Source organism: Oreochromis niloticus, linkage group LG4 (assembly GCF_001858045.2).
Source record: "Oreochromis niloticus isolate F11D_XX linkage group LG4, O_niloticus_UMD_NMBU, whole genome shotgun sequence".
Taxonomy (NCBI): domain Eukaryota; kingdom Metazoa; phylum Chordata; class Actinopteri; order Cichliformes; family Cichlidae; genus Oreochromis; species Oreochromis niloticus.
The window spans coordinates 2,508,192-2,565,251 of record NC_031969.2 but is presented as its reverse complement, the minus strand read 5'-3'; the positions used below and the strand labels follow the sequence as shown (position 1 = coordinate 2,565,251).

Sequence of the window (57,060 nt, the reverse complement as noted above, 5' to 3'; positions counted from 1 at the left end):
CTGTAGTTGGAACACACCCTCCGGTCTCCCTTCTTAAAGATGGGGACCACCACCCCGGTCTGCCAGTCCAGGGGTACTGCCCCTGATCTCCACGCAACATTGTAGAGGCGTGTCAACCAGGACAGCCCTACAACATCCAGAGCCTTCAGAAACTCGGGGCGGACCTCATCAACACCAGGGGCTCTGCCACCAAGGAGTTGTTTAACTGCCTCAGTGACCTCGCCCCCGGAAATTGGCGGGTCATTCCCCTCATCCCCAGACTCTGCTTCCTCCTCGGAAGACGTGTCAGTGGGATTAAGGAGGTCCTCGAAGTATTCCTTCCACCGCCTGACAATTTTCTCAGTCGACGTCAGTAGCGCTCTGCCAGCACTATACACAGTGCAGGTAGAGCACCGCTTTCCCCTCCTGAGACGCCTGACGGTTTGCCAGAATCTCTTCGAGGCAGTCTGAAAGTCTTTTTCCATGGCCTCTCCGAACTCCTCCCACACCCGAGTTTTTGCTTCAGCCACTGCCCGAGCCGCATTCCGCTTGGCCTGTCGATACCTGTCGGCTGCCTCCGGAGTCCCACAGGCTAACCAAGCCCAATAGGACTCCTTCTTCAGCTTGGTGGCTCCCTTCACCTCTGGTGTCCACCATTTGGTTCGGGGATTACCACCACGGCAGGCACCAACCACCTTGAGACCGCAGCTCAATGCAGCAGCTTCGGCGATGGAGACGCTGAACATGGTCCATTCGGACTCAATGTCCCCAGTCTCCCTCGGAATGCTGTTGAAGCTCTGCCGGAGGTGTGAGTTGAAGATCTCGCAGACTGGGGCCTCTGCTAGACGTTCCCAGCACACCCTCACTACGCGTTTAGGTGCACCGGGTCTGTCCAGCGTCCTCCCCCGCCACCTGATCCAACTCACCACCAGGTGGTGATCAGTTGACAGCTCAGCCCCTCTCTTTACCCGAGTGTCCAGAACATATGGTCGCAGGTCTGGTGATATGATTACAAAATCGATCATCGACCTGCGACCTAGAGCGTCCTGGTGCCACGTGCACTTATGGACACTCTTATGTTCGAACAAGGTGTTCGTTATGGCCAAACTGTGATTTGCACAGAAGTCCAATAACAGAACACCGCTCGGATTCAGATCAGGGCTGTTGTTACCCACGTGAGCATTGAAGTCTCCCAGCAGGACAACAGAGTCTCCCGGTGGGGCACCTTCCAGCACCCCCCCCCCGAGGGACTCTAAGAAGGCTGGGTACTCTGAACTGCCACTCGGCGCATAAGCACAGATGACAGTCAGGACCCTTTCCCCGACCCTAAGGCGCAGGGAACAAACCCTCTCATCCACCGGGAAAAACCCCAACGTACCGGCAGCAAGCCGAGGGGATATTAGAATACCCACCCCAGCCCGCCGCCTCTCACCAGGGGCAACTCCAGACTGAGACAGAGTCCAGCCCCTCTCTAGGAGACTGGTTCCAGAGCCCAAGCCATGCGTAGAGGTGAGCCCGACTATATCTAGCCGGTACCTCTCAACCTCACGCACTAACTCAGGCTCCTTCCCCACCAGAGAGGTGACATTCCATGTCCCTATTGCCAGTCTTGGCAGCCGGCGATCAGTCCGCCAGGGCCTCTGCTCCTGGCCGCCGCCCAGCACACAATGCACCCAACCCCTTTGGCGCCTCCTGCGGGTGGTGGGCCTGCGGGAACAGTAAACATAAAAATATTGTGCAAAAAGAGCATTTACAGGTTGATGTGTAAGTCCAGTCTCAATGCTTTGAGGTAGTTGAGTTGAGCTGAGTGATAGTGTGTGTGTGTGTGTGTGTGTGTGTGTGTGTGTGTTTATCAGTCCAGTCCCTTTTTGTTGAGGAGATGGATGGCTTGTGGAAAGAAGCTGTTGCACAGTCTGGATGTGTGTGCCCGAATGCTTCGGTACCTTTTTCCAGATGGCAGGAGTGTGAAGAGTGTGTGAGAGGGGTGTGTCCAATCAGCCACAATGCTGGTGGCTTTGCGAATGCAGCGCGTGGTGTAGATGTCCTTAATAGAGGGGAGAGAGACCCCGATGATCTTCTCTGCTGTTCCCACTATCCGGTGTAGGGTCTTGCGGTCCGATATGGCACAGTTCCCAAACCAGGCAGTGATACAGCCGCTCAGGATGCTCTCGATAGTTCCTCTATAGAAGGTGGTCAGGATCGGTGGTGGAAGCTGGGCCTTTCTGAGTCTTCTCAGAAAGAAGAGACGCTGTTGGGCTTTCTTGTGCAGGAAGCTGGTGTTGAGGGACCAGCCGAGGTCCTTCTCCAGGTGGACGCCCAGGAATTTGGTGCTGTTGATGATCTCCACAGAGGAGCCGTTGATGCTCAGTGGTGAATGGTCGCCTCGTGTCCTCCTTTTTTTAAATTTTTTTTAAATATATTTTTATTAAATTTTCTGCATCCATTTTTGCAAAAGAGAAATTGGACAATATGCCGTTTTCCTTTTGAAGAACATAAAACAATATGAAACATACACTCCCACCTCATAATTATAGGAGTACCAGTGGGTATACAAAAAGAAAAAAGAAAGGGTCCAGTCTAGTAATACGAATAGTAAACCCCGGAGTACAAGATAACAGTTCCTGAGTGTACAGAGAGATGTGGAGAGTTTCAGAGCCCACACCCCCACACAGACACACACACACAAAAAAAGATGGAACATTTACATATGTCATTTGAATGGAGATGGGCACAAAAAACCAAAACAAAAAAACCCAAAAAAAAACCCCAAAAAAAAGAAACATAATGAGTGGTCAGCTTAGTTATAAAAATAGGTCAAATCTGTAAGAGAAAAGAAATATGTATAAAGTAGGTAAGTAGATACCATCATAAGGCGCAGGCACAATAGAGTCCATATACTTAAACATAAGATGAAATAAAATAGAATAAAGTCTGAGCTGGCTAATTGGGTGCGTTGCGAGACCGCAAAGTCTGAACATGGTCAAAACAGGGTTGCCAGATCTTAAAAAATGTGGCCATAGACCCACGCAGGGTGAATTTAATCTTTTCGAGTTTGCTAAAATGCAAAGCGTCTCTGATCCAGATTTCGCAGGATGGGGGAGAAGGGGATTTCCAACATAACAATAATCTGCGTCTTGCCAATAAGGTGAGAAATGCTACCAAATCCACTTGGGGCGTCGGCAAGACAACTGTATCAGGAAGAACCCCAAACAAAGCAGTTAAGGGCACAGGTTGGAGGGTTAGCTGGGTGATCTTTGATAAAGTCAGAAAAATATTAATCCAGTATTGTTTGAGGGATGGACATGACCAAAACATATGTATTAGAGAGGCAGGTGTTTGATGACAACGGTCGCAATCAGGGCTAAGGTTGGGGTATATTTGAGCTAATCTGGCTTTAGTCCAGTGTACACGGTGCAAAATCTTACATTGAATCAACCCGTGTTTGGCACATAGTGAGGAGCCATGGACCCGGTAAAGAATTTTATCCCAAAAGTCATCCTGAATCACACACCCCAAATCCTGCTCCCGTGCCTTTTTAATAGCTGAGGTTGAGGAGTTGCCAAAGGAACATATTCTCCCATACAGACAGGAAATCAGGCCCTGTGATGAAGGGGGAGGTGATAGGAGGTTATCAAAGTCATGACAAGGAGGTCTAGATGGGAACTGAGAGGATTTCTCTTTAACAAAACTCCGGATTTGTAAGTAGCGAAAAAAGTGACTTTTTGGAAGGCCAAATTTCAATGAAAGCTGTTCAAAGGAGGCAAAAGTATTCTGAATATACAGATCAGAAAAAGACCTAATACCCAGAGAGGCCCACAAATAAAAAGCACCATCAACTAACGAAGGCTGAAAAGAGGGATTTTTCAAAATGGGTGACTGAAGGGAAAAAAAAGTCAACTTAAAATAACGACGAAATTGATACCATATTTTCAAGGTAACTTTGACAATAGAGTTATTATAAAAACCTGCACTCGGAGGCTGCTTTTGGGCATAAATCAGAGCTGGTAAAGAGGATAAGGCACAAGAGGAAATCTCCAAGCTCAGCCACGCCGGGGTATTATTCATGCCTTCCCCCTGTAGCCAGTACCTGAGAATAAGAATATTACATGCCCAATAATAGAACATAAGATTTGGTACAGCCATCCCTCCCATCTTTTTCGGTCTTTGGAGATATGTCTTGCGTATTCTAGGGTTTTTTTTGTTCCAAATGAACCCAGAGAGAATCTTGTCTAATTTAACAAAAAAGGAAATTGGGATAAATACAGGGACACACTGAAAAAGAAAAGAAAATCTTGGGAGGATATTCATTTTAATTGTGTTTATGCGCCCTGCTACAGACAGATGGAGTAGAGACCATCTGTCTGTAGCAGGCCTCGTGTCCTCCTAAAGTCAACAACCATCTCTTTTGTCTTGTCAAAATTCAGAGACAGGTTGTTGTCTTTACACCAGTCCGTTAGCCTCTGCACTTCCTCTCTGTACACTGACTCGTCGTTCTTGCTAATGAGACCCACCAGTTCACTTTCATGTGACAATAATAACTAAAATATAACAAACATCAAGCTCTTACACAGCACCTCACATTTGCGCCGGGCTGTGAACTGTCCTACCTTTAGGCACTCCACCCCGTTTTTATCTAGACTCCCAGTTTAAACCCACTGCTGACTTCCCTCACTGCTCACGGTAAAATCCAAACAGATATAATTAACTTTTTCCTGGTAAAAGGTCCTACATTACATTTGTCACTGTTTGGAAACAGCCTCTATAAACTTAACCTGTTTCCTCTTTAAAACTTAGGCCTGGTTTCTTCGCCCCCTTTAACGGGTAGCGCACATCTGGCCTGAACACTGTGTGTGGGCAATTTACATAACATAGAAATCCTACAAACTATTACTAAGGTCCCTATCATTACTCTTTATTATTTTATGGTCACATTTAACCTGTATCTAACAAGCTTTTAGTCTCCTAAACAACACATTTTCTGGAACTGTGGTTCTCTGTGCTCTGTGCTTCTTTTTTCTGGTTGGATTTAGCTAATCTGTGCAGGTGAATGAATTTACTAAAGAAATCAAGAGAAACGCCCCGGGCTACTCAGTCAATAATTACTGTTACTGTACTTTTATTACAAGTATTATACTGTAAAAGCAACAGGCTGCACCCTGCTGCAGCTCCTGTGCAGAGCTGAATATTAAATATGTGCAAACAACAGCATGTTTTCAGTCTCTTGCCACATCTGTAAAGACAGTAACATCTTTTTTAAAAGCTTGTACTTCAGTAACTCCTCATTAATCAGGAACTATGGATTAAAGTACTGTAGTGTACTGTAATACTGAAAAAAAATGTAAGAGAACTTCAGATCCTGAGTGTGTGAGGACAGAAGAATCAGCTTTATTTCAATTTTGAGGGATAAAATTTATATTTGAGTTTGATGGTTCTGTTGTCTTTGTGATTACAGGAGCTGCCCTCAGATTCAGACCTCAGCACCACCCAGTGACAGCAGACAGATCATCCAACATGTTGACATGTTAACTGCAAAATGAACTGATGAAAACAGTGCAAAGGTTAAAGTACCACACATGCTGTAGTGAAAGCTGCAGCTTTATTGATAAAGTTAAAGACAAAAAAACAAAAGGATTAATCCCTGTAATTGTGTCAACTATATATCAGCATTAACAGGACCTCAGTTTGGTGTTTCACAAAGCTGCTGATCTCAGACCTGCACAGCTTCCGTTTTAAACACTTGATGTACTCAGCTGCATGAAGAGATTTTCTCACAATTAAATAAAACCTGATGAAGGTCAAAGGTCGTCACTTGTATGTTGAACTACAAACTTGTCATCTGGAATTCTTTCACAGTTTTTTGCACATAGTGTCTTATTTACCATAAAGTGATTCAGAGTTGTTCATACCAGAGTAACTAGAGAGGATCATATATGTTTAAATATATAACTTTCTACAGGACTGAATATAATATCTTTATGTAAAAGTCCGGAGCCTCTGGGGAGTATCCGAGTATTTATAACATTACACAAACCAAAGGTCTCCATCACAGTGTTCATGAAATGCTGGGTTTATCCATCTCCTGGGGCGGGCCTACAGAGGAGTGCTCAAGATTTCCCTGTGAGGGAGCTGCTGGTGAAGATCATGAATCCTGCTTGATCAATGCTATGAGCTTCAGTCTTCCTGGTGTTTCTTAAATGATGCCTCTTTCAGTGGGTCAACAGAACTTCTGGCACAGGACAGCTGTGATGAAACAAAGTAAAGAAGTTTCTCCAAACCTGGCGTCATTGCCCACCTCTCAATTTTAACTACACGTAGACATTGAGGGCTAGCAGGAGGGGCTATGCGCTTACCTGCTGCTCTCTGGCAGGTCGCTCCATGCCCTCCTGGGTTTTAAATGCACCTTAGAACAAACATACACCAACACTACATATGAGCGGGTGGAGGAAGGTTTGGAGTCTTCTCACACCCCCGTTCTCTGCGGCCTGTTGGAGCGGGGGGGGGGGCAGGAGGAGGAGGAGTTGGCCGTCCGACTGGGGTCTGGTATGTGGGGCCTCCCTGCCGCTGCGGAGTCGGGGCGGTCTGCTTCTCCCCACCTCAGGGAAAAAGGTAACACCACCTGGGTCTGGGTGCAATTTCCTCCTCCAGGGGTAAGGGTACCTAGACCCGGTTCTTAGAGTACGCTTGGGGAGTGTGATTGTGTGTACAGCGTCTCTTTATGTCTGTCTCCACGTTGGTTGAGTGTGGAGTAATTGTTTATGAGAGCATGAGGGTGGGAATGGATGTTTGTATCTGTGTGTGCCTGTATGTCTGTGTCTATATGTCAGGTTGGGTATCAGACGCCACCTCTCTGGGAACATCTCAGGCCCTCCAAGGTTTGGAGGCCTATCTCCCCCCACCACTTCCCCTGCCGGTGGCAGACACCCTCAGACATCGGTGCGTTGGTGGTTCTTTGTGTCTAGGGATGGGCGCCCATGTACACACCGGCTCACTCCTTGGCGGCTGCTTATCGGGGCCTGGAGCCTGGGGCTCGCTCGGGCCACTTCGGAGGCGGGGTGCCCTCGGCCTAGGGCTCGGTCACTCAGGCACAGCTGGCTGCCGGCGGAGCCCACGGGCGCGTCACTGCAACCCCCCTGGCTTCTGCTCCGCGGCTGCTGAGTGACGCCTCATCTGGGACTCTCCTCAGCTCTTTCGGGGATAGTGGCGCGGCTGCCCCTCTGTTGGTCTTCCTTGGTCTCTTGTGTTCTGGGGCCCCTGGATGTCTGGAGTTTCGATCTCCTCCATACCTGCTTCATGCCCTGGAGGATGGGGCAGTGGCCCCCCACACCCTCTAGCAGATCATTACATGAAGGAACCTTTTAAAAAAAACAAGCGCGTCCATGCTCACAGGTGTACACACGGGTGATCACACACACAAACTACACCCTTTTTGGCTCCTACCTCAAAGCACACTGTGCGCTGTCGATCTTACGTGCTGCACAATAATGTTTAACATTTAGTATTTACTGCCATATTCCCATATATTGTTGTGATGTTGTTTATCCTATTACTCTCGTTTTCTTCTGCTTGTTTTCTTTTTTCTTTTTCAACAGGTGATCCAGGTGATCGATATATGTATTTTTTTGTCTGCTTGCTCTGTTGGTTTTTGTTTTTTGCCCTTTTTTCCCCGTCCCTCTTCTCAGCTGTTTTTCTTTCCCTGTTTCTTTCTCCCCTTTTCTTTCTCCCAGTAAAGTCTGTCCCGTATTCAGCAAATGAAAATAAAATAAACAATAAAAGGTGAATCAAATGGACCATTATGGCAAGGCTGGGATGGTCAGTTTGGTAAAGTAAATCCGTTGGGCATCTTTCTTTGCCTTTAGACAATAATTCTGATGGCAAAAGAGCCAAATGGGACAGGCAAAAAAAAAAAAAGAAAAGAAAAAGTCCGGAGCCTCTGGGGAGTATCCGAGTATTTATAACATTACACAAACCAAAGGTCTCCATCACAGTGTTCATGAAATGCTGGGTTTATCCATCTCCTGGGGCGGGCCTACAGAGGAGTGCTCAAGATTTCCCTGTGAGGGAGCTGCTGGTGAAGATCATGAATCCTGCTTGATCAATGCTATGAGCTTCAGTCTTCCTGGTGTTTCTTAAATGATGCCTCTTTCAGTGGGTCAACAGAACTTCTGGCACAGGACAGCTGTGATGAAACAAAGTAAAGAAGTTTCTCCAAACCTCTGGACCCAGGAAACCCAGCTTGGTCCTGATGGTCTCCCTCACTAGTTTCTCCCCAGGGTGAATGTAGCTGTTGATAAAATATGGACTCTATTATTAAATGAAAAGAACAAATTAGACTACACTACTGAAACGTTCTGCTGATGTTTTTAAAGTTTCCATGTTACCAGGCTGTAGAGGGCTCTGAAGATTTAAACAGTTTTAGATCCATTACACTCACAGTCTTATGTTAAAATCTCAAAGGACAGCATAATATTTTTGATATTAACAGTAACTCTGGGCCTCTGTAGAGTGTGCAGCTTATCTCATCGCTGTCTAAAAATGGATAACAAACATAAGAAGTGCTGAATCCTTCAATAACACAGACTATTAAGAGTATTAGATGTGTAGCATCGCTAACTAGCTAGCAACAAGCCTCCAACACAATGCATATGCTAGCGGCTAATCTAACTAACAAATTAACAACAGAGTGATTTTAGAGCTATAAGATGATAAGCTGTGTGTCTTTTTTCATAACAGTGACATGGTTGTATTTACCTTAATTAAACGAGTCGTCAGCCGCGGTAAACTAGCAAAATAACTCGAGCAGCCGGGCTACGTAAAAAGTGTAGGGGGGCGTGTTTGCGGTCACGTCCAGCGGGTGTGTGGGCGGGAGCATTACACAGTCGCTCCACCTCAAGTCACTACTACGCAGACTCTGGCTCCAAATTTGCAAGATGGCAGCCTCCACAAGCGGGGTATTTTGGCTTCATTTTTGCACAATGGTAGGAGGCGGAGTCACGTCGTCCATGTTTTCTACAGTCAATGGTACAGCCCCTGTTTGTTCACTCGCTACTGCTGCTGCTGATGCTGTGTGTGTGTGTGTGTGTAGGTGTGTGTGTTTGTGTGTGTGACAGACAGAGAGAGTGAGACCCTTTTTTGCAGCATCTCATTGTAGGAATGACACTGAATATATTCAGGCAGCCAATCCTCTGTGAGGATTCAGACATTCAAATTGACATATCAGGGCCTGCACGGCTTCCCAACCAGCCAATCATATATGAGGGCTGAGACATTCAAATTTGCATATTGGGGCCTTCATGGCTTCTAAGCCAACCAGTCATCCATTTCATATATCTCTAAAAGTTCAAATTTTTATTTTAAATAGACAAAACTTGACTATTCCCCCATCTCTTCTGTACAAAACGGTATAAGAATGACCGCTCTAGCCCCTATGGTTAGGAAATTATAGCCATTTGTTTGAGGGGAATCCTCAATATGAGAAATAGACAGCAAAAAGCCAGTCTCTGTGTGTGTGTGTGTGTGTGTGTGTGTGTGTGTGTGTGTGTGTGTGTGTAAAAGGCTGCACCAGGAACAGCTGTTTAGGCGGGAAACAGGTAGCCTCTCTGATTGGTGGATTCAACTTGAGCAGCTCCAGGCTGTTTGACTGACCTAGAAACATATAGACAATGCTATTAACAGTCCCTGTTCACTTGCTGCTGAGTCTACTGTGTGAGCGTGTGTGTGTGTGTGTGTGTGTGTGTGTGTGTGTGTGCGTGTTAGAAAGAGAGAGAGAGAGAGAGAGAGACCCTGTTTTGGCAGCATCTCATTGTAGGATTCAAGTTGAATATATTCAGACTGGTTTAGTGGCATAGATCCTGTGTGTGTGTGTCATTCTGTGCATATGTGTTTGCATATGTGTCCATATTTGTAATCATGTGTATCTGCAGGCTCTTATTTCTTTTTGTTTTAATTTTTGCCAATTTTTCACCATTGAACAAGTACATTTGAGGGAATCTTAACATGTTCAGCATTTTTTCAGCTGTCCATTTTGCTTTTCCAATATTTCTACTTAGGTTTTTACTATTCTGCTCAATCAGGGTATTTCTGCTACTTTTCAGTATTTGTGCTAAATATAGTATTTCTGCTAAATCATACTAATTCTACTATTTTATAGGATTTGTGCTAAATATAGTATTTCTGCCAAATTATAGTATTTCTACTAAATATAGTATTTCTGCTAAATCATTGTATTCCTGTTAAGTTATCATGTCTCTCTTAAGTCACAATATGTTTGCTAAGATGCCCCATGTCAGGAATACATTGCAGAACGCCAGGGTCTCTGTCTGTGTGAGCAAGGGGTGCAGCTGTATTAACAGGAACAACTACACAGCTTAATGAAGCAGACAGAAGCAGCATCTCTGATTGGTGGATCACAATCCTCTGTGAGGACTGGCACATTCACATTTACATATCAGGGCCTTCATGGCTTCCCAGCCAGCCAATCCTGTGTGAGGGCTGATACATTCAAATTTGCATATCGGGGCCTTCACGGCTTCTAAACCAGCCAACCAATCGTCCATGAGGGCTGATACACTGAAATTTGCATATTGGGGCCTTCATGGCTTCTAAGCCAACCTAACCCATCTACGTCATATATCTCTAATAATTCATATTTTTATTGTAAATAGTCAACACTTGAAGATTCCCCCGTGCTCTTGCTCTTGACGAAGGCGGTCGTCAAGAGCGCCTTCGTCGCCCTTTTCTCCTTTCCTCCTCCTCCTCTCCCTTAGCTTCCCTGCTTAGCCTCTTGTGTCCTTGTCTAGTCTCGTGTTTTTTGTATTACTTTTCCCTGGAACACTCTCTCACAGTCTGTTCTCTAAAACCTAAAAGAGAATTATGGATTTGATCAACTGGTCTCTGAATGCAATTGACAGCCTTTCTCAATGAGAAGTTTGGGCTTGGGTGAGCCTGAGTGCTGAAGATATCTACCTATTCAGAACCATCTTGGCAGATATCTACCTATTCGGAACCATGGTAACAGGGTTCTGGCTAATCGGAGCTGGCTTGGCCCTGACTTACCGGAGAACTAAGGAAGCGGAACCAGCTGTTCAAACCCCCACAAGGCTGCCTGCTGGGATTGAAACGATGGGAAGAGGTGTGAGTTTCTCAAAATGGGCTCATTGAGTGCAGCACGGATAAGATCTTAGAAAGGCTCACGGCTGCCGTGAATACTCAGAATAAGATCTCTGAGTGCAGACTGGATTACATCTCGGAAGGGCTCGCTTGGCATAACATCTCTGAGCGTAAATTGGATGACATCTCGGGGAGGCACACTGTCGTGAGTTCTCAGAATCGGCTCTTTGGGCACAAGAATGACAACATCACAGAGCACAAGTATGGCGAAGCTCGCAGCTCTCCAACGGGAGATTGAGAGACCAGTGTTGGACTGTAGAACTGCTTGGAAATTCATGTGAGCTGTTCGCACTAAAGTAAAAAGCACCATCACTCATGTGGATACCCCTTCGGCGCCAGCTGCGGTTGCAAGGCTGGAGCTGAACAACAACACCCTGATAAGGACTGTGTTTTGACTGTTCTTCCCTTTCTATGCAAGGCCACCTGGGTTGGCTGGAAGACTGATTACTTAGCCTGGCAGGGCGAAGGACACTGTCTCAGCTGAACTCTGGACACATACACACACACGCACACAGACATATATACACGTGCAGACATACACTCATCCCCCTTCCCCCCTCCAAACGCCTTTGACGCTTATTCCCTTCCGATGCTGACGGTGGATCAAGGAGACCAGCGCATAGGCTGCAGGCCCGGATGTACTGTCTAAATCGGCTGTCTCTCACCCTTTACCCACCCCTGTTGCTTGTCATGTGTTTTAAGAGTTTTTTCATGTGCTATGTGCAGAGGTGTGTTTTTTTTTCCGTTCTCAAACTGATCTCCCTGTTGGAGCTCAGTCTGGGAGGAGTTATTTTTTTTCTCCTTATCTTTCCTCATGTGGTGCATTTTCCATTGTTATACCTCTCTGACCTGTCTTCCCCATGTGATGTTTTTGTGTAATGTATGTATGGTCGGAGGGTAAGATGGCGCCGCCATTGCGTGCAATAGGTCGGCAGCCTTATGAAATTTCCCCTTGTGGGACTAATAAAGGTATGTCATTCTGCTGATTCCCCTCTTTTCAGCAGAATTTTCAGCCTTTTCAACTCTTATCAGCACAAATCTCAGCATCTTCTGCTCATTTCAGCAGAATTGTCAGTTTCTCCATCACTTTTTAGTTTTCTGCGACCCAGTTTGGCTCAGTGAGATGAGTAATCTCCTTGAGCCCAGGAGGCCCGGGTTCAAGCACTGCACTGGGCAACTTTTCTTTTCAGCAGACAGTTCAACTTTTTCACCTCTTTTCAATAAAAATTTCAGCTTCTTCACCCCTTTTCAGCAGAATTTTCAGTTTATTCACCTCCTTTCAGCACATAGTTTTTACTTCTGCTTTTTTCAGCAGAATCCACTACAAGGCATTCACACAGCATTTCCACAGGAAATTCAACTTTTCTAGTTCTATTTGTTCTTATTTTGTCCTGTTTCCTTTTTTCTGATGCCTTTCAGCATTGCTATATTACACATGGAATGTGAATTATATTAATAGGAATAATGACAGTAATAGAAATGAATAAATAAATATATAAATGATAAAGAAAAACAGGAAGAAGAGGAGCCTATGTGGTGTTTGTAGAGCTCGTAGTGGAAAATGCTAAAGCTTTTTATCCTGTCAGCTAAAAATGAGAAACTGATGATGCTCCATTCATAAATGAAAAGGTGAAGTATTCACATGAAATCTGGTTTCTCTTTGAAGGCTGAGACATCGTCAGATGTTTTTATATTAGGATCATTCCCACAGCTTTTTATTATCACGCTGATGTTTGAGTCACTGAATCAGGAACACTGTCTCCTTTTGTTCTCACACTGAGTTTAATGAAAGAAGATTTCTGTTTGTCCATTAAAGTTCTTTGTTGTGATCGTTTAAAGGATCCTGTGATGAACAAGAGCCTGGCTTGTCTCAAGGAGTCTCTCAGTGACCTGAGCAACATCTACACTACAGCTCTGCTGGCCTATGTGTTCACCCTGGCAGGAGACGTGGAGACCCGTGCTCACCTTCTGCTGCACTTGGACACAGTTGCAGTGAGGGAAGGTGAGTCATCCTTTAGCAGGACATTATTCAGGCTTTATTAGCATAACTGTAACTGTTATTGTGTGTGTTTGTAGGAGGTTTCCTCTACTGGTCTCAGACAGCAGCAGAAACATCAGCCTCCCTTTCAGTGGAGATCAGTTCTTATGTGCTGTTGGCCAAACTCAGCACCTCCCCAACTGCTGGGGATCTGGGATATGCCTCTGGTATTATCAGGTGGCTGACTGGGCAGCAGAACTATTACAGAGGCTTCTCCTCCACTCAGGTACTACACCACCCGAACAGCATGAAGCTAATCTTTGAGTTCATATATAGTCTTGGACAAAATCAGGGACAGAAGAAACAATACTGATGCTTTCATGTTGTTGCTGTGCTTTTCTCTCAGATATGCAGACTTGTTTTAGCCAGGCAGGAATTTTCTTATTCTTTATTTACAATATGAAATTTATTTTGGTCTAAAAATGTGTAACAGAATAGCCTTCTATGCACCAACTACACATAACAGCCTGTAAATAACAGCTCACCTGCAGTCTATAAGTTTATACCTGTGATTTCTGTACTTTGTTTCTTTGAGTTCATTCTCTGTTAAAGATATTTAACCTGTTTAACCTTTATTTAACCAGGAAGTGAAGGTTAGAAACTTTTTTGTGAGAGTGTGTTGAAGTGACACAGGCAGTTTGAACTTCATGTCAAAATGAATCCATCCTGTAGGACACAGTGGAGGCTCTTCAGGCTCTGGCTCTCTACTCCACTCTGGTGTTCAGTCTTGAAGGTTGGAGCACAGTGACAGTTCAGGCTCCCAGCAGTCAGCTGACATTTGATGTAAATCAGGGCAACAAACTGCTCTACCAGGCAGAGGCGCTGCAGGACGTGTCAGGAAAATACAGCCTGGAGGTGAAGAGCACCGCATGTGCTTCAGTGCAGGTCAGTGACAGCATCATGGAACAAGGTCCTGGTTAGTGTAAAAACAAAGGCTTTCTTTGTTTCTTTGTACTTATAAAACGGTAAAGAAGATGAGCATTTTCACATGTAATAACTGTGTTTTCATAGACAACAAAGACATTAGACCTGACAGTAATAACTGCACACAGTAAAATTCTATTTTACACTAAATTAGAGCAAAAATAAATCAAGTCACTTTGTGTCAATATCAGAGAAACTTTATTCATCCCAGAGGGAAACTGAGCTGTCGTAGTAGCACATACACAACAAACATCAAGTACTGATATAAAATGAGTGTAGAAACAGAGATCGATAAATATTAAGATAAATAGATAAATATAGAGATATAGGTATAAATATAAAAGTGTCATGGTGTAGAAAAGTGACAGCAGGGTGCACTGAGCTGTGATTGGCTCTGTTTGTTTCCCAGATTTGTGCCACCTACAACATCCCAACACCTCCTGATTTCACCACTCTCAGTGTGAAAGTCCAAGCAGAGGTGGACACCACAGGTGAATGTGCCAGAGCCAGACTGACTGTGGAAATACATCCCTGTAAGTATGTGACAGGTTAGAGGAGTGCTCTGTACCAGCGTGGAGTCACTGTTGGTGGATGAAGAGCATGTGTGCACACACTGTTCAAACACAGCTACAGTGGGAAGGAGAAAACCACAAACATGGTGGTCCTGGATTTTCCCCAGACCCCGAGTCTTTGAAGAGTGTGAGTAATTAGACAGACTCTACCAACACGTGTGTGTCATGTGATAACTGTGATGATGTCATCTCCTCACAGCTCAAACGTGGGCTCCTGGTGAGTCCTGTTGAACCAAAGGAAGATCATGTTCTGGTGTACTTAGAGGAGGTAAGAGAAAGTGTGGAATTACAGGGATTATTTTACATAACCATCATCTTATCATTGCATTAATTATCATTTCATCCAAGCATTTATTGAAGTTGCTGGCGTTATGTTATAATTTGTATTACAGGGGTTATCATAATCAAATATTAACATGTTTATTACAGGTGCAGTATAACCACTTTAAATCGTTGAGTTAAATCTATAATCTTAAAAGCTTATATGCTGAGTATATTGCTACAGTAAAATAGTAGCTGAGTGAAGGCCTGAATGTATTCAGCTTCTTGTTGCATTTGAGTTTGCCTAGCAACAGGTGACGCAAAGAGGAGGACAAGTCCATGGGGACCTCAAAGGCCTGAGATCATCACCATATTTGAAAGAGGATGCCAGAAAGGGGAACTTCTGTGTCTGCATTTATTTCTTAGAATAGATCATTGTCTGTACAAGGGGCAAAGAATGTTCTTAAGATGCAAATTATGTGCTTGTAAACGCAAGAGGGGGCGTCATAATACCCTGATGTTATAAAAGCAATCTGAAGTGTATTTTTGGTCGGGGATTTACAACTGATGGTTTCCAGTGTACGTCTCCCCACGCTGCGTGTATTCATTAAAAATCAATTGTTTGATCGACCTCTTTTGGACCATCATTGTTTTACTCTCGTCCTCAATTTCGAACTTGTAACATTTGGTGCATTGGCCGAGGGTTGAGGGGAGAGACTTGGAGATTGAGACCGAGAGGGTCCGAGGCGCTCGAACGAGCAGACACGTGTCAGTGGTCGAAGTGAGTGGACATAAGCCGGCTTATTCAAAGGTAAGGCACTACCTGTTGAATTATTTCCAAAATGTGCCATTTGGATATTCCAAATTAAAAGTCTACTCACTGAAAATTACTAGTGAAGGTCTGTTTTGATTTTGGTGAAGTTTTCATGAGGTTTACCGGTTGAAGTAATGATAAGTTATAAGTAAAAGTACCGGGTTAAAGTCCCAAAGGAAAAGGAAAAAGAGTTAAAGTGAGTTAGAGTCTCACGTAGAAAGTAGGGAATTTGGTGATTTTGTTGGTTAGAGTCCCATTGGTTACTGACCCTATCTTGTGATGGTCATTTTGTGGGTTAGAGTCCCCTATGTCCACAAGGATAGGTCTGCCGGAATTTTACTCTCGTCTGGGAGTGTAGATTGTTGGTTCAAATTATTATAAATTTTTCTAGAACGACAGCGGTGTCTGTTAAGAAGCGCATAGCCCGGACGTTGCGATCCCTCCTCGATGTGGACGCACATTGTTGACCTATCGGTGAATAGGATTAGCTCGGTTTGGCTTGACCGTGGGGTACAGGGCATCCTGAAATAAGCTAGTGGTTGGACCACTTGACCGTTTGGAACGGTATTTGCGCTTTTTTGGGTAGCAAAGCTTGGAGCTTGGGCGTTGGACGCTTTTAAATTGAGTTAGGGATTTTAGAGATTAGACCAGAGACAGGTTGGACCTGATACTGGGTAATTGATAATAAAAAACTTGGAGTTTATCCCTTGGAGGGTTAATTTAAATTTGTCAAAATTCTGTAGGTTGTGCAATCTCAGGCCTAATAATTGTTGTTATTGTAATTATAAAGACGTCTGTGTAAAGTTGTGTGTGAGAGGAGTCTGTGAGTCAGGCTGGTATTATTTTTAGACTGTGTGTGTGTGTGTGAAAATGCAAATGAGGCAGCTGCGAGGTCCCTAGAGTTTTAGGAAGTTCATAGAGAGTGTTACACATTGCTGAATGCCTGTATTTAAGATGCTGGTTTTGTTTATTACAATACTGTAAGTAAAGTTTTTATTTCTTGCCATGACTATATGACTTTTTGCTGGGTTTTGAGATAGGATACTTAAACTGTTGATACTTATGACCGTTATTTGGGGTCTGAAAACTGAAATTGACTTTGAAATAATTTCATTAATAAATATGTCTGTAAGTGATGTCTCTTTTGGTGTCTCCAAGTTATTTGGACACATTTGGTGTTTCTCAGGTATTGACGTAGACTTTGAGTGATACATATAGGTGTAAGTTGTTTGATGTTTGTTGGGCTAAGGAGGGGTTTAGCACATTGTAAGTGGTTTTCTTCCAGTTCCATAATATATAAGGAGTTAGATTTGACAGACTTATTTACACTTTGGGTTTATGTTAATATAGGTTGCAACGGGCACAGAGGAAACACAGCACAACATCTTAAGGGTTTAAAATAATAATAAATGAATGAAGTTTCTTAAGGGTTCTTGTGTGTGTTTTTAGAGATAGTTTTTTTGTGGGTTTTTAGGGGGAGTGTGTGTTGGTGGTGTTTGTGTGTGTAAAACGGAGATAACATGAAAACAGAGGAAATAGAGACTAGAATGTCCTAGAAGGTAATAAAATGCAAATTAAGAAGCTGTGAACTGCTTAAACCACAGTTGGTTTCACAAGTACTGCTGCAAACATTGTTGAATGCATGTGTTTAAGACGCCATTTATGTTTATTAGAGGGTTATAAATAAAGTTTTGAGTTGCTGTAGTGGATGTATAGTAAGTGACTGAATTTTGATAGATGTATATATTTTGAGCCATAAAGGCTGGTGTGTTTTATTTTTCAGTGATGTGTGTGTGGTGAGAAGCTGTGTGTGAGACGATGAGAGGTTTCAGTTTTTCTTTTTCTTTTTTCTTTTTGACTTGCTCTTTCTGATTATGGAAGGCATGTCCAAGATACTCGTATGAAAGCGTATTTTGAGTGATTTTAACCATGTGAATGCTGTCAGTATTTGATTTGAATGTCTCTGCATGATTTGTCTGAGTGAGTGAAAAAGGGAGAAGTTTGAGAGAAAAGGCAGTGTGTGTGAGACGAGTCATGGCGTCTGAAAGAGGTTAGAACATTTAAAAGTGTGTATGAAATATATTTCTTTTGTGATGTAAAGTAGGATGTTTTAAAGTTTGAAAGTGCTTTTAATTCAAGAAATGCATGAGTGATGGTATGAGAGGTTGAGTTTATTTTTATGTTTGAAAGAGCTCTATTTAAAAGTGTGTATGAAAGGAAGGTGTATTGTTTTTAGATCGACTCGAGTCAAACTCGAGGGAGATGAAGCAAATCGAGGTTTTAAGATAAAAAAAATGAATATAATACTAATTGTATGCTTTAGTGTGCCAATACAGGTGGACTTCTCTCAACATTGAACTTTGAGTAACCGGCAAGAAAGTATAGAGGAACAATTGGGAAAAACAGGCCACTTTTTGGCTGAAATTCTACAGCTTCACCTGTCACTTTGTCCCTAAACTGAGAAGAAGTCCAAAGGACAGTCAATCGCCTGATGAAGACCGACAGAACATCGCGGACTCGAATACAGCAGGCAAACGACAGTGCCCCCGATCCATTAACACTGATGACGACTGACGACCAGCAGCAGCATGTAAGAAAAACAACATGTACTGTGAAAATACAGGCTGGGCAGTTGAACAGTGGGATAAAGAATTGTGGAAGAGCACTGGACATTGAGTGTGATATTTGCCATGCTTGAAGTAATCTTGGAAGAGAAGACTGGAAAGCAGGACGGGAACTTAACGTCGAAGAAGAATACGGAAAGATCAAAACAGAGAAGAAACAGACTGTGTTTGCTGGAGCTTTGAAGCCCGAACAGGACACTATGAGAAAGGGATGGGGTCCAGTCTCAGGTGAAGCTGGACGAGTTTGACTGCGAGAATATAGGATATAATTGGAATGAAAATTGAAGCGGGAACTCATGATTGTTTAGTGATGTCCACCATATCACGTTTAAAAGAGGTAAACACGAATTGAAAACACACATACACAAATTGTTCCATGTGAGATTATTTTTGAAATGAATCAGAAGTGAGATAGTTTGAATCTAAAGCTCAGTGAAAAAATGCATGAAGTAAAACTGATTATAATTTAAGAGGCAATGAAGAAACAGCTTACACGTAGTGTACATTAACATGAATATATAGAAATGCAACGAAGAACTCAATGAATTAATTCAATGAAGAAGCAGCTTACATTCAATTAACATAAAACGCAAGGAAGAACACGCTTACATACATGACATAATTGGTATTTCTGACTAGAAAAAGAGAAATGGGTCGTTTAGGCACCCGTGATAATAATGAAAATGTCTTAGTTTGTTATTTTCAGGAGTAAAGCAGACCCGGACCAATTCTCCAGATGCAGGAGTCGGAAGAAATTATAAGTTAACATGAATGGATACGTTAAGGCAAGTTTCTGGTTGAATTGTTTACAGCAGGATGTGTCCAGGAACCTGAAAGCAAGCCCTAACTCCTGGCGGAAGACCAGGAGGGCTGTTATTTAAGGTGGGAAATTAAAGTTTGGGTTAGCAATTCGGGGAAGGAGAAAACTGACTCTTTAACTGGAGAATGGGAAAGTGTCTGTGAGACTGTGAAGCCATATATGCAAAAATAGCACACACAAACATACGCAATGAAGATCAGCTTGCTACTTGTATGAGTGATAGAATGGTGTGAATGTTTAATAAAGTGATTAAAGTAGTTTAAAAGGGTGACTTAGGAGTGCTCTTGCACTGATTGATCAAAACAAGTGATTAGTATAGAAAGAAAATGAAAATAATCGAATAATGTGATAAAGTTTAAACATGTATTTATTTTGCCAAGTTAAGTTGTTGAGATGTGACTCAGTATGCAAATTAGTTCGGGAGCTCATGTGAGTGCGGACAGAGGAGCTTGCTGTGTGTGTGATTGAGGCCTTAAAGGAGAAGTTGACTGTTCAGAGGTGCAAATTTTATTAAGAGGTTTATAAATTAGTGTTGACACATTGTTATAACGTGTTTATATCTTAGGCTGAATCTGAGTATGGTAAAGTGCTTAAAGGGGGATATTGTTGTGTACGAAACGGTGCAGCTTTTGGCGAGGTTTTCAGTGTGTTGAACGGGTGAAATTTCAGATTGTTGAAGATTTTTGAGGTTGTTGTTTTATTTTTAATAGAGGGAGTTTTAATAAACATGGACATGTTTAAGGGTGGTTTGTAACAGTGCACTTAGAAAGAAAAAACCTGTCAGGTGATTTTGTTTTGTACTTTGATGAGCTAATACTCAGCTCTCTCTTTTTTCTCATTTTTGTTCTAAGCAGGCCTGCAAAAGAATGAATAACAGCGCTGACAAAAGTCTCAGGTGAACAAAAATAAGGTGACCTTTTCCAGATTACAATGGGCGAAGGAAAGAGGCCACGTGTGGGGATCGGATCAGATTGTGAGTCCCTGTCTAAAAGGATTGCAGCGAGCCAATCCAGTCCAAAAGTACAAAGAAATATTTTCCTAGAAACAAGTAAAATGAAAATAAATGATTATATAAATAAACTGAGTTTGCTGAAAGTGGAAAATCTGATTATTTGTGCGGAAGTCTACCAATACCCGATGTTAATGCGTGTGAGTGAATGTGTGGGAATGGACAGGTGAATGGACGGACCAGGCAGACCATAGGTTGGACCGACTGGACACTGACAAAAGACTGGACTAAGGTTGGACACATGACTGATAATTGTTCTGTTTTAAGTTTTCTTTTATAACACAGGTTGGATCATAAGTGGGGAAATTGAGTATGAAATGTGAAGTTCTGGTTAACACACAGGTTTTTGTTTCTAGGACGTTCCAAGGATGCAGGCTGTGGATGGAGCCAAGAAAAGATTTGACATGATGATTAATTTGATTTCATTCCTTAAAAACAGGTTTGAAGGTCCGGAGCATGTAGACTTAATATGATATGACTAACCTTTTCTTTTAATTCCCTAACCTGAGTGAAGGATTTTGAGTTTGCAACACATGAGATGTGTCACAAAAAGGGGGGAGTTATAGGATTTAAGGTTTAATTTGAAATGGGTTTTAGGATTACTTGATGACATTTGGGGTTTTTTTTGATAATTTAGGTATGGTAAAACTGAGGCAGAAAGTGTTATTTTCAGGTTATTTTTGATTTCTAGAATAAGAGGTTATAATTTAGGCGTGCACATACAGATATGTCAAAGGAAAATTGTATATATGTGATTAGCTACATGAAAGGTGCTCTTTTAGGGTTACTAAGCAAATGTCTACGTGACTTTTTACCTAATAACTTTTGTGGTGATAAACTTGTTTACCGACTAGCAGCTTGCTCTCTTCTAGAACATACAGACTTAGGAAAGGGGAACCTCAGCTCTGAGTTCTGAGAATAACTCTGGTATCTTTGTAAGTTGATAGGAAACGTCGAGACAGCCACATAGGGCAAATGTGTTAGAGCTTGTAATTAAATGTGGGCTTGAAAAGAGGAAGCAAATTTGGTACAGGACGTGCTTGAGATGATCAGATGAAAGAAGGGGAAGGTCAGGAATAGTTTAGATTAAGATTGAAAAATTAGATTGGGTGTGTTAAGGTTCAATGTTGAGAGAGGAATCCATAAATAACCACAGATCCGGTCCGGTGTGCAATTAGACAGTATTTTAATAAACACATGTGTGAGTCCGACCGCTGTGCAGATTTCAGCGTCGAACTGAACTTACAATCATTAGACAAGGTTTTATAGGAGTAGGACAACAAAGCCCCCTCTTTTGCAAAACAGACAATAGTACAGCTTACGTCAATCCAAACCACAAAATGTTCCATGAACTTTAACATAGTTTAAAGAACATTGTCTTCGGGTCGGTGCTTCCCCTCAGCTCGTCTTCGCTGTCGCTTTATCTGTTGCACTTCCTCTAAGTACGTCGGCACAATTCTGCATTTGCAGCAAAAACCCATCTTCACTTCTCACTTACCAAAATAGATCTACCATGGTGTGTATGTGTGTGTGCGTACACGTGCGAGGGCGCGTGCATGCTGTGTACTGCGTACGTGTCATGACCTCTCACTATTTGTGTCTGTATGTATATGTCTCGCCCTTAAATGCTCTCACATCTCACCCGTTACACTTCTGACCTTTCACCAGAACAGAGGCTCATCCCTACATATAATAACCTAACTGGAACTATATATGTAATCTACTGAATAAACACCCTACTCTTTGGCTTGCGCTCGCTCTGCTTTCGGTTTCACTTCTGCAGAAGCCTGCAACTTCAAACACATGTAACTTCCTGTCCCTGCAGTCTACACAGAAACCCTTTAAGATTATCGAAGCATTAGAAAAGCATTTAAAATTATATATTCAACTCAACAGTTCGAAGTGGTTATAACTGGACTTGTAATAAAGACTGATATAATACCAATATATTTGAACATCTGAATGCATCTGTGAAAGCAACATCACTATTAACATGAAACGGTAATGATGATTATCAAAATAGCAACAAATAATAGCAGGAAAATATTTCTATTCCTCTCAATCCCCTCTCTTGGTGACCCTTAAAAAGGGTCACCACACACTTATAACATTACTCTGACCCTCTCTAGAAATGCCAGCTCCCCCTAAGAACACACCATGGGTAAAGTCAGGTTGTCCTTGGTGCCTCTCTCGTGGAAATCTTCTCCTGTAAAGGATAGAAAACCTCAAGTGCTCTCCTTATTCAAACTCGATTTAACCTATTATTACTCAAAACATGAACCTAATTTCGTATTTGGTTTTTGACTTTTATTCCTATATAATCTTAAACATCACTCATCTCAATCTACAGCTTTCTAACAGTCTTACAGCACTGCTGTCATATGTTTCCTGTTGTTCCTTATCTGATCACCCACATCCTGTACACAAACTGTCACTGCTGCAAGGGCCTACCTCTCATCTAAAGTCACCTATCACAAGAAAATATATCAAGAAAATCATTATATCAGCTTATTCTACTAAAGCATCAAAGAAAAACAACCATGTTAATCAACTAAGTATAAATAAATTTCATCATAGCTAAAAGCTCCCTAAGAACAACTTCTGTGTGTCGACACTAACTTCATTTTAAAACTCACATTTCCTGTGTTATAACCTGTTTTGGTATACCATTTTATTTCATTTCTGCTGCTCTTGATGTAATGATACATTCTAATTTATACTTTCTCAGACTTTACCAAAATATATAAGCTTTTTCCCTTTGCTTCTGTTTTAAACAAAAACTTGGTCACTTCAACAAGCATTTGTTATTCTGTAACTGCATTTTATATAAGAGGACTAATTTAGCGCTGCATGTGTTATCTCAATATTTTACATGTCACCCAGTTTAGTTAGTTATTTAGTTAATAAATCTATTTACTATCTGTTTCTAAAGCCTACATTATAACAACATTCTAACATTATGTCACTGTGACAACTTATCCTAAGAATCAAAAAGAAATCCCACATTTTCTACTCATAAAATGTTCACTATTTTCCCCAAAGCATATCCTTTATTCCCACAATTTCCCTCTAAATTTGGTGTACAACTTCTTATTAACACCAGCAATTTATCTTCTAAACAGAATTCAGTTCATTTTACTCCTTTCTTTAGAATTAACAATCTCTGCCTCAGTTTTACCATATCTAAATTATCAAACAACCCCAGTCGTTATAAAATCATACTAAAACCCATTTCAAATTAACAAATTAAATCTTAAATCCCTCTCTTTTTTTGACACATCTCATGTGGCAAAAAACTCAAAATGCTTCACCCAAGCTTAGAAAATTAACAAGGGAAAAAGGTTAGTCATATCATATCATTTCTCAGAACACTTCAGCCATCCTCCTCTCCGGTATTTTGCTCCAGCCCTGAAAACCTGTGTTTAAGGAACAAAATCAATTTAATCATCATGTCAAATCTCCTCAAAATCGTTGCTCCATGGAAAGTCTGGATCCTTGGAACTTCCTGGAAACAAAACCTGTGTGTTAACCAGAACTTCACATTTCATACTCAATTTCCCCACTTATGATCCAACCTGTGTTATAACACAAAATAAACTTAAACAGAACAGTTATTAATCATGTGTTACCTCAGTTAATGGTAACTTGAGTTACCTCAAACAATGTTTCCCTTTTAGCATTTAGCATTCTATAATGTAATAACATAATCCAACCCCAGTAAATAATTTTCTCAAAACAAACATCCACATCCCCAGAATTAAGTCTTCCACTCCTCCTGTTTGTCAACCTTTTATTTATTTCCCCTCTTGGTCCGATCACTCGCATTCACTCACATGCATTCACACATGATATTTTTTGCTGATACTGCAGCCTTCTGCGCACGTCATCAGATGCTCCACATCAGCAAAATGAGCTCAATCATTTGTTTTATTTCGTTTTCCTTTTTAGGAAAATAGTTCGCTATACTTTTGACTGGATTGACTCGCTGCAATCATTTTTTTTTAGACAGAGACTCACCGCCAATCAGTCTCTGATTGTAATCAATTATAATTCTGTAAAGCCCACCTGATTTTCGTACTTGGTAATTTTGTCAACGCCGTCCGTTCACTGTCTTCCAGGCCTGCTTAGAACAAAAATGAAAAAAGAGAGCTGATTATTAGCTCATCAAAGTACCAAACAAAATCACCTGACAGGTTTTTTCCTGAGTGCACTGTTACAAAAACTATGGGCCCTTTTAGACATGTCCATGTTTATCAAAACTCCCTCTATTAAAATGAAAAACAACAGCCCCAACAAATCTTAAACAATCTTAAATTTCACCCGTTCAACACACAGAAAACCTCGTCAAAAGATCAAAGACCGTTTGCACAATGTCTCCCTTCCTCACTTTACCATGTGTTCATTCAGCATAAGATCTAAACCGATTTCACCAACGTACCCTCACTAAATTATAGATTTATAGATAAATCTGCCCCTCTGAACAGACCTGACCACCGTAATCAAATATCCTGATACTTTACCAGTATATATTTCGCCAAATAATCTTCAACAGCCACCGCTCTCTCTTGAACTGAAAGCCTCCGACACACACGCACACAGGAAGTGTCTCTGCTCCAGCTAATTTGCATAAACTCACAGCTCAACAGCCAACTTGACAAGAGAAAAACATGTTTAAACCTTAACACATTATTGAATTATTCTCATTTTCTTTCTATACTAATCACCGGTTTTGATCACTCAGTACGAGAGCACTCCTAAGTCACTCTTATAAACACTTTTCTTTTGTTTTTTCCATCTATTTTAAATCTTCCCATCAATTTTATTAACCATTCACACCATTCTCTCACTCATACAAGCAGCAAGCAGATCTTCATTGCATATGCTTATGTTCTTAGCCAGGTTTTAATCAATGTCTCTATGCATTAAGCTTCAGGAGCTTGTCTTTATAAGGTTAATGCATTTTCTGTCTGTGTGTGTATGGGTATGTGTTATTTTGCATATATGGCTTCACAGTCTCCCAGACTCCTTCCCAATTCTCCAGTTAAGCAGTCCGTTTTCTTTTCCCCGAATTACTAACCGAAACTTTTGATTTCCCACCTTAAATATAATCCCTCCTGGTCTTCAGCCAGGAGCTAGGGCTTGCTTTTCAGGTTCCTGGACACCTCATTCTGTGAACAATTCAACCAGAAACTTGCCTTAACTTATCCATTGATGTTAACCTACAATTTTCTTCCGACTGGTGCGTCTGGAGAACTGGTCCAAGTCTGCTTTACTCCTGAAAATAACAAAACTAAGACATTTTCATTATTATCACAAGTGCTTAAATAACCCATTTCTCTATCTCTGGTCAGAAATACCAATTATGCCATGCATGTAAGCGTGTTCTTCCTTGCATTTTATGTTAATTGAGTGTAAACTGCTTCTTCATTGAATTAATTCATTGAGTTCTTCGTTGCATTTCTATGTATTCATGTTAATGTACTCTACGTGTAAGCTGTTTCTTCATTGCATCCTATATATTCATATTTAATTTATGCATTTCCCCACTGAGCTTTAGATTCAAACTATCTCACTTCTGATTCATTTCAAAAATAATCTCACATGTAACAATTTGTATGTGTGTTTTCTATTCATTAAGGTAATAACAATTATTTCTTTCATTATTCTTACCTTTTCTAATGTTTACCTCTTTGTTATGCTGTGGTGGACATCCCTAAACAATTCATGAGTTCAGGCTTCAACTTTCAATCCAATTATATCCTATATTCTCGCAGTCAAACTCGTCCAGCTTCATCTCTCACCGGTCTCTGTTTCATTCACAGTGTCCTGTTCGTGCTTCAAAGCTCCAGCAAACACAGTCTCAACTCAGCTGTTGTCTTCTTCTCTGTTTCTTTACAGTCTTTCTTTTAGATTAAGTCCCAGCATGGCAAAATATCACTCAATGTCCAGTGCTCTTCCACAATTCTTTATCCCACTATTCAACTGCCCAGCCTGTATTTTCACAGTACATGTTGCATTACTCTTACATGCTGCTGCTGGTCGTCAGTCGTCATCAGTGTTAATGGATCAGTGGCACTGTCGTTTGCCTGCTGTATTCAAGTCCACGATGTTCTGTCGGTCTTCATCAGGCGATTGACTGTCCTTGACTGTCTTTTGAGTTTCTTCTCAGTTTCAGGGACAAAGTGAGAGATCAAGCCGCACAATTTCGAGCCAAAGCCTGGCTTATTTTCTCCCAATTCTATTAATCTATTGTTCTGGTGCTGCACTCAAGGTTCCAAAGTTGAAAGACGTCCACCTGTATTGACACACTAAAGCATACAATCAGTATTATATTCATTTTTTCTTAAAGGCTTCATTTGCTTCATGGGCCTCATCTGTCTCTCTGTGTTCTTTCTGTACACACTCAGTTCCTTTTATGGGCATGCAGAGTTCCTGTCCCCGACACACACACATACTTCCTGTTTCTGCAGGCAACAGTCAGACTCTGTCTCCCCTTAAATTTCACAATCTACAAACAATCAGTAATTCTACTAAATCTTGATCCAAAAACAATACACTTTCATTTCATTCACACACATTTAACTAGAGCTCTTTCAAACATCAGGACAATCAACACTCCTTCACACACAGGACCATTCTTTAGGTCAGTTTTATAGCATCAGTCACCCAATAATCTCTTAACTGGGTTTCCCAAGTGTATATACTTATGTGTTTTCAATCGGAAAAAATAAACTCAACCTGTCATAACATCTCTCATGGATTTCTTGAATTAAAAGCACTTTCAAACATCCTACTTTTCATCACAAAAGAAATATATTTCATACCCACTTTTAAATGTTTCTAACCTCTTTCAGACGCCATGACTCGTCTCACACACTGCCTTTTCTCTCTCAAACTTCCATTTTCCACTCACTCAGACAAATCATGCAGAGTCACTCAAATCAAATACTGACAGCATTCACACGGTTAAAATCACTCAAAATACGCTTTCATACGAGTATTTTGGACATGCCTTCCATGATCAGAAAGAGCAAGTCAAAAGAAAAAAGAAAAAGAAAACTGAAACCTCTCATCGTCCTCACAGCTTCTCACCACACACACATAACTGAAAAAATAAAACACACCAACATTTATGGCTCACGAAATATACATCTATCAAAATTCAGTCATTTTCTAATCATTTTCTATACATCCACACTAATATATTCAAACTGTATTCATACTCTCATAATAAGCAAAACCAACCTCTTATATACAGGCATTTAGCAAAAAGCTCAATCCTCTCGAAACTGAAACCACCCTCTCTGCGCGTCACCGCTGCTCATTTGCATTTACACACACCATCAGTGCACATCCGGCTGTGCATTACTGACACAGAGACTGATCTTACTCATAGATCTCATATTTTATATTACAGACGTCTTTAATTACAACTGCACAGATTTTAGGCCTCTTAAATCCTATAAATTTCGACAAATTTACCCATAACGGTCCGACCGATAAAAGTCCCTGACTTTTTTGCGACCAATTTTAGCCAGTATTCCGTCCCTGACGGTGGCCCGATTGCTAATACCCTAACCAAATTTATCGTAGCCAAAAAAGCGCAAATAGGAGACTCTAACTCCTAGCAATTTCGGAGGTTCCCAAGTTCTCCCCCGCTGTCGACGGTACTATCCCTACTCTTCAGGGTAGGCCAAGGGTCAGCGTCCTGCCCAGGTGCAAGCGTTACCAAGGAGAAAAATGCGCTTCTTAAGGGTCCCAGACTCCTCGTCCTAAAGTAATTTAGAATAATTTGAAACAACAATCTACACCCAAAACAGGATTAAGATTAAGGACAACCCTCAACAGTTTTGGAGATTCCCGAGTCCTCCTCGAATGTTGCCCGAAACTATCCCTAGTCATCGCTAGGTGAAGGATAGATTTCTCTATCCAGCAGGGAGCGTCACCTCCGAGAAACTTCTTAAGGGTTGCATAACCAATGGGACTTGAACCCACACAATGACCAAATTCCCTATCATTCTAAGAGTTCACTTAGCAGTCCAACTGCTTTCTCTTTTCATTCCTTTATTCTCATTACTCAGTACTGTCACTTATACTTCATTATCATTACTTCAACCGGTAAACTTCATGAAAACTTCACCAAAATTAAAAAACAGACATTCACCAGTAATTTTCAGTGAGTAGACTTTAATTTGACATGTCCAATCTAGCACATTTTGGAAAATTCAACAGGTATGTGCCTTACCTTTGTTTAAGCCGGCTTGTCTCTCACTTCAGACCACTGACTCGTATCTGCCCATCCAATCACCACGGACCCTGGATCTCTCCATCTACACCAAAATTCCCCTCTCTCACCGGAACGAGCCCCCAAATGTTAAGGTTCAATGTTGAGAGAGGAATCCATAAATAACCACAGATCCGGTCCGGTGTGCAATTAGACAGTATTTTAATAAACACATGTGTGAGTCCGACCGCTGTGCAGATTTCAGCGTCGAACTGAACTTACAATCATTAGACAAGGTTTTATAGGAGTAGGACAACAAAGCCCCCTCTTTTGCAAAACAGACAATAGTACAGCTTACGTCAATCCAAACCACAAAATGTTCCATGAACTTTAACATAGTTTAAAGAACATTGTCTTCGGGTCGGTGCTTCCCCTCAGCTCGTCTTCGCTGTCGCTTTATCTGTTGCACTTCCTCTAAGTACGTCGGCACAATTCTGCATTTGCAGCAAAAACCCATCTTCACTTCTCACTTACCAAAATAGATCTACCATGGTGTGTATGTGTGTGTGCGTACACGTGCGAGGGCGCGTGCATGCTGTGTACTGCGTACGTGTCATGACCTCTCACTATTTGTGTCTGTATGTATATATCTCGCCCTTAAATGCTCTCACATCTCACCCGTTACACTTCTGACCTTTCACCAGAACAGAGGCTCATCCCTACATATAATAACCTAACTGGAACTATATATGTAATCTACTGAATAAACACCCTACTCTTTGGCTTGCGCTCGCTCTGCTTTCGGTTTCACTTCTGCAGAAGCCTGCAACTTCAAACACATGTAACTTCCTGTCCCTGCAGTCTACACAGAAACCCTTTAAGATTATCGAAGCATTAGAAAAGCATTTAAAATTATATATTCAACTCAACAGTTCGAAGTGGTTATAACTGGACTTGTAATAAAGACTGATATAATACCAATATATTTGAACATCTGAATGCATCTGTGAAAGCAACATCACTATTAACATGAAACGGTAATGATGATTATCAAAATAGCAACAAATAATAGCAGGAAAATATTTCTATTCCTCTCAGGTGAAAGGGGGGTGTAGCAAGTAGATTCAGGGCAGCTCACAGCCCGGCGTAAACGCAAGGTGCTGTCACTCAGCTTAAGTTATTTGTTTGATTTATTTTATGACAAAATAATAAGGAAACATTGAAAATATACAACACGTTGAGGAGACAGATAGGGTTGGCCAATCGAAAGGTTTTGTTTGTTTAGCATGATCTTTTTTGTTATATTTTAGCGTTTAACATGGAAAATGCCTCTCTGGAGCTTCTCTCCTGATGCTACCCCACCAAAAGACGCTTATCCATAGAGACTATGTCAGCTCCCAAACAGACAACAACAAACCAAGACTAGCAATAAACAATCTAAACATAAATAATAACAAATAAAGAACAATACAGAATCCAAATTTGAACTGAAGAATAAAATAGTGAAATGTGGATTATTAAATATTAGGTCTCTCTGTTAAAAAAAAAAAAAAAAAAAAAAAAAAAAATCTCTGTTAGCTGACGCCAAGCGGTCGCAGCAGATGGCTGCCCGTACCTGAGCATGGTTCTGCCGGAGGTTTCTTCCTGTTAAAAGGGAGTTTTTCCTTCCCACTGTTGCCAAAGTGCTTGCTCAATAGGGGGTCACAAGATTGTTGGGTTTTTCTCTGTATTTATGAAGCGCCTTGAGGCAATTTTTGTTGTGATTTGGCGCTATATAAATAAAATTCAATTGGATTGTATTGAAGTAAAGTTAAAATGTTATAAAATAGGAATTAGTTAATCTCTCAAGGGAGAAATGAAAAACGGGGACTGGTGTTAAGATAATGAGCAGATACACATTAAAACATTTATTTTATTCCTGTTTTATGTACTTTAATAATGAAGGCTGGCTTGTAGAGCAAGGCCACCTTTTACTCACAAACAAGTGCTCAGCCAGACTGAAAAACAGGAAGTTTTAGTGCACAAGGCATATTAATAGATATAGACACAAAAAGAGGAACTCCCCATATAAACAACGTTCAAAACTGTGTGACGTGTAAAGTACCGAAATAACACCATATAAGTCACAGCTGGTGATTCTAATGTCAGAGAGCTCTTGCAACTGGCGTCTGAGCTGTGCAGAGGTCTCTCACCCCCGGAAGATGATTCAATAAAAAGCTCCAAATCTGACATTTACACATGAAGGAATCAATATGGCAGATTTAATGGGATTAGGAGAACCTCATGATTGTACTAAGAAAGCAGAACTTGAAGGGAAAGTCAGGGAAGATTTAAAAGCAGGACCTGTTGGGATTTAGAGATTCTTTTATTGCTATCATATAATCTGCCTTATGATGACTGCATTAATAACATGTTGTATAGTATTATTTTAATAGTATTGAATATGTTTGTCATCACAGTGACCTCTCTATTTACAGGTTGAGTTCATTTTATACACAATGCGTAACTGTGCTTGTTTAGAGTTGATGTTCCATCCAAAAGGGTTTTAAGCTTCACTGGTGAGAGTGTCCAGGTGATACATGTTGAGGGAAGATGAGAACATAGCAGGTTAATTGCATGCACGCTTACAAACACACATGATTTAAATATAGGCCAGGCCAAAGGCCTGGACTTTATGTAGCTTTTAACTTTACAGCTCCTAACTTGCAGGAATGGCGTGGAGTGTAATGAATGAATGCAAAATATGCTTACAGACACAAACATGATATAGATTTATTTTACAGGGTAAAGGTGAAACACATGTTGCTTTGTTTCTGCTTAGCAACTAATGAGGTAAAAGGTGTTAAAGATGAATATATGCAATAAGTGAACAGGAAACGTGTGAGGGTGAGCTGGGTGAAACAAAATGTTGTAGATAATGGAAACTTGTCTAACTGGCATTAACAGTAACTTTTGCATGTTATGTATATGCTTGAAGCCAAAAGAGGCGTAAATCCTGATAGAAAATTTTGAAGTGTGCTTTCTAGCGGAGATTTAGGCTGACAGGGGGATGGTGTGTATTTTACTCGGGGTGTGTTTAAGAAAACTGAAAGCGTTGCTCACACACATAAAGAGTATTGAGATTAAGTCAAGTTAATATAATGGATAGAGCCTAGAACATGATATTGTGAACCAACTTTGAATAATGACAGGAACCTGAGATGAACACAGTAAGTTAGTAAGGTGTAGCAGAGAAAGGTTGTTTGTTTTCTATCCCTTACAGGAGAAGATTTCCACTAGAGAGGGACCCAGAAAAGGAGCAGAGACCACTTAAGCATGAAGTGTTTTCAAGTGGGAGCTGGTGTTTTATTACTGGACCACCTAGAGGACATGAGGTTGTTGTCTGATTTGCTGAGTCAGGGGGCGGCTAGAGAGGGTCAGAGCGAAGGTAGTGGACCTGGGAATAGTGTAGTGACGTCTCTGGAAGACGTCAAGAGAGGGAATTGTGGAATTACAGGGATTATTTTACATAACCATCATCTTATCATTGCATTAATTCAATGCAATGATAGGCGACGTCATATGGGAAATAATACTTAACCTGACAGTTAAAGTTTCTGCAGTCCCCTTCAGCCTGTTACCCACTACTCTCTACCTCACCTTTGGACTATTTGCGCAACATCTCTAAAATTAGAAATATCCTGTCTCAGAGTGATGCTGAAAAACTAGTTCATGCATTTATTACTTCCAGGCTGGACTACTGTAATTCACTATTATCAGGAAGTCCCAAAAACTCGCTGAGAAGCCTTCAGCTAATCCAAAATGCTGCAGCAAGAGTACTGACAGGGACTAGAAAGAGAGAGCATATTTCTCCTGTTTTGGCTTCCCTTCATTGGCTTCCTGTTAAATCCAGAATTGATTTCAAAATCCTGCTCCTCACATACAAGGTCTTAAATAATCAGGCCCCATCTTATCTTAATGACCTTGTAGTACCATATCACCCTATTAGAGCACTTCGCTCTTGCACTGCAGGCCTACTTGTTGTTCCTAGAGTATTTAAAAGTAGAATGGGAGGCAGAGCCTTCAGTTTTCAGGCCCCTCTTCTGTGGAACCAACTTCCAGTTTGGATTCGGGAGACAGACACTATCTCTACTTTCAAGATTAGGCTTAAAACTTTCCTTTTTGCTAAAGCATATAGTTAGGGCTGGACCAGGTGACCCTGAATCCTCCCTTAGTTATGCTGCAATAGACGTAGGCTGCCGGGGATTCCCATGATGCATTGAGTTTTTCCCTTCCAGTCACCTTTCTCACTCACTATGTGCTAATAGACCTCTCTGCATCGAATCATATCTGTTATTAATCTCTGTCTCTCTTCCACAGCATGTCTTTCATCCTGTTTTCCTTCTTTCACCCCAACCGGTCGCAGCAGATGGCCGCCCCTCCCTGAGCCTGGTTCTGCCGGAGGTTTCTTCCTGTTAAAAGGGAGTTTTTCCTTCCCACTGTCGCCAAAGTGCTTGCTCATAGGGGGTCATATGATTGTTGGGTTTTTCTCTGTATTTATTATTGTGCTATCTACTGTACAATATAAAGCGCCTTGAGGCGACTTTTGTTGTGATTTGGCGCTATATAAATAAAATTGAATTGAATTGAATTGAATTAATTATCATTTCATCCAAGCATTTATTGAAGTTGCTGGCGTTATGTTATAATTTGTATTACAGGGGTTATCATAATCAAATATTAACATGTTTATTACAGGTGCAGTATAACCACTTTAAATCGTTGAGTTAAATCTATAATCTTAAAAGCTTATATGCTGAGTATATTGCTACAGTAAAATAGTAGCTGAGTGAAGGCCTGAATGTATTCAGCTTCTTGTTGCATTTGAGTTTGCCTAGCAACAGGTGACGCAAAGAGGAGGACAAGTCCATGGGGACCTCAAAGGCCTGAGATCATCACCATATTTGAAAGAGGATGCCAGAAAGGGGAACTTCTGTGTCTGCATTTATTTCTTAGAATAGATCATTGTCTGTACAAGGGGCAAAGAATGTTCTTAAGATGCAAATTATGTGCTTGTAAACGCAAGAGGGGGCGTCATAATACCCTGATGTTATAAAAGCAATCTGAAGTGTATTTTTGGTCGGGGATTTACAACTGATGGTTTCCAGTGTACGTCTCCCCATGCTGCGTGTATTCATTAAAAATCAATTGTTTGATCGACCTCTTTTGGACCATCATTGTTTTACTCTCGTCCTCAATTTCGAAGTCGTAACAAAAGTCACTGTGGGGAACACCAGATGATGATCTTTGGACTTGGTAAAAACTGCGTCTGCTATTGTTTCTGTCTTGTCCAGTTATCAAAGGACACACCCATCAACCACAGTTTAGAGATCATCCAGGAGCTCCCAGTGGACCACCTGAAGCCAGCCGTGGTCCAGATCTATAACTACTATCAATCAGGTCCAACTGTGGCTGCCGTCAGCAGCAGTCATGCAGTTAAAGATAATTTCATGGTTTAAGTTGCAATAAATAAGTTAAAAATATTTTATTTTAATATATCAGATTTAATGTATACATCGTTGGGTTTAAAAATACACATTTAAATGGTTTACAGAATGTTTCCAGGGTGGAACCAATGTTCAGTCTGTTGTTTTGGGGTTGACAGTATTTTCAGTTGCACGCCACACTTGATAGAGGGCAGCATGCTTTCTTCTGTCACTCGGTGGTAGAGCTATGCAGACGCATGCAACGAAGTTTTCCAGCTGTGAAAAGAAGTGACACTGCAAGATGTGTTTTCATTAACCCCTGCAAGTTAATGCGGCCAATGAGGTATGCAATGTGTGTTTATGTCGTGATAGGGAAATAAGATGTTTGTTTGTAACTGAACTGTTGAGTTTATGGTGGTCACGTGTAATTTGTAAATGTAAAATTGTGAGTGTTTTATCTTATTTAATAATGTGCTTTATTGTTTATTCTCTATGAGAACAATTTATTGTGGAAATTGATTATTCTATGTTGTTTGTATAGTTCTCACGGCATCGTTGGTGGCATCGTTGGTGGCATCGTTGGTGGCACCTGTGTGCAATAAATGCCAGTAAAAATCAAGAACGCCTTGTGTCCGTTTTTCAACTTGGAGGGAGTTACAGTGAGAACTCAGTCTGCTCGACATGAGGCGAGGAGACGAGGAGCTGTGCCTTTCATCCACTGAAGTAAGAAGAAATTCATCGCACTCTAGCATCAGACAGATAAGACTGTGCATACGCCAGTAACCTAAGCAGCAAGCAGTTGAAGTTTACGTGGATGATCCTTTAAGTGATACATTTAAAACAAGTTAAATGTTAAGAAGTGGATCAATTTTGTCAACTGCTTTAAAGGAACACTGTAAGAACTGAAACTTTAAGTAATCTGGTGCTCTGCATATTTTCTTTCTAAGTTCATGGTTCTGTCCAATTAAGATTTTTTATAGGTGAAGTCATTTTACCTATTTGTGTTATTTGGATGCTAGAAGTGTTGTAGAATTAAGTGCTGCGTTGTATGTGTTGTTGGTATTCGGAAAAAGTTCACCATATTTACGCGACTCAAGATGGTATTCATTTAGATATTTTATTAAGGTTTAAGGTGTTGTAAATCTTGAAGGTATTATCCATTGTTAATGTTTTGGACAAGTTCATCTAAAGGCAAGGTTAAGCTTGTAGCTATTAATATTTCAGGCAATTGAGCTGGTCTGTTGTTAAACCGCATGTCTGTTAAAGGTATAGCTATAATTTATTTTGTGCCAAGTAATAAGTAAACATTGCAAAATGGATCAAATGAGTGAATATGAAACTAAGAATGGCGACTTACTTGAGGGTAGTAGTGCCACAAATGTACAGCAGTCACGTGAAGAGGAGCCACGAAGAAGTCAGAGACCTCGAAAGCTTACTGAAAAGGCTCAGCAACTGCATGATGATAAGTCAAGAAAACTTCAGCATCGTTTCACTACAACCTATGATAAGTGGAAAGTAACCGCCAAGCAAGCTAAGAAAATGATAAAGGGAGCCCCCTCTGTTGAGGTTGTTAAGGATTTGATGTGTAAGTTAAGTTGTGCATCAGCAAATGTGAAACACGCATATGAAGATTTGCGCAAATGTGCTTCCCCAGACAGTGAGATCCGTCGTAGAGTAGACACCTGTGACGCGGTATCTAAAATAATCTTGGACAATGCAACCACTTATCTTCAGAATAAAGATAACGAAGATGTTCAGACAGAGGATTTAGTCTGGCCTAAGTCTAGTTCAGTGTTTTCATCTTCAGCTTCTCAAGGCAAAGGTAAGGGCTCTCAAAGAAGTTTAAGCTCTGCAAGCAGTTCCAGCATAAAGTCACGAAAGTCAAGCCTTTTCTCCATTAAGAGACAAGAGGCCGTAGCAGAGCTGGCTGCCACACAAGCTGCACTAAAGGTCCTGCAGGAGATAGAATGTGAACAACAAGAACTTGAAAGCCTTGAAGAAGAAGATAGAAAGAGGATTGCATTACAAGAGGAAGAGAATGTGGCAAGAAAGAAAGCACTGGAAGAGAAGCGCAGACAAATAGAGCGCTTACAGACTGTTAAGAAGCTAAGTGCGGCAAAAGCACGGTTCCAAGTTTATGAACAAGATGCAAGCTCAGATGAGGAAATAACAGAGTTACTTCATAACCACGCAGCTCAGCAACATAGATCTCCAGGAGCTATAAGGAGTCCACGTGAGCATCCTGTGATACACCAAGCAGATAGTGTCACAGTCCTCGCTGAAGCAATAGCAGAGTCTATTAATGTAAGCCGTCTCCCAGCACCTGAACCGTCTGTCTTCATGGGAGATCCACTAAGATACAATGATTGGAAGATGTCATTTCAAACCCTAATAGGCAGGAAAAACATTCCAGTAAATGAAAGGGTCTATTACCTTCGTAAATATGTTGGTGGACCTGCAAAAAGGGCCATTGAAAGTTATTTTCTATTAGGAACGGATGCAGCTTATAACTCAGCATGGGATATCCTGGAAGAAAGATTTGGAAGCTCATTTGTGATAGCTAAAGCTTTCAAGGATAAGCTTGCAGCATGGCCCAAAATTGGACCCAAAGACAGTGTTGAGCTGAGGGATTTTTCAGACTTTCTTAGAGGCTGCCAGGCTGCAATGTCCCAGATTAAGAGTCTGGAAGTATTGAACGATTGTGATGAAAATCAAAAACTTCTAACAAGACTGCCAGATTGGCTGGTGGCTAGTTGGAATAGGAAGGTGATTGAGATAGAAGAAACGTGTAATGTGTTTCCTACTTTCAGTCAGTTTGTGGAATTCATCGCAAAGGAAGCAAAAATAGCTTGCAATCCAGTAACCTCTCTTCATGCCCTGAAGTCCAATGATGTTGAAAAAATAAAGACAACAAAGACTCGAAACATTGGTGCAAAGGTGTTTGTGAGCAAATCGGAAGAGAATGTAGAACGCAAGAGATGCACCTTTTGTGAAAAATGCAATCATGGTATTCAGACATGCTGGAAATTCAAGGAAAAACCAGTTGCAGAACGTGTTAAATTTGTCCAGACAAAGAAGTTGTGCTTTGGATGTTTACAACCAGGACATCATTCAAAGACCTGCAAAAGGAGGAGTGTTTGTGAAACATGTAAGGAAAAACACCCAACATGTTTACATGAAGATCGCGAAAGAGCAACCAGAAGAGAGAAAAGCAGTGATGAGCATGGGGAAAGTGTAAAAAACTCAAAATATGCTATGTCAACGGAAAGAACAGAGAGCAAACACACCCCTGAACCATCAAATGAAGCTACATCAAACAGAGTAGTGCAAGGCATGGACAGCATGTACGCCTCCACAGTTGTCCCAGTTTGGTTATCTGCATCAAGTAACCCAGAGAATGAAATTCTTGTATATGCACTACTTGACAATCAAAGCGACACCACCTTCATTATGCAAGATAAAGCAGAAGCTCTGGACATGAAAGGGGAAGCTGTGCAGTTAAAACTCTCCACACTTTCATCCAGAAATACAATCATCCCAAGTCAAAGGTTAGTTGGACTGCAGGTGAGAGGTTTCTATTCATCAAAGAAGATTTCTCTCCCTGTAACCTATTCAAGAGAGTTCATCCCTGCCAATCTAAGTCACATTCCTACACCAAAAACTGCAAGAGCTTGGTCACACCTAGAGCATCTTGCTGAGGAAATTGCTCCATTGATTGAGTGTGATGTAGGACTTCTCATAGGATACAACTGTCCACAGGTTTTGCTACCCCGAGAGGTTGTCCCAGGTAAAGACAATGAGCCATTTGCTCAAAGGACAGATCTTGGTTGGAGCATAGTTGGTTGTGTTAGCCCATGTATCGACTATGGTGATGCTATAGGAAGCAGTCACAAGATTGTCATGAAGTCAGTGAAACCTCATCTCCAGACATCTAAGAAGCTCACAAATGAAGTGAAATACATATGTCGAACCCAAGTTAAGGAGTTCATTTCACCACCAGATGTGCTGAGGATGCTTGAGTCTGACTTCAGTGAGAGAAGAGTGGAGGATGCTAAATTATCCCAGGAAGATTTGCGTTTCCTAACCATAATGGAAGAAGGAATCAAAATTAAAGCAGATGGTCACTGTGAAATGCCGCTTCCTTTCAAGAAAGATCGACCAAATCTCCCAGACAATAAGGTATGTGCAGTTCACAGGCTTCGATGCTTGAAAGGAAGATTTGAAAAAGACAAACAATACCAAAAGGACTACACGACCTTTATGAGTGAAATCATAACAAATGGGGATGCAGAAAGGGTCCCAATAGGAGAAATTAACAACAGTCCTGTGTGGTACATTCCTCATCACGGGGTGTATCACCCACACAAGCCAGGAAAAATACGGGTTGTGTTCGACTGCTCAGCAAGATATGAAGGCGTGTCATTAAATGATTACCTTCTCACTGGACCAGAATTAACGAACAGCCTGATAGGTGTTCTCTGCCGCTTTCGCAAGGGACAAGTTGCTATAATGTGTGATATTGAGCGTATGTTCCATCAGTTTCACGTCAAAGCAGAGGACCAGGACTACTTGAGATTTCTCTGGTGGGACGATGGAAACTTCCAGGCTCAATCATCAGTCTATCGCATGCGAGTGCACCTATTTGGAGCTGCCTCTTCCCCTGGTTGTGCAAACTTTGGCTTGAAACATGTTGCTGCCCAAGGACATGGTCATTACAGTGAAACAACCATTCAGTTCATTGAACGGAACTTTTACGTGGATGATGGGCTCACAAGTGTCGCAACCAAGGAGGAAGCCATCAAGTTAGTAAAGGAAGCAAGGCAACTCTGCAGTGCTGGCAAACTGCGAATTCACAAATTCATTTCCAACAATCATGAAGTACTTGCATCCATTCCAGAGAGTGAACGTGCAGATTCAGTACGAAATCGTGACTTGGATCTTGGTGAGTCCCAAATTGAGAGAGCTCTGGGAATCAAATGGTGCATTGTTTCAGACCAGTTCCATTTTAGAGTGATTGTGGAAGAACGCCCACTTTCTAGAAGAGGAGTCTTATCAACTGTGGCATCCATCTATGACCCTCTTGGCTTTGTGGCACCATTTGTTCTGGTTGGAAAGCAAATACTCCAACAGATGTGTCAAGACAAGGTTGGATGGGATGAGCCACTGTCAGAAGAGCTCAAACCACGGTGGGAGTCTTGGCTGTTAGATTTAAAGAACCTGGCTGACATCAAAATTCAGCGCTGTTATCTTCCAGAAGGTTTTGAGAAAGTTGAAAGATATGAGCTGCATCATTTCTCAGATGCGAGTGTTAAAGGGTACGGTGAATGTTCTTACTTGAGAGCAATCAGTGCCTCAAACCAAGTCCACTGCTCTTTAGTTATTGGCAAAGCCAGGGTGACTCCTACAAAGGTCACCACAGTACCCAGGCTTGAGCTATCAGCAGCAGTTATTGCCGTGCGAATGAGCGAGCTGCTTAAAAGGGAGTTGGAAGTTCAAGCCAAAGAATTCTTCTGGATAGATTCGAAGGTTGTTCTTGGATACATCAACAACGATGCTAGAAGGTTTCACATATTTGTGGCAAATCGCATTCAGCGTATCCAAGAAGGTTCCGATCCAGACCAATGGAGATATGTGACTTCTGAGAACAATCCTGCTGACCATGCATCACGGGGTCTGACAGCAAAGGGACTAATTACTTCCAACTGGTTCACCGGTCCAGATTTTCTCTGGCAGGATAAACTTCCTGCTGATGACATTAAGGTGGGAGAGTTGGGAGCTGAAGATCCAGAACTTCGTAAGACTTTTGTCCATAAGACACTGACCACAGAAGATTCGTTGCTCAATCATTTCTCAAGGTTCTCAAACTGGATAAGGCTAGTTAAAGCCATTGCACGACTCATGCGATGTGTCAAAGAGCTCAAGGGTCTGATGTGCAGAACAAACGAAGTCACCAGTCTTGAGGAGAGGAAAGAGGCAGAGCTTTTCATCATAGCTACTGTCCAAAACGAACTGTTTTCCGAAGAAATCAAAGATCTGAAATCGAAGGAGACAATAACAAGAGATCGTGCAAATAGGCTGCACAAACTGAATCCCTTCTTGGATGAAAAGGGTGTGCTAAGAGTGGGAGGTCGGCTGAAGCATGCAGATTTACACCCACACATCAAACATCCAGCGATCCTGCCGAGCAAAACCCACATATCAAGGTTACTGATTGAACACTTCCATCAAAAGGTTCATCACCAGGGACGTGGGATGACTATGAATGAGCTGCGATCAAATGGCATTTGGCTATTGGGATGTAGTCACGCAGTGTCTTCCTACATCTACAAGTGTGTCAAATGTAGGAAATTCAGAAGGAATGCTGAAGTACAAAGAATGGCAGATTTACCGCGTGAAAGAGTTGAAACATCACCTCCCTTTGCCTATTGTGGAATGGACTGCTTTGGCCCGTTTTACGTTAAGGAGGGAAGAAAGGAACTTAAACGCTACGGTCTGCTATTCACATGTCTGTGCTCTCGTGCTGTGCATATAGAGCTTCTCGACGACATGACCAGTGATGCCTTTATTAATGCTCTTCGAACCTTTATCGCCATACGTGGAAGTGTTCGACAGCTTCGGTCAGATCAGGGCACCAACTTTGTTGGAGCAAGACGAGAGTTCTTGGAGTCTGTAAAGAAAATGGACCAAGAAAGCCTAAGACAACTAGGTTGTGAGTTTGTCATGAACCCAGCATCTGCCAGCCATATGGGTGGGGCCTGGGAAAGGCAGATCAGGACGATTAGAAGTGTTTTGACATCCATTCTGGATCATTCATCTAAAAGACTTGACACTTCATCCTTGCGTACCTACCTTTATGAAGTCATGGCGATCATAAATAGTAGGCCCTTAACAACACACCTGCTGAATGATCCCACTGGTCCACAGCCTCTTACGCCAAATCACATCCTGACCATGAAGTCTTCAGTGGTTTTACCACCACCTGGTGAGTTTGTGAAGGAAGACCTTTATCTTCGAAAAAGATGGCGCAAGGTGCAATACCTGGCCAATGAATTTTGGACCAGATGGAAAAGGGAATATTTGCTGAATCTTCAGCAGAGAGGAAAATGGTGCAAAACACAGAGAAATGCCAAGATCAATGACATTGTGATGCTGATGGATAATAGTCTACCCAGAAATGAGTGGAAGTTGGCCAAGGTAACCAAGGTGTACCCTAGTGAGGATGGAATCATTAGGAAACTCGAGCTGCTAATCAGTGATGCGACATTGGATGACCAAGGAAAAAGAGTTAATAAGCCAGTGTATCTTGAGAGACCCATCCACAAAACAGTTACCCTACTTGAAGCTGAATAGTTCAGAACTCCTGTCTTTGTAACTTGTGTTTGGCCCAAGAGACTATTTACACTTATTTTTTCCTTTGCAATGAGGTTCAGTTGAAAATCAGCAATGATTTGGTGGGAGTGTGGCTGCCGTCAGCAGCAGTCATGCAGTTAAAGATAATTTCATGGTTTAAGTTGCAATAAATAAGTTAAAAATATTTTATTTTAATATATCAGATTTAATGTATACATCGTTGGGTTTAAAAATACACATTTAAATGGTTTACAGAATGTTTCCAGGGTGGAACCAATGTTCAGTCTGTTGTTTTGGGGTTGACAGTATTTTCAGTTGCACGCCACACTTGATAGAGGGCAGCATGCTTTCTTCTGTCACTCGGTGGTAGAGCTATGCAGACGCATGCAACGAAGTTTTCCAGCTGTGAAAAGAAGTGACACTGCAAGATGTGTTTTCATTAACCCCTGCAAGTTAATGCGGCCAATGAGGTATGCAATGTGTGTTTATGTCGTGATAGGGAAATAAGATGTTTGTTTGTAACTGAACTGTTGAGTTTATGGTGGTCACGTGTAATTTGTAAATGTAAAATTGTGAGTGTTTTATCTTATTTAATAATGTGCTTTATTGTTTATTCTCTATGAGAACAATTTATTGTGGAAATTGATTATTCTATGTTGTTTGTATAGTTCTCACGGCATCGTTGGTGGCATCGTTGGTGGCATCGTTGGTGGCACCTGTGTGCAATAAATGCCAGTAAAAATCAAGAACGCCTTGTGTCCGTTTTTCAACTTGGAGGGAGTTACACCAACTCTAACTAAGCTTTACTCCAACAGCACACTGACACACTTCAGAGGATTCATCAGACTGAACAGTTCATAAAAGCTGATATCAATGGGACACAGAGAAATGACACTTTTATGTTTTTCTACCATATGTTTCTGTCAGGTGACCAGGCTGAGACCCAATACATGCTTGTCTCGTGAGCTGCAGGTAAGAAGCTGTAATAACACACAAGTACACCTTTCATACACATTCATTTTCACAGCATCAATGAAAACGACTAACTTTGAACTTTAACTTTGATTCCTCAGAGTGTGAAGAAAGTGTGGCTGGTTCTGAGCTCATCGCTCAAGTTAAACCTGCAATTTAATAAAGAGACTTTTTCTGCTCACACGCGCATGTGTGTGTGTGCGTGCGTGTTAACAGCTCCAGGATTACTGATGCTTAATGAATGAATAATTCATTTTGAATAACAGGCAGGATGGAAAATCTGGTTTTACAGTCACTTTGTTGAGTGTAAAAAGGAAACAAACTGCATCTATTTGTGCATCTTGCACCAGGATTCTCCTCCTCTCTCTGACACTCCAGGAAGTTCAGTTCTGCTCTGTTCTCATGAAGCACCAGGAAGATGTGAGGCTCAGAGTGAGGACTGAGTCGGCTCCCGTATACGACTCACGCCACCATCACACATCAGCAGCATTGGGTTTCCTGGCTGACAGCAGTGTAGTAGCTGAGAAAAGCCAAGGTTCACGCTCAGCCGGCCCTCCTCTATGAGAGTCCCCAGTTCAAGGGCTGCTGGGTGCACTGGTTTGATACCAGGCTGTTCTACAGCAGGACCACCTCCAGAAGACTTCCTCTGAGACTGGGACTGTTTAACATCCTCATGATCACTCACATGACGCTCAGAGGTGTTTCTCCACCTTAAAGAGAAGCAAACGTTCCTGTGAGATGCAGGACAGGAACATCTGAACGCCCTCGCCATGCTGTCATGGAGAGGAGCGACCTCCTTCCTACCTCCTTACACCTTTACTTTCTCCTTTTTCCTTTACTTCTTCACCATCTCCTCTGTCCTCCCTTTCTCCTTCCTATTCCCTCTTTTCCTCTTTCTCTCTCACCTTCTTCTTCACACCTGAATCCTTCCATCAGTCCCTTCAGTCCCTTGTCTCCTCCCTTGTCCTTCAGACTGCGAGGACACCGTCCACGTCGTCGCTGGGCGGAGCCTGGTCTTGTGGTTCTCCATGGAAACCAAGGCGTCCGTCAGAGAGATGAAGCTACAGCCTTTAACACAACAAGTAAGAGTATAAAGCAGAAAACAGCTGATTGACTTTATTAAAGTGGTTTCATTCATTAAGATGTAAATTTGGGATTTCTTTGTTTTGACAAACTAAATTTGACTCTGTGAACTTTTGATTTGACAGATCAGATGAAAAGTGAAACGTATAAAAAGCTCTTTCATTCTGCTCATTTTGCTGTGAAACAAATGTTCAGAATATTGATAAATGTCTTTTGATGGTTCTGGCCTTTAATGATAATGTGACGATAAACATGAATCTGAGCAATGACTGGTTCTTCCTTTATGCTGAGAATCATCAACATCATAATAAATGTTGCTTTTCTCATCGGGACTTTAACCAGGTCAATAATAAATCAATTTGCTGAGCTCAGCACTTCCTGCTTTGATGAAAGATAAACATGAAGCTGGATTTCATGTTGAGGAGACTCTGAATGGGCCTTAGAATCTATAAATGTCCTCAGTTTCTTTCAGACACTCATGAATATTATACATATATACTCTGCTGCAGCCTACAGCTCACTGATGACAGAGACAGCTGACTTTAAACACACATCCAGAAATAATGTTAGCACTGAGAGCAGAGCTGAAAGCATCCGTCCAATCGCTGATCGGCACGGCCGCCTGAAGGAGGCTACAAAGAGCAGAGCTTTGCATTGCTGTGAGCTGTTTGTGACACTTCAGCATCTGCACCAGTTTCCCTGCTGGTTTCAAATATCTCACTGGCATCAAATTTCAAACGTGTGTTTAAAAACAGGAAAGTTTCCAGTTTCAGAGTTTGATCTGTCACCTCTGTAGGATTTTACCTTCAATATGGACGCAAGTGACTGCAAATCACTGCTTTGTCTGCTTTTTATGGATGCTTTACAAACATCACAGGAGCCAGAGATTAATAACAAGTACGATTCAGTGCAGAGAGGTCTATTAACACATAGTGAGTGAAGAAGAAACATCCAGTGCATCATGGGAATCCCGCAGCAGCTACACCTATTACAGCAATCATTTGCAGTCGGGTATTCGGGCTGTCCACAGGCACACACTCGGATGTTCAGCTCTCCGTTCCTGTCAGGGTTTCTGGGTCGTTGACCCAGTGTTTTCAGTTCGTCCTCATTGTTTATCTTCTGCCTGTTTCACTTCCTGTTTTATTGTGTTAACCTTGGTCCATGTAGGCCTCCGCGCCTATTGACTCTGCAGCTGTTGCTCCATCACCGCCGGCTCCCATGCAGTCGCCTGGCACAGCCTTGGCCTCGGCCTCTGCTCCGCCTGGTCCAGACTCAGCTTCGCCTGGTCCTGCGGCTGCCACGCCGCCGCCCGAGCCTGCACCTCGGAATCGCTGGCCACTTTCCAGGCCAACAGCTGGACGTCATCGCCAGCGTGGTCGACCACCGGACCTCCTCAGTGGCCGCCGCCGTCTTCCTCGCGGCCGCCCACCTGACCTCCTCAGTGGCCGCCGCCGTCTTCCTCGCGGCCGCCCACCGGACCTCCTCCTCAGTGGCCGCCGCCGTCTTCCTCGCGGCCGCCCACCGGACCACCTCCTCAGTGGCCGCCGCCGTCTCCCTCGCGGCCGCCCACCGGACCGACTTCAGCGTCGCCGCCGCCTTCCTCGCGGCCGCCCACCTGAACTGTCCGGGCTCAGCCACTGGCCGCGTGGCCGCCCACCTGAACTGTCCGGGCTCAGCCACTGGCCGCGTGGCCGCCCACCTGAACTGTTTTTGTTTCGGACTCCGTCCCTCCGTCCTGGGCCCCCTCCGCCCTCCCTGTTCTGGTTTTTCGTTCTTTTGGCCGTCGGGTGCCGGCCTTTGAAGGGGGGGTACTGTCAGGGTTTCTGGGTCGTTGACCCAGTGTTTTCAGTTCGTCCTCATTGTTTATCTTCTGCCTGTTTCACTTCCTGTTTTATTGTGTTAACCTTGGTCCATGTGCATTATGTTCAGTCCTCTTCCCATTTATCATTAGTTCATTATGTTCAGCTGTGTACTCACCAGTTTCTAATCGCTCCTCACTCAGCCTGTGTATTTATGTTCCTCAGTTCAACCAGTCCGGGGTCGTGTCATTGATGTTATGTTGTTGTTTACGCCTGCGTTCAGTCAGCCAGCCATTCAGCCTTTCAGTCAGTCCTTCAGTCATTCAGTCAGTCGTCCAGCCAGCCAGCCATTTCCTACCTCTGTTCTGTTTGTTCACTCCATCGGCAATAAATACCAACCTTCACCTACCTACCTGTGAGTCCAGCATTTGGGTCCTCCTTCTCTCATCCACAACACAGATCCTGACAGAATGACACGACCCCGCGTTGTGGACCCAGCGGACTCTGAACCTTTTGAGTGGCAGGAGGCAGCGCTCCTTCGCTGGACGGAGGAGCTTAGAGGAAAACAGCGGCTCTTCGCTGAGGGAGAGCACGTCTTCGCAGGTACTCGTCTGGCTCTGGGCGGGCCTCGGAGACGCCGCGGTTCTCCACCTGCTGCCTCACCTGCATCGGAGCATTCGCCACGGAGAGTGGGCGTCACAGGCCAAGCTTCGGCTGCTCGCTCTCCCGCCGCTCCGCTCCTCGCTCGCCCGCCAGCCGTCTCACTCACCGGCTCTTCCACTTCGCCACGGCACAGCGGCTACGCCTCCTACCTCGGCTCAACAGAGGCTACCGCGCCAGAGGCTCATCTGTTTACCCCGCCCGCTTCCTCTTCCCAGAGAAAGCGGCGTTCACGCCGCCATAAAACGGACTATTCCCAGCAACTCCCGGCGGTGAGTCCCAGTGACTGTTTGCCACTTTCCTCATTTGATTCGTCACATAAAATAAATAACAGACTCATCTCCGATCCATGGGGAACTTCCCTCTTAGACGATGATGTGGACTGGGAAGATCTTTTCTGTTCTGCTCCCCCAAAGACTGTAAATAGTGATGGCAGAAAGACCAGACTAAAACCCGTTAGACCTGTCAGTGTCACTCACCCAGTTGTTATTTCTACTCCTATCAGCCAGCCTACACCCACACCTGTGCCAGCTCCCAGGAGGAGGGCAGCTGCGACCCAGCCTACCTCCACACCCGCTCCTGTTTCTCGGGTGGGGGTGACTGGTGTCCAGCCACCTCCCGTGCCTGTCCCAGCGCCTAGGCTGAAGGCAGCTAGAACCCAGCCTGACCTCCCTAGAGTCTCGGAAGAGCTAGCCTCTCCATCTACTACTTCACCTCTTCATCCACCTCCTGATCCAGCCTTTCACGCCCTCGCATTATCACTGGTTAAGCTAGCTGAGGTTTCTCCTGCTCAGGCACCAGCTTTACTAGCCCAGGCTATAGCTTTATCTCCCTCATTAGCACAGTCTATAGCTCAACCACCAGCCACATCAACCACAGCTCCGTCGTCAGCCTCACCCACCTCTATTCATCCCTTAGCATCCCCACTCCAGTCAGTTCACTCACCTGCTGTTCAGCTTCCAGCCCAGTCAGTTCACTCACCTGCTGTTCAGCTTCCAGCCCAGTCAGTTCACTCACCTGCTGTTCAGCTTCCAGCCCAGTCAGCTCCCTCTCCTGCTGTTCAGCCTCCAGCCCAGTCAGCTCCCTCTCCTGCTGTTCAGCCTCCAGCCCAGTCAGCTCCCTCTCCTGCTGTTCAGCCTCCAGCCCAGTCAGCTCCCTCTCCTGCTGTTCAGCCTCCTGCCCAGTCAGCTCCCTCTCCTGCTGTTCAGCCTCCAGCCCAGTCAGCTCCCTCTCCTGCTGTTCAGCCTCCAGCTCAGTCACCTGCAGCTCAGGCTGCTCCTGTCCAGTCACCTGCAGCTCAGGCTGCTCCTGTCCAGTCACCTGCAGCTCAGGCTGCTCCTGTCCAGTCACCTGCAGCTCAGGCTGCTCCTGTCCAGTCACCTGCAGCTCAGGCTGCTCCTGTCCAGTCTGTAGTTCAGTCTCCTCCCGTTCTCCAGTCTCCTGTAGTTCAGTCTCCTCCCGTTCTCCAGTCTCCCGTAGTTCAGTCTCCTCCCGTTCTCCAGTCTCCCGTAGTTCAGTCTCCTCCCGTTCTCCAGTCTCCTGTAGTTCAGTCTCCTCCCGTTCTCCAGTCTCCCGTAGTTCAGTCTCCTCCCGTTCTCCAGTCTCCCGTAGTTCAGCCTCCTCCCGTTCTCCAGTCTCCTGTAGTTCAGTCTCCTCCCGTTCTCCAGTCTCCCGTAGTTCAGTCTCCTCCCGTTCTCCAGTCTCCCGTAGTTCAGTCTCCTCCCGTTCTCCAGTCTCCTGTAGTTCAGTCTCCTCCCGTTCTCCAGTCTCCTGTAGTTCAGTCTCCTCCCGTTCTCCAGTCTCCCATAGTTCAGCCTCCTCCCGTTCTCCAGTCTCCTGTAGTTCAGTCTCCTCCCGTTCTCCAGTCTCCCGTAGTTCAGTCTCCTCCCGTTCTCCAGTCTCCTGTAGTTCAGTCTCCTCCCGTCCTCCAGGCCCCCGTAGTCCAGTCTCCTGTTCCTCAGGCCCCTGTAGCTCAGTCTCCATCACCGCCGGCTCCCATGCAGTCGCCTGGCACAGCCTTGGCCTCGGCCTCTGCTCCGCCTGGTCCAGACTCAGCTTCGCCTGGTCCTGCGGCTGCCACGCCGCCGCCCGAGCCTGCACCTCGGAATCGCTGGCCACTTTCCAGGCCAACAGCTGGACGTCATCGCCAGCGTGGTCGACCACCGGACCTCCTCAGTGGCCGCCGCCGTCTTCCTCGCGGCCGCCCACCTGACCTCCTCCTCAGTGGCCGCCGCCGTCTCCCTCGCGGCCGCCCACCGGACCGACTTCAGCGTCGCCGCCGCCTTCCTCGCGGCCGCCCACCTGAACTGTCCGGGCTCAGCCACTGGCCGCGTGGCCGCCCACCTGAACTGTCCGGGCTCAGCCACTGGCCGCGTGGCCGCCCACCTGAACTGTTTTTGTTTCGGACTCCGTCCCTCCGTCCTGGGCCCCCTCCGCCCTCCCTGTTCTGGTTTTTCGTTCTTTTGGCCGTCGGGTGCCGGCCTTTGAAGGGGGGGGTACTGTCAGGGTTTCTGGGTCGTTGACCCAGTGTTTTCAGTTCGTCCTCATTGTTTATCTTCTGCCTGTTTCACTTCCTGTTTTATTGTGTTAACCTTGGTCCATGTGCATTATGTTCAGTCCTCTTCCCATTTATCATTAGTTCATTATGTTCAGCTGTGTACTCACCAGTTTCTAATCGCTCCTCACTCAGCCTGTGTATTTATGTTCCTCAGTTCAACCAGTCCGGGGTCGTGTCATTGATGTTATGTTGTTGTTTACGCCTGCGTTCAGTCAGCCAGCCATTCAGCCTTTCAGTCAGTCCTTCAGTCATTCAGTCAGTCGTCCAGCCAGCCAGCCATTTCCTACCTCTGTTCTGTTTGTTCACTCCATCGGCAATAAATACCAACCTTCACCTACCTACCTGTGAGTCCAGCATTTGGGTCCTCCTTCTCTCATCCACAACACAGATCCTGACAGTTCCTCCTTTACATTCTTCATATATCTATGTTGGAGAGTGTAAATGATGGGGCTGAATGCCCTTTGTACCAGAAAATACACCTCTTAACAATGCAAAGCTATCAGCTCAGGTGGTAAAAGTATTTAAGTAGAAGTACAGATACTAGTGTTGAAAAATTCTCTAATAAAAAGTAAAGAAATGTACTGAAAGTAAGAAAGTAAAAAGTACCTCATTGTAGGACAATTGTAACCTATTGTAATTGTGTGCTAACTGAAGCTTAACATTCATAATATAATATAATATCATATAATTAGATGAGAATCCAAATGTTGTTCTAATGTAAATCCTAGTTGTTCCCTTGAATCCGTTCTATAGGACACAAGCAGTGAAAGATAATTTTAAAAAGAACTCTTTCCTGTTGCTTACATGGTAAAGGGTTAGGAAGCTGGGGAAAACCCTCAGACCTTTTGTAGTGGCTCAGCATTGTGGAGTTTAGACAAATATTTTACTGCTACTATTCATAACCATCATCATTACCATTGCATTAATTATCATTTCATCGAAGCATTTATTGAAGCTGTTGGCCTTACGTTAAAACTTGTATTACAGGTGTTATCATAATCACATATTAACCTTTATTACAGGTGCAGCTATAATCATTGTATACACATATTGCATTTCTGTGCCTATTAAAGAGTTGAAGCTCAGTTAATTAATTGAGGGTCGTAAGCTTTGTTTGGCGCTATGTCCAGACAATCTATTGTGTAAGTGACTTTGAGCTATGAAAAGATTGCCTACACGCCTACAAAACACATATACCACGTTATTCATTATTATCTTTTATTCATTTATATCCTTTTTATTAAGCTTTGAGTAGTGGCATTTAATTAAAACATTTATTCAACATATTACATATATAGTTTCATTCATGTTATTACACACATGAGAGTTGGCCTCTGTCTGTAAGGTTGTCGGCGGGGTGAGGCAGAGTGCATTTTGAGGTCGAGACACACACACACACACACAAACAGTAGTTAGACTCATGTTTAGGTAAGAGTTCAAATAATAGTTTGCAAAACCTTGTAGCTGCAAAATTATGTCTGCATAAGGGACAGTTTGTTCCAGGAGATAAGCGAGAGTTAGAAGATTAACAGGAAGCACCTGGCCTCGAGACGGAGAAAATGTTCTTTTTAAATGTGTCAAAAGTCATCAACAGAACATTTGTGGTTGTGAAACTTATGCATGTATTGTACCTGCTTGACGCAAGAGGGGGCGTCCAACCCTGATGTTATAAAAACAACTGCTTGTGTAGTCTTGGGCGGAGATCTACAGCTGGTGTGTGCAGTGTTCATCTCCCCACGCGTGTGTTCAGTAAAAATTATTGTTTGACCAACTCTTCTGGACCAGTGTTGTTTTTGTACTCATCCTCAATATTTTAACCCGCAACAGCATGGAGAACAGAATCACAGCTCACAGCTTCAGTACAGGCTGTGATCAGCTGACCTGCTGCTCTTTGTTCATTTAAACAGCTGAACTCAAAAAGATGGAAACAGACGTTTCACAGCTACCTTGGCTAATTTCCATCCCCTACGCTGACAGCACACTATCAAATCTTTATACTAGACAGGAGAACGTTGGTATATAGATTGAACTGAGTGAATCAATCTAAGCATTATCAGCTGAAATGCAACAAATCTCTGCTACACTTGATGTAACTTAACTCTGGCCATGAGCACCAGTCCAACACAGCACTTTACTAAACACTTTAAGGCTCATGTAGCCCCATTATTTTATATTGCACAGCTGCCTCGTGGTTTGTGTCAGATATTTGTGTTTTGTTGCCCACAGATGTGCATCGTAGTATAGTTTTGGATTTGGACTGCTACACTCAGATACTAACATACAGAATCAAAGAGAAGCTGTTGTCAGAGTTTTACCCCTGATACTGCTGGATAAACAGAAAGTCACTGAGGAACGAGGTCACACAGAGCTCAAGTTTTCACTCGCGAGAGGGAAGCAGTTGTCTCCAACCCACTTCAACTTCCTTCCCCCTGCAGGCTGCTTTTATTGTTTACACACATGAATATGCACAGGTTCATTAACATGTGACATCTTACACAGGCATAAGCCAGTGCTAGGAGTCCAGCGGTCCACCTAAACAAAGGCCTCTTATACTTAAACAGATACAGAGTAGGTGTCCTCCCAAGTATATATCAGAAAGAGAAGGTACGACCTCTCTCATGACCTTAGGATGTGTGAGTGTGCCAGAACACTCTGGAAGGCACACAGAGTCTTTGCAGACTACTAAGGATCAGACATTCTATCATTATACAATTGATTATATACCTCTAAGCATATATGAGTATATGTTTCTAAGCATAAATGACAATCCAACACTATAACTCTGACATTTCCCATCTGTTTGACATTTGTGCTAGAAATTGTCTAGTTATGAACCCCTTGTGTTTGACAGTTTCAGTGCAGGCATTTTTACACACAAAAGCTGTAATTCACCCCAAATTACTGTAAAAGTACACAGTTGACAAATGTGTTAGCAGTTATCTTATTCCTCATTGAGCTCATATAACAGTAAACCGCATCCTACAAGTAAGCAAATGAATTGCTAATAGTCAAACACAGGAATTAACATTTTCAAAATCATTGCAGCTTTGTGGTGTATTCCCCAGGTGTGTAAATCACACATCTCTCTGCAGAGCGGTCGAGTTCTGCAGAGCTTCATAAATGTCTCTTCCAGTTGTTTATCCATCATTGTCCATATGGCCAGAGTCCAAATGTATGTAGAAAGAGAGATACACACATAGCAGTTGGTTTTGTTGTTTGTCAATGTGGCTTTCAGCTATCATTAAAGCTGTAGGCCTGGTCAGCCATTTTTTTTAATGGCTTCTACCAACTCCCATCACCTCACTTCAGGCATTCTTCCTGTGGGGGGATAGAGTCAAGTGGTGGATTATCTGCACCTATGACTCCTCTATTGTCCTTTCATCTCTGCAGAATTGAAAGGGTATTGGATCCAGTTGTTTTACTGCTGTTATGATCCCACCTGTTGAATCACTTCAGCAGTCTTGTGGAAGTGGTCATGATGAAAATGACAACAACAATGACACAAAGGAAGACCCTCTTCAGAGTATCAAAGTATGCATAGCACAGTGACACAGCATTAGGTGATGTTCTTGGGAAATTGCCATCGGTCATTCCTCATCACCACCCTAGCTCCTGGTTTCTGTGCTGTTCACAGAATCATGATGCCATCCTTGAACTCCCTCTGCGCAGTCAATTGGAGCTTGGCATGCTCCCCTCATCCTTCAGATGCCCGTCTGTTGTCCACAATCTCCTCTTGATGATCCCTGGAAAGCCCCCGTGGGACAGCTCTCATTCCAACGTAGCCTTATAGTTATTGCTGTGGTTCCGGAATCTTCTCATGATGACTAGTAGGGCCCCAAACAGCACGACCTTCAACCTCAACCACTGCCTGGGCTTCCAGCTATGCCTGGAATGGTCCTTACTTCTTGCTGGGTCTCTGAAGACTTCTGATCAGCACCCAGCCTCAACCTCAGTCTGGAGATGATTTCTTCCAGCAATTACTCTGGCTGCTGCACCTGTATCTCCTTACTAGAAGGAAAAAACTCTAAACATATGGAAAACACATCAACCAACATTAATCCACATTTTCCTTTCAGTTTAATGAACTTTACTTATGGGTCATCAAACCATTATCTGAACATGGATGCACCACCTGTATTGGTTTAATACCTGCAAATGAACTGTTAATCACACAAATCACCATAAAAATCACAGAAAACATAGAAAACATTGTTTCATGTTAATTCTGGAATCCCCCCTTTGACACATGGTCTTTTGCCATGAGTCAACTCATCAGAACTAGGCTCCTCTCTTAAGGAAAAGGTTAGCTAGATCATGTCCCAGGTAACATCAGGGCTTCTCCTCTGGAGTAGCTCCACTCCGGACCTGTAAACCTGTGTCAAAAGATGTTAGTGTGTTTTGCATATTAAGTTTGCTTAACTCCTGGCTCTGCCTGGAGCCTGCATCCACACTATCATTGCCTGGAAAACAAGATCTGTAAGTTAAATCAAACTTCACAATTGCAAGCAACTGTAGGTCATAAGAGTAATAAAGTATTCAGCATCACAAACACAAGTGCTATAGGCAGTTTATTTCCAAATCATTAAACCACTACTATTGCCATAATTTGCCCCAATTCAAGGATCATCCATGTGTTTATTCCACATTACCATAATCGGTGACCTTCCTTAAGTTGTGTCACTTACTCATTTCATCAGTATGAGCTCAATAGTAGTCAGATAATAGGCCCAACATTAAAATTGTCCTCTAATCACTGCACATCTGCTCTAACGTCCCTTGTCTGTGCTGAATCCTTCACAAGCACTCTTAGGGAAAAACAAACATTAGCCTTGGAGCGTCGTGGAGGTCAGGCCTAGGTCAACAGATTCCAGAGGTGCTGTAAAAGGTCATAAAGTTAACCATCTGTAACTGTGAAAAGGAGTGACACTGGTTTCAACACAGTATGTGTCTCACATTGTATACACATTCTCACAGTAATCTTCAACATTTCCCCAACAACACAGTGTAATTGTATCACCAACACATAACCTCTAAACATGGTTTCCTTCACACAAAACCCAGTAATCCTGTGAAAAAACATTAACCAGTGGTGTGTCCTACTGTAAATCACATGATCAAATCACATGGTTAACACTCTGCTGTAGAAAAGGTGATGTAAATGTTAGCGCAGCACAGGTGTATGCACACTTTCTCACAGTGACTTCTGCATTATGAGCAATACAAGGTCATGAATAACACACCGCTGGTAAATTCACAGACACAGAAAGTGGCAATTAAAAAGATTAGGTTGGCACGGCCTGAAGCTCATCCAAACTAGAATGTCGGTGTTAAGTCAGTCAAGTCAGTCAACTCCTATCAGTCCAGTCAGGTCCCCCATTTTTTCATTCGTTGCTGATTGGAAGTGCTGAGTGGAATCTATCGTCACATTAAGTTTCTCACCGTGAGCAATATGACGCCATTTCAAAAAGAAAAACAATGCATTTTCTGTTTGTGTGTGTTTTTATATACGTTTCTCTTTGCAGTGTTTCAGACTCCTTCTCAATTTTCCCACTTAAAGCAGTCAGTTTTCTTTTACCCAGGGTTGCTAAACCAAATTTGATTTCCCACATTAATAAATAACAGCATTCCTCTGTGCCCCCACCTCCTCCTTCTTGCACCTTGGTCTCCTCTCCAACTTCAAAGCAGTGTAGCAGCAGAACAGCTTCGTCCTGTGCAACCCCCCACTGTCTCTTTCATTGCCATTTCACTTCAAACATGGCAAATGTGAAACTCAGTCTCCTCAAAGGTCCTTCACACACAGTGAAGTTCTAGCTTGTTGGAAACACAGTGCCATCCATCCAGTCAGTCAGGATGATGGGTTTTCTCTTCTTCTCTGATGCCGTTTGCACACACTGCTATTGCTTGCTGGGTCTCTCTGCTCAGGACTCTGCTGCTGTCTTTTAGACTGCCATGTTGTTGCTCTTTGGAACTGCATTCCTTGTCTTCAGAGAGGAGTGAGAGCTCGTTTGTTAGGATGAGGGACACATGGCGCTGTAAATAATTCAGCCAGAAACTTGGCCTGAACATTTCCAATGGTGTTAACCTATAGTTTTCTTCCGACCGCTGCATGTGGAAAATTGATCCAGGTCTGCTTTTAACCTGCAAGTGACACACTGAGACAGCCACGGTGTACAAGGTGGACTCACGCGCTGGACTCCAGGGATTGATGCACACAAGAGAATTTATTAATGTACAATGTCCAATGAATGTATATACCAAAGGTGCGGGGCAGTGCTATATACAAAAGGTGAGAGGGGCAGGGCTCGGGGGAAATCCAGGTGAACACTCTCGTCTCTCTCCAAAGAATCCAAACACGAATCCACTCGAACACTCGCCGCTCAGGGAACACCAGGGAAAACAGTCCAGAGGGTCTGCACACAAAGAAACGCTCGTTAGATTCCAAACACACAACTACATGGAAAAACACTTGCTAGACGCTCGACTTTCACTGACGAGATTCTCACAACGATCCAGCAAAGAACAGCTGTTGCTTCCTGGCTTAAATGCCATCCACACTGATGAGGCACAGGTGTTTCCTCCTCTGAGGGCATGGGCCAAGGGCGTGAACCCGTAATGAGTTCCGCCCTGGTGAGAGAGAGAGAGAGAGAGAGAGAGAGAGAGAGAAACAGCTGATCAGCGACCAGCTGAACCTCCAGGCCGTGACAGAGACATTTTCATCATTCTCATTACTGCTTAAACAACACATCTCCTCTCTCTGGTTTCTGAATTCTCCTTTCTTAAAAACAGAAAGTGAGATTGTAGTTATTCTTGGCTGAGAAACACAAAAGCTTTTTCCTATTATTATTATTGCTTGGTGAGACTTTTTCCTCTTCTACACCCAAAACAAGAAACTAATTTTCAATTTTTTCTGCCTTATCACCTAAAACAAATCAGACAACAAGGCTCTCAGCTGGCTCTGAACTTATCATCATGAAAGTCGCATGATCAGAGCCACTTCAGAAGTAATAGTACTCCTCACTCAAGCAACATGTCAGAAACTCAGACACACAACACAGAGAACAACAGCCACCAAATTAAGACAGGAAGGAAGACACAACTGAAGGTGCTGTTCTTTTTTGTTCTCTTTGAACTTCAGAATGAACTTCATCTGCATTAGCAGGGCTCTAGAGTGCAACCAATTTGGTCCAAATTTTTCAATGGTGCGACTAAAAAAAATATTTGGTCGCACCAGTGCGACCAACTGTTCGGGTAACAAAAGGAAAAAAAAAATCTCTGCAACTCTCGGTGTGGTCAACAACAGACACACATTATGCCCCTATCGTGGACTAAATCAATCAGAGATAGTCAGGGGCGGGACCTATCTGATTGGCCGTGGTCCAGTTGAAAGTGCAGTTGGAAGAGGGAGGTGAGTAGCTTTAATTAAGCGATATCGATTCATTAAATCCTGAATTGACTTTTAAATACAATTGTGTTTTGCCAGAAACGCCAGGTTCTCAGATTAAAGCTCACAAAACTATTTCAACAACCACCAAACAGCAAATGAGAGCAGGTATCAGTCCACACAAAGACGTAAACACAGAGCGGACCCGACGCATCAGAATCAGCTTTCTCTTTCTCGGCTTTCTCACCTGATGGCACATAGACGGACACGCTGTCGGAGCTCACCGATTCTGATGCGTCGGGTCCGCTCCGTGTTTACGTCTTTTTGCGCTGATTCTGAGCTGCAGGTTTTCTCTCTCCAACCAAAATTCACCGAGCCAGCAGCAAAAGAAGCAGCAAACTACGCTTCACATTTGATAAATGTTGTCATGAATTCACTCTGACTTTTGCTGTTTTGCTTCCACCACGATAAAAATCACACTTCATGCACAGCTCTCTCTCTCTCTCTCTCTCTCTCCCTCTCTCTCTCTGTACTTCAAGAACAGTTTCCCGTCTCAAATCTCTGTTTTCTGCATTATCCATTCGCTTATTACCCACCAGTCTACCGTTGTTTACAGCGCTGTCGGCCGCTGTCTTTTTCTTTTCTTTTTTTCACTTAAATGTCCTCGGACAAGAAAGCCTAATTTCTGCTGTTCAATACTGAAGAAATTTAAAGTTTTTAAAATTGTGCAAAATTGCAGAATATTGCAGAATATTTTTAAGGTTATCTGCTATAAAAAGCCAGACCAGAAAAATCTCCTTCATGTTTTTCTGTGCTTTATTCTCAGTTACTTTGACACAAAGGCATCTGCTGTGATGTTCACAATTGTGATGAAGTCTCACATGTATCAGTGCTGATAAATGATCAGAATTATAATATTTCTGACTGTCTGAGGCTAAATTGAATTGAATCAGGATTTTGAGAACCGGAATCGAATGGATTATAGAAATCAGTGATGATACCCAGCCCTAGTGAGTAGCCTAGGCCCGACAGAAGTGGATGTAGCTGTGGGTAATAAGAAAAGATGAAAAGAACTATTGATAGCTTTTTTGTTAAGTTAAGGCCTGATCCGTCTGAAATTCATAGCCAGTGCTCTGACACGGAGCCATCAATCTTTGAATGCTGAAAAAGCACAGTGTATCCAGAAAACACATCATATGCTGCGATAAATGCACTGCCCAAGTGTCCCCTCTCCCCACTGCCTTTCAGCAGCATGCAACAGCAAACAGGTCGTCAGGCCAAGATGATGATTAAGTTTAACATTTTCTACAATATTGACAAAGCACTTTAAGCACAAGATTGTTAGTTAATAATTTAGAAATG

General features: G+C 42.9%; 3 protein-coding genes and 1 long non-coding RNA gene across 4 annotated transcripts; 2 read left to right on the top strand and 2 right to left on the bottom strand.

Moving 5' to 3' along the window:
• Nucleotides 1-12,675: 12,675 nt before the first annotated feature.
• Nucleotides 12,676-33,929, top strand: LOC100702402 (alpha-2-macroglobulin-like protein 1). The gene is given in 8 exon segments (XM_019357458.1): nt 12,676-13,147; nt 13,222-13,409; nt 13,856-14,068; nt 14,517-14,644; nt 14,735-14,769; nt 14,772-14,806; nt 14,879-14,947; nt 33,765-33,929. Coding segments are annotated over 8 exon segments (1,050 nt in total). The 5' UTR covers nt 12,676-12,930.
• LOC112846734 (uncharacterized) lies at nt 33,877-41,640 on the top strand. Its single transcript, XM_025906669.1, has 2 exons — nt 33,877-34,239; nt 34,438-41,640. The coding sequence occupies exon 2, from the start codon at nt 35,211-35,213 to the stop codon at nt 41,244-41,246; it is 6,036 nt and encodes a 2,011-aa protein (XP_025762454.1). The 5' UTR covers nt 33,877-34,239; nt 34,438-35,210; the 3' UTR covers nt 41,247-41,640.
• A 4,825-nt stretch (nt 41,641-46,465) lies between these two features.
• On the bottom strand, nt 46,466-48,803 carry LOC112846712 (cilia- and flagella-associated protein 251-like). The gene is made up of 3 exons (XM_025906618.1): nt 48,146-48,803; nt 47,021-48,103; nt 46,466-46,489 (listed from the first exon to the last, which is right to left on the bottom strand). The coding sequence occupies exons 2-3, from the start codon at nt 47,741-47,743 to the stop codon at nt 46,466-46,468; spliced, it is 747 nt and encodes a 248-aa protein (XP_025762403.1). The 5' UTR covers nt 47,744-48,103; nt 48,146-48,803.
• Nucleotides 48,804-49,376: 573 nt separating this feature from the next.
• On the bottom strand, nt 49,377-55,624 carry LOC102081396 (uncharacterized). The gene is made up of 2 exons (XR_267446.3): nt 54,810-55,624; nt 49,377-54,727 (listed from the first exon to the last, which is right to left on the bottom strand). It is a non-coding gene; the product is annotated as an uncharacterized LOC102081396 (long non-coding RNA).
• Between the last annotated feature and the right edge of the window lie 1,436 nt (nt 55,625-57,060).

What these genes read in the sequence shown, in the direction of transcription:
- LOC112846734 (XM_025906669.1), top strand. Translation starts at nt 35,211, where the DNA reads ATGGATCAAATGAGTGAATATGAAACTAAGAATGGCGACTTACTTGAG.
- LOC112846712 (XM_025906618.1), bottom strand. Translation starts at nt 47,743, where the DNA reads ATGGAGACTGAGCTACAGGGGCCTGAGGAACAGGAGACTGGACTACGG. An exon ending in AGGAGCAGCCTGAGCTGCAG is followed by an intron (nt 46,490 to 47,020) that starts GTGACTGAGCTG and finishes AGGCTGGATCAG; the next exon opens with GAGGTGGATGAAGAGGTGAA.